We start from the raw sequence: 72089 nt of genomic DNA, 5'->3' as shown, positions 1-72089 counted from the left end.
TTAGCCTCAGTTGCTCCTGCTACGGTACGTGATGATCTTAAGATCGGCATGTCTCCGCCGCCTGCTAACAGTAACTCGTCCGCCAAATTAGTAACGTTGGATAGAACGGAAGTACGACAAACTGGACACACTGATTTAGCTCCTTCGCGAAGCGAAAAGCAACTAATGTGAAATGAATGATTGCAGGAGGTGGTTATCCACTCTGCGTTGAAGTCCAACTCCCGCACACAAATGCCACAGCTTCTACTAACTTCTTCAGATCTGTCCAAACTATCGGAACTATCGAATACTGACATAACTTGCTATCACTTCGATTGAAATATTCTTATTATTATTGTACATCTAAATATATATAACACTTTTCTATATTAAACTGGGTATAATGCAATATTATGGTAAATCAGAAAAATTCATCTAAAACCGGGAAACCATACAACCATGTCTGCAAACGTTAAAGGTCAGCCTAAATGTACTCTAGATACTACAAAATAGATAGTTGAAAACATAGACGAAGCACATACGAGAAAACAAATATTTGTCTCGCATTGCGCTGCTTGGCCAGTATTGCGGCTAAGTGGTAGCTTAATGCCACATTACTTGACTCCAGCTGTCCTGGCTCGCAGTCCAATGCTGATGTCACAGGAATTCTAGAATTTATTCCGGGCAGTCGGTAGTATTTATCCACCAAAGCTGAATCCAGGTAACAAACCTCTCATTCTTTATAAGACCAGACAAACGGGTGCAGTTTGAAGACCGACATATCAATTGAGTCCGGTCCGACGGTAGCACTTAGCCACTAATTCGGCGTCCAGGGACGAACAATATATTACGGTGTTTTTTTTTTTTTTTTTTTTTCAAACGGGAATTGCTAAGTCAATGACCAGCGTTTCTTAGTCAGTGCGGGTATTTAAGTGAGGTACTTAACTTAAATAATTCCAATCACTACTAACACTGCTCACTACTATGATTACATAAAATTCACAGGAGAAATGGGATACTAGTCGATAGCATAAATCCAGCGGTTCTGATAACACGACTAGTACAAGAAAAAAAATCTGGTTGGGGCAGCCGAATCGGGCCCCACGTTGGGCGCCAAAAATTTTATCTTATCTGTAGCATGTAACGTTGAATCTCACAAGGAGTGTTGAGCAGATGTTCGTGCATAGTGCTGGCCGAGTACGCGATAGGTACGGCTAGGGTCAGGTCGGCTGGGAGTGGGTTATACGATAGAGATTAGCCAGAACTATAGTTACTCACATTCGATACAGACGTAAAATTTTAAATTCGCGTACTTAAGGACACCAAGGGATAACGGTACAGGTTTAGATGCGAAAGAAAGAAGGCCTGAGGAGACCAGAAACAAGAACACGTTAAACTATGTAGTATCAGGAGGCACACATGTTGGTTTATGTCATGATATCCTATAGGCCTATCATGTGAACGCCCACCCTACCATGATCCTCGGGCCACGTCTGAATTGAGGATCCCTCCAACATGTCTTACGGCCTCTTGTTATCTCTCAGTCGGTTGCATGGTTCCCCAAAATTTAACGATTATAGGGAGTTCATTTCAAAGAACAATAGTTTTATTAATTTCTAAACTTATGAACAAGGCAGGATTCATTTCCTAATTTAATTCATTCTTAATATCTCTTTCGGAAACAAACGAACTTAATATTATTCAGAATTAATGAAGTGAATATGTAGAGGTCCCTAAAGTAGTATTTGTTCTTTTGGGCTATTCAAGCTTATCTTCATACTTTGAAATCTTAAACTAAATACTGGTCGAAAAATAAGTTTGGATCTTATCCTCAATTTCATACTATATACGATGTAGCAATGCGGTTATCAAACATAATTATCTTACTCGTTATCTTGAGATTAGGTTACAAAAACCAAATTGAATCAAATTTACAAAAAATCGAATCATATCAAACTGATGCCGGGAGAGAAAAAGGATAAAAATAACAACTACACGGTTAAATTTCCTAATAAATTCAAGTATTGGCAATGGCACCAACGTCCAACATATTCAAAGGCTCCAAAAACGAATAACCCGAATCAATTAATAAGTTTTTTTTTTTTTTTTATGGTTTGACTTACAGTTTTAGTCCAGCGGCGAAAGATCTTTCGAAGCGGAGGCTGTTCAAAAATAGATAAGATGATTTAAGGTAGTCAGAAGCCTCTGATTTGGTTTGGGAGCACCCGTTTTCGATTAAGCACATTAACATTAACATTATTCGTATCCTCTCTCTCTCTCTCTCTGTGAACAAAGAACTCTTATAAGTATTGAATGTCTAAGTATTACAAGAACATTGTCTTCGAACGTCCCTAGGTCATGCCAATGGGTTGCAACTGCTTCATTGGGTACCCGTGTAGTAAGACCTGAATTCCACGGATTCAAGTTTTTTTTTTTTTTTTTTTTTTGGTTAAGTACTCGCGATAATCATTGGCAGGACCGAGAGGCTCGAATGCATAGACACCATTAAATTTGAAGGGGCTTTTAAACGCTTGCACCCATCCTGATTATTTTACGGCTGCACTGCACAAAACCACGTGTTCTTTTTCGGAATGAGTCCGGTCAAAAATGGACAGAAAGGCGCAGGTTAAAACTTCCTTCGCTCAACGTTTAGTTAATTCATTGAGACTGAGTCCTCTTTCCTCAGTTGAAAAATCGGACTTGGCGGTCTACCACTCAGGGGTAATCTGCTACGTACTTGTGGTGCCAGTCCCTAGTAGGAACAGGTTAATAAGCTACACGTCAAACAATTATATATATTGTAACGTGTTTTACCTTTGTGGAACAAAATAACGCCACCCGTGGCCGAGCGGTTGGTTTACGGTTGGGCGTTCGATCGTCAGGCCTAAGATAACTCAGCAGAATCGCAAAGAAAACAGAGATAGTTTCTTTCGTTTATTCGATCTATTTATTTTCCTTGTCTTGGCGGCAGCGAAAACTTTCAAGCCCCTCCTCTCTCTTTCTCTCCTTTTCTTCTCTCCTTGTTAAGTTGGCCGCGCTAGCTCAAAAAAAACTAGCCCTCCCGGTGGCGCCGTTATTAGTGTGCCCAGCCGTAGAGAATGGGACTGCTTCTTAAGGGGAACAGTTTGCGTTTTCCTACTATACGAGTTGCCACCCAGGCGGTCTACGTTACATTACCCCCTCCTTAGACTCGAGGCTCCTGCCCGAGTACCAAGTCGTTGCGAGGATCAGGCCGGTAAACAGCCAAACGGTTCACATGCACGGTTCTGGTAACTCTTTTTCCAGGGGGTCGAATTTCGTAGACAAGATCCGAAATCCGACGTACTATTGTAGCGGGCCCAATCCAATCGCATTGTAGCTTTGGGCAACGGCCCACTCTTCGGCTAGGTGAATAGAGCCATACTTCGTCGCCGGGGCAGAATTCCTGAGGGTGCGATCGTAGGTCGTAGCGGACTTTGTTCGTGTGGGCAGCCGTTAGCAGTTGGCGGCGAGCGTTCGCATTTACCACCCGCAGTTGATTTTGCAGCTTAGCCAAGAATTCCGGGACTTCCGTTGGAACCGGAGCTGGTGTTCCAAATAGTAAATCGTTGGGCAGTCTAAGTTCTCTTCCAAACGTTAGCCTTGCGGGCGAATAACCGGAGCTTTCATGAACCGCTGACCTGTAGGCCAATAACGCCATGGGCAGCAGCTCATCCCAATCATGCTGGCTAGTAGATACAAACTTTGCCAAGTAATCTAGCAACGTGCGATTGAAGCGTTCCACCATGCCGTCTGACTGTGGATGCAGCGGCGTGGTACGTGTCTTTTCAACAGTCATCAGCCGCATACAGGCCTGGAAGACGCCCGCTTCGAAGTTGCGTCCTTGATCAGAGTGTAAGACGAATGGAACGCCGAATCGACAGAAGACTTCTTGTACCAATGCTCGAGCTACGGTTTCGGCTGTCTGGTCCGGTATGGCTGCACATTCCGGCCACTTGGTAAAATAATCCATAACGACCGCGACGTAACGGTTCCCACGAGGCGTAGTGGGTAGAGGGCCTAGAATGTCAATCGCTAGACGATCGAACGGGGCTCCCATTAGGCTTGGTTGCAGGCGACCGACGGTTCTTCGAGGTGGTCCTTTGCGTGCGTTGCAGATGGTGCAGCGTGCGCACCAGAGGGTTATATCGGCACTTTGGCCGACCCAGTAAAATCGCTTCTTCGCTTTGGGTAAAGTCTTCTTAGCACTGAAGTGACCTCCGGATGGAGAGTCGTGCACGCCTCGAATGGCAGCATCTACCAGTGAGCGGGGCATAAGGGCTACCGGTATATTCTCCGAGTTTTTTATGGTAATCACTCCTATTTCATCAAAGGCTAATCGGTCGTAGAGATGCCACAAGGCTCTAATTTCTGGGCTCTCGCCCCACAATGTTGTTTTAGGCGGTCGTTCGGACTTGTTCATCCAATCGCGCACCTTACCGAGGGCCTGGTCCGCCTCTTGCTCCTTGCGCAGATCGGGTAACAGGACTTGGGTAAACAACACGACCACTCCATTTTTCCGTTCGACTCTTTCGCATGTGGGACAGTCGCTACAAGGTCGGCGAGAGAGGCTGTCAGCGTTACCATGTTGTGTACCACTTCGATGCTGAATCTGCATGTCGTACTGTTGCAGACGTTCTATCCAACGTGCCATCTGCCCTTCTGGTTCTTTGAAGTTGTACAGCCACTGTAAAGACGCATGGTCAGTCCGTACGAGAAACGGACGGCCATACAAATAATGATGAAAGTGTTTAGTGGCACGGACTACGGCGAGGAGCTCTCGACGTGTTACACAATAGTTACGTTCTACTGGTTGGAAACATTTACTATAATATTCGATTACTCGTTCTTGTCCATCCTGTAGTTGATGAAGCGCCGCACCCGCCCCAGAGTTCGAGGCGTCCGTATCTAGAATAAATTGGCTGGTGTCATTGGGAAACGCCAAGACGGGGGCTGTCGTAAGACACTGCTTCAAGGTGTCAAAGGAGTGACTGCAGTGAGTGTCCCATTCAAAGCGTCGAAGTTTCTCAGTCAGCTGGTGGAGCGGTCGAGCGATAGTAGCGAAGTTGGGGATAAACTTGCGGTAGTATGAGCAAAGACCCAAAAACGATCGCACTTCCTTGGTACTTCGAGGTGTAGGCCAGCTCAGCACTTTATCAATCTTGCTGGGGCACGCCTGTAATCCATCACGACTCACGATATGGCCTAGGTAACTAACTTGTTTCTTAAAGAAGCTGCACTTTTTCGGACTAAGTTTAAGGCCAGCCTCTGCCAGTCGTTTAAACACGTCCTGCAGGTGTGTGAGGTGCTCCTCGGTCGTGCGAGAATAAACAATCACGTCATCAAGATAGACTAGCGCGAACTTCCACATCACCCCAGACAGAAGATTGTCCATCAAACGTTCAAACGTAGCGGGGGCGTTGCAAAGCCCAAATGGCATCACATTGAACTCGAAAAGTCCAGCATCGCAAGTGAAAGCTGTCTTTGGTCGGGAGGGTTCGTCCATCCGCACCTGCCAGTATCCGCTTTGTAAGTCCATCGTCGAAAACCACTGGGAGCCGTACAACGTGGATAGGATGTCGTCCATTTTGGGCAGCGGGTATGAGTCCTTGACTGTTATCTCATTCAGGCGCCTATAGTCCACGCAAAATCGTGTCGCTCCATCTTTCTTCTTGACTAGCACTACCGGCGACGACCACGGACTGACGGAAGGGCGAATTATGCCTCTGTTCTCCATGTCAGCAACCAGTTGCTGCACCTCAGCTTTGCGAGCAAGAGGTGTTCTTCGGGCCATCTGTTTAATAGGGCGTGCCGGCCCGGTATCGATGTGGTGAGAAGCTAAGTTGGTTTGACCAGTCTCGTCATCGTTTCGGGCAAAAATAAGCCGATAGCGATTCAAAAGTTCCTTTAGCATTAGTTGTTTTGTAGGCGGTAGGTCCACTTCCCCGAATCGGTCCCAATCGACAGAATCTGAGCTCGCATCTTCCCATCTGTCTGGTAATACCATTTCTAAGTCGCCCAAAACTAGTGTGGGTGGCAGCGTCCTCTCGTGTGCGCTTAGATTCGATATCCTGGCAGAAAATTGGCCGGCCACTGGTTGGACGACGCCGGTGCTCAGGACGATATCGTCCGGCAGCTCTGTGTAACAGTCTTCCTTCAGTAAGCTCGGTAACGCCGGCTTAGTCGTCGCACATTGCACTCTGACATGCGTGTCGGAGCGTGGCGCCAAACAGACGGGAGTCATCAAGTATATCGAATTTCGTGGCGCTTCGGAGGCGCGGAGCAAGGGCATGGTACCCCAGTGGAACCTTAGGTGCATCTTATCAAAGTCGATCACGACCTTGTGTTCTAGCCAAAAATCAGTACCCAGCAGTGTAGGCGTAGAATCCTTCACCAGGACAAATCGATGAATCAGGGGCTTGCGCAGCACTTGCAACTCTACCATCGTTTCTTCAGTGGAGGTGAGCGTTGACGACGCCATACCATACATGGTTACCTGGCATGGTGAGGTTCGTATTGGCTGCTTCACATCTCGCCAATTCAACACCGAGACTGCCGCGCCGGTATCCACCACTATTGGCAACGGCCTCTGCTGAAAGAAAACAATACAATGTAAGCTGTCCTTAGCATTTGGTACAGGTGAATACGTAGCTTGGATAGGATTCCCCGTCCCACGTCGGCCATTTAAGATAGCAGCATCTTTCCTGTTTATTTCAGGGGGGCATTTAGCGCATATATTTGATGGGACGGCGGCCAAGGGTTCACGAAACAATCGCGCCAATACGGTTTCTTCGTTCAAGCCAGGGTTCTCGCTTCCAACCGCGGGCTCGGTCCATAGTGACTCGTGCAACGGCGTGGTTGGATGCCTGTTGCTCTGGTCCGTGGATGGCTCCAATGTGGTAGGAACGGAATGCTCAAATATGGCAGACCGCTCAACTCCATTAACGGTGGAAACGTTAGAATGGCGAACGTTCCTGGTACTGGCGGCTGAATTTCGGGTATCTGGACGGTCGATAGGGGCCAGAATATTTTCCACTGCCGGTGCCGCGCTTTCACCCTCATCTAGCCTCTCCGTTCGTGATGCCTGGGGGCTTGGCATTAGTGGGCAACTGATGCGTTCTTCCCTGAATTGGGCCTGAGGGTCGCCGGTAGATTTACTGGTGTTGGAGATAGGATAGCTGTATTGTTGGGTGGGGGCGTTGTCTACTATTGCCAATGTTCGCCCCGCTACATTGGCATGTTGCTGTTTTCCGAAGGGTGACTTGTTGTTAGCGGTGCCTCTTTCGTGAGCTGGCTGCGACCTCGTCTTCGTCGGCGACGTTTTGGTGTATGGATGTCCCCACTCTCGACCACCTGACTGTGCAGAACCGGCTTACCGTGTGTGCGTCCAAACTGGGCTTGCACTCGCATCGCTACGTCCAATGCCTCTTGTAGCTGAATCGGTCGACTAGAAATTACTAATCCCTGTAGCGGAGTTTCGCGCATACCGTCAATAAATTGTTGCACCAGAATCTGGTCATACATATGTCCGGGCATTCCACTAAAAGCGCATTGGGCCAAGCGTTCCAATTCCAATGCAAAATCGGGCAATGATTCCCTGGGTCCTTGGATCCGATGACGCAACAGTTGATAGCTCGACCGGCAATCTAGCATGAATCGTTGACGCATGGCGGCACACAGTGCTGAGTAGGTAAGTGTAGGTTGTGTAGGCAAGGTGCCATAAAATGTTGAGGCGCGACCGCGCAGATTCAACACCACTGCCAAACATTTCTCATCCTCTGCCCACTGATAGTAATTCGCCACCTTGTCTACCAGTCGCTCAAATTCGCCCCAAGATCCAGTTCCATCAAACAACGGCAACAAACCAGGATTAAATTGCGGGACGGGGGGTGATCGCGCCCACGCCGCTCCGTAGGTGGTGGAAGCGGCCCGTGGCAGCGCGTCCTGCCTTGGTTGGGGTAACCCACCCCACGTGGTGTGTTCCGGCGGCGAAACGGGCCCTGGCACCGCTGTGGGCTGCGCGTTTATAAAGGACCGTTCTAAGGCTTCGCACATTCGGTCGATCTTTTTATTCACCGCCTCCACTGATTGTGCTATAGCAATAATAGAACTGCCGCTATCCTCTTCCATTCTGCTGTTCCGAGCCTGCGTCGATTTTTTAGGCATTTTACACGTGGTGAGGTTCTTCGCAGTAACCGAACATAACCCCACACCTGACACCAATGTAACGTGTTTTACCTTTGTGGAACAAAATAACGCCACCCGTGGCCGAGCGGTTGGTTTACGGTTGGGCGTTCGATCGTCAGGCCTAAGATAACTCAGCAGAATCGCAAAGAAAACAGAGATAGTTTCTTTCGTTTATTCGATCTATTTATTTTCCTTGTCTTGGCGGCAGCGAAAACTTTCAAGCCCCTCCTCTCTCTTTCTCTCCTTTTCTTCTCTCCTTGTTAAGTTGGCCGCGCTAGCTCAAAAAAAACTAGCCCTCCCGGTGGCGCCGTTATTAGTGTGCCCAGCCGTAGAGAATGGGACTGCTTCTTAAGGGGAACAGTTTGCGTTTTCCTACTATACGAGTTGCCACCCAGGCGGTCTACGTTACAATATATTTACCATATGGAGAGCGACACCACAGCCACAAAAATTTTGGAATAAATTTATTCCGATTGGAGCGGCGATAGCCAAAACGCCACAAAAAAAAAACGATGTTATTGGACGCGGAATTAATTTCTGCGACAAATCACAGGCGCTCCGCGGATATTCTCTCCAATGCACTACCAGAAACTACACCAGAACCAATTTGGGTGTTTTGTTGGGCAATCCTATGAAGGATGCAATTGAAAGGGTTATATTTTTTTCTTGCACGATACACGTGGTGGGTGCAGCAAAGATCGCCGTGAAGTTGGCAGCGAGGAGTGTAGCACCTCCGTCTCCTTTGGGAGTTGAGTTAAGAAAGAACGAGGCCACGCGTATTTTAATCTTTTAATTTTCCTTTCGCCAATATTCTTTAATCTAAGGATGAGCTTTAAGCCGATATCTCACCGATCGATACGTGACGACTTACGTGAATACGTAAGGTCATAAATTATCGATAACACTATGTACTGATTCGGATACTAAAAACAAGCTAAATGGGTTGTCTCCGCGATTACCCATTTTCGGTTGCGTTTTCAAATTTTGAACGACAAGCGCATGTTACAAATGTCTGGCATCTTCCTTTGCGCCCAATGAAGCGCTGAGGCGCACCCACAAATAAGGAGGTGGACAGGTCTCCGACCAACTCCAAGTGTACTGCCTTGGTTGCAAAGCGTACAAATACTGCAATGTAAGCTTTGTCGGGACATTATCCACGAACCTTATAATGGATTCAGAATGGTCAACAATAGTCCACTCCGGCGTTGAGAAAGGGTCTATTCTGAGAGACCCGTAGTGCCTTATGTCCACAATGAAGATTCTCTTCATGAAGTTTCCGTAGTACCAATTTTACCACCGGATCATTATACGGGAAGAGACATGGATTCCATGTTGCCGTTGAAACTGGTGCTTGTTGTAGCCGAGTTGCTACTCGTATGATTGAATGTTCATCCAGAATTAGTGGCAATGTGGCTACCGTGCTTTTGCCAGCCAGCCACGTTGTGGTCCATGCAAAAATAAAGGTCCATACAACCATAATGTATGTGTGCTAAGCCGGGCTGCTGATATGCCTCGAGACAAAACATCAGCTGCGTTGAGCGCTGATGACACATGACGCCACTGCCCGTGAGTTAATCCAAGAAAGTACTACTGTTGAGTCTGATCAGAGAACTGATTCAACACTTTCTGATCCTAATTGAAGATCCTGTCGAACTCTATCCGTGGGTTCAGCTCCAAGCACAGCTGCACATAGTTCTGCTTTTCAAGGACAGCCACTCCCCACTTGGCGCACAACAATCTGACCGAAATTTGGCCATTTTTATTGGTTGATCGGACATAAACTGCCGCTCTATAAGCCTTTTCTGATGCATCAACAAATGTATGCAGTTCCTTGCCATCAAAAATATGCCTTGGAATTTTCATGTGGTTTAATGCCTGTACATCCTCTCTGTAGGCTTCCCATTGCTTCTCCAAATTCGGCGGCAGGTCATCATCCATCTCGAATCGTTCGGTAGCAACATGTTGAAGAAACATTTTCGCTCTTACCACTACCGGTGCGAACAGCCCTGAGGATCGAAGATTTGAACGACTTTAGATAGCAGCACTCGTCTGGTTGTTCCTTTTTAATGCTTCTGAGCCTTTCCACATAATTGATCTTTGGGTGCCCATATGATTCCCAATGTTTTCACACTTGTTTGTTTCAGTGTGTCACCGAGATTGATGTCAGCAATCGTATCTTCTTTTGGGATTTTCTGAAGAATTTGACTGCTATTCGAACACAATTTTCGTAAGTTGAAACTATTAGGCCTCAGGATTTCTAGAAGCTCTTGTCTTATTTGCACGGCTTCTGGTAAACTGTCTGCTTCTGTGAGACAATCAATAACATAAAAGTCATTTTTTAATGCTAATGCTCCAGACGACAATTTTTCCATGTTATTACGTGCTAAATATTCCAGACACTTTGTCGCTAAATATGGGGCTGATGTGGTTCCATAAGTCACAGTTTTTAAACGATAAAACTTAAGTTCTTGACTTGTATCCTCTCTCCACACAATCATCTGATTGAATTGATCGGCAGGGTTTATCCAAACTTGACGATGCATTTGATATTTGTGTGTCCTGAACCGCAGAAGAACTGAGAAGAGTTGACTCTGTACAACTGGTCCAGGATTTAAAATGTCGTTCAGTGATTTTCCTGATGACGTTTTGCATAATGCATCAAATACCACTCTTAGCTTGGTGGTGGTACTTTCTGGCTTTAGTACACAGTGATGCGGTATAAAGTAATGGTTCTTCGGAATTTGTTCTACCATTACCTGCTTCATATGTCCAAACTATTCATATTCTGACATAAATTTTACATACTCCTTTTTTATGTCAGGGCTCATTCGCCGCTTTAACAACATGAATCTTCCAATGGCTACTTCCCGAGATTCTCCAAGAGATGAAGCCTCTTCACGAATGGAAGCTTTACAATTAGTCGATAGTCCGCCGCCGTGTGTTTTCCTTGGGTTAAGTTTTTCAGTGCTGCGACTTACATTTCTTGGTTTCCCAATCGCCTCTAATGTTAGAAAGCGCTATTCCTCGAATGATAGGAAATCGTTTACTTCCTGCAGATCCCTTGTGTTGGAAAGAGATTGCTCATATAGTGCGTGGTTGAATCTATCCAATTTTCTTGTCATAAGAAACATTGTTGACAGTATCTGATGATTCCATAATAACGCCTACACAATTTCAGCGTTGTATTTTCTGCGGCCACAAACGTAGTTATATTATATCCGGCTTCGGCTGGATTTTCAGCTAGCCGATGAATCTCATAACGGATTTCTTCAATTTGCGTCCATAGTTTGTCGACTACCGATTTGTAATTCATTTTTTCTTCAGGCACTATTTGTCTTAATGTCCTAGACAACGAATCCAGCAGCGCAGTTTGCTTGCGAATCAGTGGTTTGATCATGACTCGCTCTTCCTCTTGTTGGCGAGCTTGCCTCTCTAGTTGTGTCTTTGCCTTCCAATCTTCCATTGTATTAGTTACAACCGCCTTCATTCTGCTAAAATAATCCGTTCTGCTGGCACGTTATTTAATTTGTCCATTAGCTCCTGATGACTTTTCTCGAAGTTCTTCCACATGTATTCCAGGATCTCAAGTTTCTCCTCGAAATAAGATGGCTTCGTTTTCCTAGCGATAGAATCCTTTTTGCTACTCCTAATAAAGGCCTGAATTGCCTCTCCTCTTCCTGTCTGCTGCTTATAAAACTCCTCCATGTTCTTTTATGTTCTTATGTACTTGCTTTCTTGTACTAGAACTTGACCCGATGGGAGTTTATTTATTTTGTCAAAGACAGGGAGCGCTCCGACTCGTTCCTAAAATTGATCAAGTCTAGCACAAATAAGAATAAGAAAAAATAGAAGTCGCCTTTTTGTTTAGTGTTTAACAATAGTTGATTTTTATTTTCAATATACTTATTCTTTTACGGCAGTTAAAAAACAAATTTTTTTAGTTTCTTTTTGTTATATTTCTATAACTACAATTGGTATGTGATCTTACTAAGAATAATGCATTTCTTTTGTAGCAAAAATAGAGAGCTCACCAGTGCATAGTTCGACATAGTGTTAGGTCAGCAAAGTACGTCTTTATTGATAATAGCGAAGCATAGCAGCTTAATTAACTAGGTCTTTATTGTCAACTGCTGACCATATCAGATCTACTTATGACTGATGAGCCATCGATATCTATAATCGGGTTACATACTTATTTTGACATACATTTCCAGTTGTTCTATATTATATTTGTTAATGTTATTTTATTTTTTTTTATTTAATCTAAACACAAACATACTCCCGGCCCTTGAACACCTGTTCAACGTTATCCAACGTTGACCGCAAAGTTGCTGGGTGCTGGGTTGTCTGCACTGAACCTTTGTGCCTTTGGGGTTCGGAGCATCTCCTTATTCAGTATGCCATCACAAGAATGGTATTGTTAGCGCTATTTAGGAGACGATAACATGGTGTGCCGGCTGGCTGGGGTCTTCTGGTAACTTTCAGTTTTGCTTAGTTTCCAGTTTCCTTGAATGTTGCTTAGTTCGTCGTAGCTTAACTGCATCTTCGTGAATTGTGTTGTTGTTGGCGCTGCTTTTGTTGGGCCAATGCTGAAGTTGCCAAATCGGACATATGACAATTTTATTGTGTCTATCGTAGCTATACGGTGACCTGTTATTCGGATGGCAGAACTCCTTGCTGTACACGTCGGGTCTAGAGTTAACAATCCAGTCTTCTTGATAGTGACACCTTGTATATTATCGTTATAAATCACAGCGGGTTCAATTGGTCTGGTGGTGGCAAAAATCCAGTGATTTTTGTTATAGATGTCGTACCACACGAATGACCTGTTTGTGTGTTGTATCTGACAAGTTGATGATTTTGTGTTTTTAAATAGCTGGAACTCACAGTTGCTATTAGCCGTAAACGTCGTTTGTTTATCAAAACAAATATATTGCTCGTTGTTGAGCTGATGGCATTGCTCCAAATCTAATTGAGAGCCCAATGTATTGATTCTGTTCTTTGTTGACACCAATAATGGGAATTTTAGTAATTATGATTTAATAATCATGAATTGGTATCTTCCAGTTGCTGAAATGGGTACCAGGTTATACAGTTGCACTGAATGCGTTGCCACCAATGAAAACTTGACTTTGAATATCACATGATTGTTTGCGACTGTGCCTTGTACGTTCATTAAGCCATATAATTGCAAGACGTCGTTATCTGGAACTGGCAAATCCAAACCAAACTTAAGATGTCTCCTAAGTTGCTTTAGATGTTCCCGAAGCTGGCTTGGTGATAGTAGTAACGGGCTTATTTTGTTATGATGGGCATCTGTAAATACTCGGGAAATTTCGGTTTGAATTCGTTGCAAATTCCCTGCAGTCACTCTCATCTGAGAAGTTAGCGTGATATACCATTGCAATGCTTTTACCGCATTGTCCTGGACCTTGGTTACGTCGTTCATTTGTTGTTTCATTAGTTTCATCTGATATAATCCTCCGAAATGTGGAGACCGTGGTGGTATAAATTTAAATTGCACTCCTTTTTGGTTGCAAAATTCCTTGATAGTACCGGCTGCCTAAATAGTATTGTATCGGTCATCTGCTTTAGTTGATTGCATTATCGCAGTATAATGTCTGGCATCTTCCTTTGCGCCCAATGAAGCGCTGAGGCGCACCCACAAATTTCAGCTAGCCGATGAATCTCATAATAGATTTCTTCAATTTGCGTCCATAGTTTGTCGACTACCGATTTGTAGTTAATTTTTTCTTCAGGCCCTATATGTCTTAATGTCCTAGACAATGAATCCAGCAGCGCAGTGTGCTTGTGAATCAGTGGTTTGATCATGACTCGCTCTTCCTCTCGTTGGCGAGCTTGCCTCTCTAGTTGTATCTTTGCCTTCCAATCTTCTATTGTATTAGTTACAACCGCCCTTAATTTGCTAAAATAATCCGTTCTGTTGGCACGTTATTTAATTTGTCCATTAGCTCCTGATAACTTCTCTCGAAGTTCTTCCACATGTATTCCAGGAGCTCAAGTTTCTCTCCTTGTTGACACAAATCGTTGTTAAATGTTTTTAACAAAATGATCGCCTAGTTGATAAATTTTTATTCAATGGGAATGCACTGCTACCCCGTTGCGGAAAACCAACTCCTAGTTTTCCAATAAATTGTTTTTAGTCGCCAAGTTGGATACGCAATGATTGCCAAGTTAATCAATTGTGATGTTTTTAGTCGGGACCCCAGATCTATGTAAATTGTTCATCGATTGCCCTCGCTTAGAATTGTTCTGTGACCAAAGCGTGCAAAGAAAGTAGTCGCCTAGTTGACCTGTTTCCTTGTTGTTGAGAGATTAGTCGCCTGAGTGACTCAAGGTTGTCGCAACCAACACATAAATTGAGTAGACTTCGGAGTATGATTACAAAGGTAGAGATGGGGGCCAAAGACACAGCGATGCACACCTGACATGACTACAATTGGTATGTGATCTTACTATGAATAATGCATTTCTTTTATAGCAAAATTAGAGAGCTCACCAGTGCATAGTTCGACATTGTGTTAGGTCAGCAAAATACGTCTTTATTGATAATAGCTAACCATAGCAGCTTAATTACCTAGGTCTTTATTGTTAACTGCTGACCACATGAGATCTACTTATGACTGATGAGCCATCGATATCTATAATCGGGGTACATACTTATTTTGACATACATTTCCAGGTGTTACATATTATAACGGTCTTAATGTTATATTATTTTATATAATCTAAACACCAACATACTCCCGGCCCTTGAACACCTGTTCAACGTTATCCAACGTTGACCGCAAAGTTGCTGGGGGCTGGGTTCGCTGCGGCAAGAGTCGGTATAGGATTGACAATCCTCACGGTTGTCTGCACTGAACCCTTATGCCTTTTGGGTTCGGAGCATCTCCTTATTCGGTAAGCCATCACAGGAATGGTGTTGTTAGCGCTACGTAGGAGACGACAACATGGTGTGCCGGCTGGCTGGGGTCTTCTGGTAACTTTCAGTTGCTTAGTTTCCAGTTTCCTTGAATTTTGCTTAGCTCGTCGTAGCTTAGCTGCATCTTCGTGAATCCACTGATTTTTGTTATACATGTCGTTTCACACGAATGACCTGTTTGTGTGTTGTATCTGACAAGTTGACAATTTTGTGTTTTTAAATAGCTGGAACTCACAGTTGCTATTAGCCGTAAACTTCGTTTGTTTATCAAAACAAATATATTGCTCGTTGTTGAGCTGATGGCATTGCTCCAAATCTACTCTTGAGAGTCCAATGTATTGATTCTGTTCTTTGTTGACAGCAATAATGGGAATTTTAATAATCATGATTTAATAATCATGAATTCACATCTTTCAATTGCTGGAATGGGTATACAGTTGCACTGAATGCGTTACCACCAATGAAAACGTGACTTTAAATATCAAATGATTGTTTGCGACTGTGCCTTTTGCCTTCATTAAGCCATATAATTGCAAGACGTCGTTATCTGGAACTGGCAAATCCAAACCAAACTTAAGATGTCTCTTAAGTTGGTTCAGATGTTCCCGAAGCTGGCCTGGTGATAGTAGTAAAGGGCTTACTTTGCTATGATGAGCATCTGTAAATACTCGGGAAATTTCGGTTTGAATTCGTTGCAAATTCCCTGCAGTCACTCTCATATAAGAAGTTAGCGTGATATACCATTGCAATGCTTTTACCGCATTGTCCTGGACCTTGGTTATGTCGTTCATTTATTGTTTCATTAGTTTCATCTGATTTTCAAATGTGCCTGCGTCTCGCTTAATGATTTTTATCGTGAGTCAATGACAGATGTCAGATTCAATAAGTAGTCTTCATTTGATTTCAGCTTTCGTATCGTATAATTCTCCGAAATTTGGAGACCGTGGTGGAATGAATTTAAATTGCACTCCTTTTTGGTTGCGAAATTCCTTGATAGTACCGGCTGCCTTTATAGTATTGTATCGGTCATCTCCTTGGGTTGATTGGTTGCTGCAACAACCAAAATGTGATCCAAATCACGCTTTGGATCATCGGTTTCATCTTAATGATGTGGTACTGTTGCCGAGCTATCCCGCGTAGTGCCTCATGTCCACAATGAAGATTCTCTTTATAAAGTTTCCGTAATATCAATTTTACCACCGGATCATTATACGGCAAGAGACATGGATTACATGTTGCCGTTGAAACTGGTGCTTGTTGTAGCCGAGTTGCTACTCGTATGAGTGAATGTTCATCCAGAATTAGTGGCAATGTGGGTGATATGCCTCGAGACAGAACATCAGCTGCGTTGAGCGCTGATGACACTTACTTTGACACATGACGCCATTGCCTTGGATGTGATACTGAATGTATTTTGGTCAACCGATTAGCCACAAACGTGTGGAAATGCGACGCCTGTGATTTAATCAAAGAAAGTACTACTGTTGAGTCTGACCAGAGAACTGATTCAACACTTTCTGATCCTAATTGGAGATTCTGTCGAACTCGATCCGTGAGTTCAGCTCCAAGCACAGCTGCACATAGTTCTGCTTTTCAAGGACAGCCACTCCCGACTTGGCGCACAACAATCTGACCGAAATTTGGCCATTTTTATTGGTTGAGCGGACATAAACTGCCGCTCCATAAGCCTTTTCTGATGCATCAACAAATGTATGCAGTTCCTTGCCATTAAAAATATACATCAACGCTCTCGTGGAAGACGGACGTGTTTTTTTTAAGCTCCCGCATTTTAACTGATTTTATAATTTTTTTATTTTGTTTTATCGGCATCGCGATCGAAAATTATTATTATAATATTAAATCTAACTTGCACCATATCACTCGTTTGCGTTTTTGTGTGTTTGTGTTAATAATTTTTAACAACCTTAATTCTGTTAATACCTTTGTTGGTTTTTTTTTTTCTTTTCTTTCTTTCTTTCCCACCTTTTTTTCTTTCTTGTAAATCACAAGCACCGCTCATTTGTAGTTGTCTTGCAATTTCTGTGAGTTCTTGTTGCAGTGTTTTTGTTTTTGTGATTTCTAGCTCCCGCGCTCGCGCTCTTTAACTTTTTTCGTTTTCGTTTCACTCGTCGCCGTTATTTGCGCTCATACTGCAGTCTGTTGTGTGTCTGTAATTTAGACTCTATAGTGCTCTCTTATTCTTTTAACCCTTGTGCACCCTCAATATTTCGCTTTCTTATTATTTCTGGACCTCAGAGTGAGTTATATATTTTAATACCAATACATATCTCATTTTTATTTGTTTGGTTACTAATTCATCCAATTAACTCATAATGCCTGTCTGTTCGGTTAAAAATTGTTTGCAGCCCGCCTCACCCCTGAATAGTTTTATTTACTTTTGGTTGTGTAAAACTACAGTACATGTTAAGTGCGCCGGCTTTACATGCAGGGTAAAGGATCTTTTAGATCTAAAAAAGGGTCTCAAATGGGGACGTGAGTCATGCCGTGTCGTGGAAGATGAAATGGAACTTTTCATGCGGCAAACAAAGGATAACCTGATGAGTCTGTCCGCCAATTTTTTAAACTCTCGCAAGAGTTTAAAGCTGTCGAGTCACAGTTTAGTAGTTTAACGCTACTGACTGAGTCTCGAAAGCGTAAGAAGGCAGGAGAACAGACTTCTGATTTGTCCTTGTGTTTGCCGGTCTCCACATCGATATCGGTTCCGACCCCCCTCTCAACCAATGCCAACTCTAATTCCGCAGACGATGTCTGTAGTGTCCGTTTTGTCTGGGCAAGAATCTACACCGATGGATTATGCCGATAGGGATTCTAGTGATAGTAGTGCCGGAGTGCCACTTGTTGCAACTGATGCTACAATAAATGCGGTAGCTGATGCAATACCTGCAATGCCGAAACCATTGGTGGGAGTGCCACCTAAAAAACACATTTTTGTTTCGAGACTTCTCCCTGATGCTACATCGGATGATGTCATGGCCCACATTCGGGGTAAACTGAATGTCTCCAATATATCAATAGAAAAGTTCAAATTTTCATATTCTAGGGAAATTTCATCTTTTAAAATCAGTGTTCCAATTGAGTTCTTTGGAATGCGTTACCACCAATGAAAACGTGACTTTAAATATCAAATGATTGTTTGCGACTGTGCCTTGTGCCTTCATTAAGCCATATAATTGCAAGACGTCGTTATCTGGAACTGGCAAATCCAAACCAAACTTAAGATGTCTCTTAAGTTGGTTCAGATGTTCCCGAAGCTGGCCTGGTGATAGTAGTAAAGGGCTTACTTTGCTATGATGAGCATCTGTAAATACTCGGGAAATTTCGGTTTGAATTCGTTGCAAATTCCCTGCAGTCACTCTCATATAAGAAGTTAGCGTGATATACCATTGCAATGCTTTTACCGCATTGTCCTGGACCTTGGTTATGTCGTTCATTTATTGTTTCATTAGTTTCATCTGATTTTCAAATGTGCCTGCGTCTCGCTTAATGATTTTTATCGTGAGTCAATGACAGATGTCAGATTCAATAAGTAGTCTTCATTTGATTTCAGCTTTCGTATCGTATAATTCTCCGAAATTTGGAGACCGTGGTGGAATGAATTTAAATTGCACTCCTTTTTGGTTGCGAAATTCCTTGATAGTACCGGCTGCCTTTATAGTATTGTATCGGTCATCTCCTTGGGTTGATTGGTTGCTGCAACAACCAAAATGTGATCCAAATCACGCTTTGGATCATCGGTTTCACCTTAATGATGTGGTACTGTTGCCGAGCTATCCCGCGTAGTGCCTCATGTCCACAATGAAGATTCTCTTTATAAAGTTTCCGTAATATCAATTTTACCACCGGATCATTATACGGCAAGAGACATGGATTACATGTTGCCGTTGAAACTGGTGCTTGTTGTAGCCGAGTTGCTACTCGTATGAGTGAATGTTCATCCAGAATTAGTGGCAATGTGGGTGATATGCCTCGAGACAGAACATCAGCTGCGTTGAGCGCTGATGACACTTACTTTGACACATGACGCCATTGCCTTGGATGTGATACTGAATGTATTTTGGTCAACCGATTAGCCACAAACGTGTGGAAATGCGACGCCTGTGATTTAATCAAAGAAAGTACTACTGTTGAGTCTGACCAGAGAACTGATTCAACACTTTCTGATCCTAATTGGAGATTCTGTCGAACTCGATCCGTGAGTTCAGCTCCAAGCACAGCTGCACATAGTTCTGCTTTTCAAGGACAGCCACTCCCGACTTGGCGCACAACAATCTGACCGAAATTTGGCCATTTTTATTGGTTGAGCGGACATAAACTGCCGCTCCATAAGCCTTTTCTGATGCATCAACAAATGTATGCAGTTCCTTGCCATTAAAAATATACATCAACGCTCTCGTGGAAGACGGACGTGTTTTTTTTAAGCTCCCGCATTTTAACTGATTTTATAATTTTTTTATTTTGTTTTATCGGCATCGCGATCGAAAATTATTATTATAATATTAAATCTAACTTGCACCATATCACTCGTTTGCGTTTTTGTGTGTTTGTGTTAATAATTTTTAACAACCTTAATTCTGTTAATACCTTTGTTGGTTTTTTTTTTCTTTTCTTTCTTTCTTTCCCACCTTTTTTTCTTTCTTGTAAATCACAAGCACCGCTCATTTGTAGTTGTCTTGCAATTTCTGTGAGTTCTTGTTGCAGTGTTTTTGTTTTTGTGATTTCTAGCTCCCGCGCTCGCGCTCTTTAACTTTTTTCGTTTTCGTTTCACTCGTCGCCGTTATTTGCGCTCATACTGCAGTCTGTTGTGTGTCTGTAATTTAGACTCTATAGTGCTCTCTTATTCTTTTAACCCTTGTGCACCCTCAATATTTCGCTTTCTTATTATTTCTGGACCTCAGAGTGAGTTATATATTTTAATACCAATACATATCTCATTTTTATTTGTTTGGTTACTAATTCATCCAATTAACTCATAATGCCTGTCTGTTCGGTTAAAAATTGTTTGCAGCCCGCCTCACCCCTGAATAGTTTTATTTACTTTTGGTTGTGTAAAACTACAGTACATGTTAAGTGCGCCGGCTTTACATGCAGGGTAAAGGATCTTTTAGATCTAAAAAAGGGTCTCAAATGGGGATGTGAGTCATGCCGTATCGTGGAAGATGAAATGGAACTTTTCATGCGGCAAACAAAGGATAACCTGATGAGTCTGTCCGCCAATTTTCTTAAACTCTCGCAAGAGTTTAAAGCTGTCGAGTCACAGTTTAGTAGTTTAACGCTACTGACTGAGTCTCGAAAGCGTAAGAAGGCAGGAGAACAGACTTCTGATTTGTCCTTGTGTTTGCCGGTCTCCACATCGATATCGGTTCCGACCCCCTCTCAACCAATGCCAACTCTAATTCCGCAGACGATGTCTGTAGTGTCCGTTTTGTCTGGGCAAGAATCTACACCGATGGATTATGCCGATAGGGATTCTAGTGATAGTAGTGCCGGAGTGCCACTTGTTGCAACTGATGCTACAATTAATGCGGTAGCTGATGCAATACCTGCAATGCCGAAACCATTGGTGGGAGTGCCACCTAAAAAACACATTTTTGTTTCGAGACTTCTCCCTGATGCTACATCGGATGATGTCATGGCCCACATTCGGGCTAAACTGAATGTCTCCAATATATCAATAGAAAAGTTCAAATTTTCATATTCTAGAGAAATTTCATCTTTTAAAATCAGTGTTCCAATTGAGTTCTTTGACTGTATCTGCAGTTGTAGCTTCTGGCCGAAAAGCTTAATTGTGAAGGAGTTTACATCCAGAAAAAGGAAGACACGGGGCCAAACAAGGATTCCCTCACCATCTATTCCTCTCTCTTCCTCATATATTCCCACTCCTTCCTTATCTATTCCTTCTTCTACTCTATCAAAAAACTAACAACTTCCTTCTCTGTCGGCTATCAGAATGTCAGAGGCCTTAATACTAAACTTACTAAACTCTTTGTAGATAGTCTGGCTTTTGATTTTGACCTAATTGCCTTTACTGAGACTTGGTTAAAACCTGACGTTTTTGACGCCACAGTTCTACCCTCTAAATTCAATATTTTTAGACGTGATCGTACTGATCGTAGGGTGGTGGAGTTTTTATTGCTGTAGATTCCGCCCTATCATCGGGTCTGATAACAATACCTGTCTCAAGTAGTATCGAATTTATATGCGTTAAGGTATCTTTTACTCGTTTTTCCATTTTTGTTACCTGTTCTTACATTCCGCCCCAATCGGAATGGCCAACATATTTACTACACCTAGATTCTATTAAATTTATACTTGAACTACTTTCTGACAGAGACTTATTAATTGTCCTTGGGGACTTTAACCTGCCCACTATGACTTGGTCAACAGTTAATGGTAGCAAAACGTTGCTGCCCCCTGGGTGTCATGATTTTATTGATGGTCTGCTTGAGCTTTCGTTGGCCCAGCTGAATTCGATTTCTAATACGTCTGGCAGATTTCTGGATCTTATTTTTACTTCTGATCCTAGCTTTTGTGAAGTATCTAGAACTAGTCCAATGGTGTTACCAGAGGATAGTTATCATCCAACTTTAGAGTTATCTGTTGAGTTTCCCAGCCGCGAGCCCATCTCCGAGTGTGATCCTATGGTACGCACCCGATGTTTTCGGAAGACTGACTTTGTCGCACTAAACAATGCCTTTCTTAATACCGATTGGACTAATTTATACACTTGTGAGGATATGAATTCCGCCATTTCTTTATTTTATACCACTGTTGACTCGAACTTTAACGACTGTGTACCCTTAGTGTCTCCTGTGGTGACGCAAAAATTACCATGGTTTACGCGGGAGCTGTCAAAACTGAAGAATCTTAAGTCTAGGTATTACAAAAAATATAAAGTCACGGGTCTATCATCGGATCTGTCTCGTTACTTGGTTGCTAAATCGAATTTTATTGTTTCTAATTCTAAATGCTATAATAATTACTTACAACGTTGCAAATTGCAATTCTCCGAAAATCCTAAAGAGTTCTACAGTTTCGTGAACTCAAAGCGAAATTCTATCTCCCTTCCATCGTTTGCAGTTTTTAATAATGATTCGGCCTCTTCTGATCAATCTATTTCTAATTTATTTGCTAACTTCTTCTCGACTACGTACATATCTACTAAGTACAACTCTAGTCAGATATATCCATATCCTATAACGAAATCCAACTGTATTCTCAATCCTATTATAACGCAAAGTTCGGTAGCTAAGGAACTAATGACGATTAAGCCGGTATACTCACCGGGCCCAGACGGTATTCCCGCTTGTGTCCTGAGGTTCTGTGCGGAGTCATTGTGCTCGCCTTTACTTAAGCTTTTTGAGTTGTCCGTTACACTGTCCGAGTTTTCAACTATATGGAAGGATTCGTTTATTTTACCTCTTCACAAATGTGGCAATAAATCTGACGTCACTAATTACAGAGGAATTTCTAAATTGTCAGCGATACCTAAACTGTTTGAGAAAATTATGACGTCTCAAATACAGCATTTATGTAAATCTATTTTTTCGCCATACCAGCATGGGTTTGTCAAGAATAGGTCTACCACAACTAACCTTTTACAGTTTACATCTTTTGTAATCCAAGGTTTTAAGAAACAAAAGCAAACTGATGTTATATATACGGATTTCAGTAAGGCTTTCGATTCGGTAAACCATGCCTTACTATTACATTAGCTGAATTTACTTGGCTTTCCGGATGCTCTGCTTGCTTGGATTTCACAATGTCTAAGCAATAGGAGGCAGAGGGTTCTTTTTAGGTCCTCTCTTTCTAAGATCATTTGTGTTGAATCAGGAGTCCCACAGGGCAGTCACCTTGGCCCATTGTTATTTACCATTTTTATTAATGATCTCCCCACCGTTCTTTTAAATTCCAGAGTTCTTATGTATGCCGATGATGTAAAAATCGCTAATCGCATCGTAGACTCTCTCTCATGTCATACCTTGCAAGCTGACCTGAATGCTTTTCAGGGGTGGTGTAGGACTAACTTGTTATCTCTAAACTGTTCTAAGTGCAAAGTTATGTCTTTTTATCGAGGTTCTCCCCAATTAACGAGTTACTTTTTAAATAATTTCCCTTTAGAAAAAATTAATAATACTTCCTTGGTTGTAAAAGATTTAGGGATCTTAATCGACCACAAACTTAGTTTTAATCAGCATATATCGACTACTGTTAGTAGAGCTAAAAGTGTTCTTGGCTTTATAAAGCGCTGGTCGAAGGAGTTCAAGGATCCATATACTACCAAAATACTTTTTACTTCTTTAGTCCGTCCCATATTAGAATATGGATCTATTGTTTGGTCTCCTCAATATGAGTTTTATCAAAACAAATTAGAATCTGTACAAAAACAGTTTTTACTCTTTGCCTTTCGTGATTTGCGCTGGGATCCAACTGTACAACTTCCATCTTATTCTAGTCGACTTCAGTTAATTAACCTTCCTTCTTTAACTAAACGTAGAACAATGCTTGGTGTAACTTTTCTTTACAAACTTTTGAATGGTGAGATTGACTCTTCTGAGCTGTTGAGCCAAATTAACATTTCTGTTCCATCTAGAAGGACCCGCAATTACACACCGCTTATACTTCCCACTTGTACAACTAACTTTTCTCTGCATGAACCTTTTCGTATACTATGTAGTGACTACAACAGACTTTGGCACGTTATCGGTTCCGAAACATCGCTTCCGGGTATAAAAACTGCGATCTTGTCCTTCCTCGCTCGAAATTAGTTGTAATCATCTTTATTTTGACCTATCCTGTTTGCTTTTTATATGTAACCTATTATCTCATTACATTTAATATTTTCTATTTCTTTAGTTTAATTTATGTTTATATATGTAATACGCCTATGCCCTTAGGTCGGAGTGGGTAGAGGTTGTAACATTAACTTTACATAGGGTCATTCGTAACAGGCCCGGGCCTGGTGTCATATGGGCCACTTGTTCGTACTGAGCGTTGTACTTCCCATTGCTTCTCCCAATACGGCGGCAGGTCATCATCCATCTCAATTCGTTCGGTAGCAACATGTTGAAGAAACATTTTCGCTCTTACGACTACCGGTGCGAACAGCCCTAGAAGATCGAAGATTTGACCGACTTCAGATAGCAGCACTCGTCTGGTTTTTCCTTTTGTATGCTTTTGAGCCTTTCCACATAATTGATCTTTGGGTGCCCATATGATTCCCAATGTTTTCACACTTGTTTGTTTCAGTGTGTCACCGAGATTGATGTCAGCAATCGTATCTTCTTTTGCGATTTCCTTAAGAATTTGACTGCTATTCGAACACCATTTTCGTAAGTTGAAACACTTAGGCTTCAGGATTTCTAGAAGCTCTTGTCTTATTTGCAGGGCTTCTGGTAAACTGTCTGCTCCTGTGGGACAATCATCAACATAAAAGTCATTTTTTAATGCTAATGGTCCAGACGACAACTTTTCCATGTTATTACGTGCTAAATATTCCAGACACTTCGTCGCTAAATACGGGGCTGATGTGGTTCCATAAGTCACACATTTTAAACGATAAAACTTAAGTTCTTGACTTGTGTCCTCTCTCCACACAATCATCTGATTGAATTGATCGGCAGGGTTTATCCAAACTTGACGATACATTTTTTCAATATCCGCAGTGAACACATATTTGTGTGTCCTGAACCGCAGAAGAACTGAAAAGAGTTGACTCTGTACAAATGGTCCAGGATATGTAGTTCAGTGCATGATGCAAAACCACCACCTCTTAGCTTGGTGGTGGTATTTTCTGGCTTCAGTACACAGTGATGCGGTACCTGCTTTACCTGCAGGTACCTGCTTCACATGTCCAAGCTGTTTGACATAAATTTCACATACTCCTTTTTTATGTCAGGGCTCATTCGCCGCTTTAACGACATGAATCTTCTTATGGCTACTTCCCGAGATTCTCCAAGAGAAGAAGCCTGTTCAGCAAATGGAAGCTTTACAATTAGTCAATTGTCCGCCGCCGTGTGTACAATAAAATACAAATGCCTCAACTAGCATTGCGAACTTGTTGTATCTTGACCTTACAACCAAGGTTACTCGCACCCTTCTTATCTGTGGTTGACCACCCACTCCAGTTATGTGCACATGAGTCTCGTTAATTTTTAACGAAAACTTCTTTACCAGTCTCTTTGATACGAGATTTACTTGTGAGCCGCTATCCTGGAGTGCTCGAAATTCTCCTTTCCTTTCATTGATCCCTTTTACTACTATCTTGGCCGTTGCCAACAGGGTATATTTTCTGCCAATTTCATACGCAGAAGCTGCAGAAGCAGAGGGAGCACCTTGGTGCCTGTTTCTAACTGCAACGTTGTGTTATGTTTTTTATCGCATTTAAAGCATCCCCTTCAAGAACAATTTTTGCCATATGGTCCGGCTTGAAGCAATTGACACACAAATTTGTGTCTCTGCAGCCAATTAAGCCGCTCTGCTGCGGATTTGCTTTTGAACTTTCCAAATTGGAAGAGTTTTTGCTTTGCTTTTTCGCAAAAAGCACAGAAGGTACTGTTTGTCCCAGATGCTGTTGCGCATGTCTTCCTTGAGTTAAGTTTTTCAATGCTGCGATTTTCATTTCTTGGTTTCCCAATCGCCTCTAATGTTAGGAAGCGCTGTTCCACGAATGATAGGAAATCCTTTACTTCCTGCAGATCCCTTGTGTTGGAAAGAGATTGCTCATATAGTGCGTAATGCAATCTATCCAATTTTCTTGTCATATGAAACATTATGACAGCATCTGATGATTCCATATTAACGTCTACACAATTTCAGCGTTGTATTTTCTGCGGTCACAGAAGTTAGTTATATTATATCCGGCTTCGGCTGGATTTTCATTATGGATTTTCATTATGAATTTCATAATGGATTTCTTCAATTTGCGTCCATAGTTTGTCGACTACCGATTTGTAATTCATTTTTTTGTCAGGCACTATTTGTCTTAATGTCCTAGACAATGAATCCAGCAGCGCAGTTTGCTTGCGAATCAGTGTTTTGTTCATGACTCGCTCTTCCTCTCGTTGGCGAGCTTGCCTCTCTAGTTGTTTCTTTGCCAAATGGTCCTTCCAATCTTCCATCGTATTAGTAACCGCCCTCATTTTGCTAAAATAATCCGTTACAAAGTAGGCATCTTCTGTTGGCTGTTGGTGTTATTTAATTTGTCTATTAGCTCCTGATGACTTTTCTCGAAGTTCTCCCAGGAGTTCAAGTTTCTCCTCGAAATTAGATGGCTTCGTTTTCCTGGAGATAGAATCTTTTTTTCTATTCCGAATAATGACCTGAATTGCATCTCCTCTTACTGTCTGCTGCTTATAAAACTCCTCTATGTTATTATATGTTCTTATGTACTTGCCACGACAGTAAAACCAATGAAGCCAAAGTTTTTAAGGGAGTGCAACAGAGTTGAACAAAATTTATTTTATTTAATAAAATTTTTTTATGGTTTCTTTTATGGCAAAAATATAGAGTTCACCAGTGTATAGCTCGACATAAAGTTAGGTCAGCAAAATACGTCTTTATTGATAATAGCTAACCATAGCAGGAAGAAGGAAGTACTTCAGGCTATTCCAAGAGAGCACCTACTGCGAAAGGACTTTCTCGACTTTGGCAACCCACCGTGGACGTCTTCTTCTTCACCGTGGCAAACCCACCATTGAAGGAGTCGATCTCCAAGAGGCAAGTTCTGTAATATATCGCTAAGCTCTTCGATCCCGCCGGCTCGCCTGCCCCATTTATAATTCGAGCGATGATATTGCTGCAGCAAATCTGGTTAAGTGAACTTGGCAGGGATGACCTCTCCTTCTGCATCAATTTCACAAATTCCTGCAGGATTATCTAGGCTTCAGTCAACTCTGCGTCCCGCGTTGCCTAAACACCAGCAATACTTTAACTAGGTCTTTATTGTTAAATGCTGACCACATCAGATCTACCTATGACTGATAAGCCACCATATCTATAATCGGGTTACATACTTATTTTGACATACGTTTCCATTTGTTCCAGGCTACAGTCAACTCTGCATCCCGCGTTGCCTAAACACCGCGAAACTTTCTCGTGGGAGCTTTATGGCTTCTGTGACGCGTCCCAGAAAGCATACGGAGCAGCACTATATGTGCGGGTTAGTTATCGCGATCAAGAAAGCGTCCATCTATTAACGGCTAATACCGGCGAAGCTCCGGTCAAAACAGTCTCGCTGCCTCGGCTGGAGTTGTGCGGAGCGGTTTTGTCAGCAGATCTCTGGGTCGATCGCCCCTGAACTTCCAATCGCACCTTCAACTTCCCAGTTTTGGACCGACTCTACCATTGTGTTGGCTTGGCTTAATAAGCCCCCGTGCAGTTGGTCCACCTATGTGTCCAACCGAGTATTTAGCATCTCCAAGAGCACCAGTGCCCAAGGACATCCCTGCATATCTGGCATGCCGTGGAGTCCCCGCGGCCGAGTTATCGGCCAGTAGCCTTTGGTGTCATGGGCCGGACTGGCTCCTCTCCAACTCTCAAAAGTGAATTTCCGGACACTCAGCTGGAGCAACGAGTCCATTGCCACACCACGTCGACCACTCTGCTCGACGAAGTTAGTGAACGGTTCTCGGACTATGATGGGGCTTTGTGAGTCACCGCATTCATCCCACGCCTCGCTGCCAAAAGTACTTCGAAGCCTTCCACGGTCCTCAGCAATGACGAGTTGCTAACCGGCTAATGGTGCGGTATCTGCGGACCAAATTCTGTATTCCACGGATTAAGGATCTGGTGAAGTCCCACATCAAGGGGTGTAAAGTTTGCATCGCTCATCATCGACGACTACAGACTCAAATGATGGGTGATCTCCCTCGAGAGCGCATCACGGACTCCAGACCTATCACCCACATGGGCATTGACTTCGCAGGGCCCTTCGAAATCAAAAATTATACCAGGCGTGGTGTGTCTTATTAGGAAGGGTTATATCTGCGTCTTTGTGTGTTTTAGCGCGATGGCAATCCATCTCGTGGCTACCTCTTACCTCACCACAGAAAAATTTCTTGCAGCCTTTTTGCGGTTTGTCGCACGGAGACAATGTCCACAGCGCATTAATTCGATAATGGCAAAACCTTCGTAGGGGCCTCGAAGGCGCACCAGAAAACTTTTACACGTTTGAGGAACTTTCCACTCTCCTGTGTCGAATCGAGGAGTGTCTGAATTCTCGTCCAAATTCTCCCATGAGCCAGTACCCAGAGGATCTGCTGGCATTGAGTCTGAGACATTTCCTTATTGGAGGACCTCTCTTATCCATTGAGGAGCCTGAGATTCTAGTCAAGCCTATGTCCTTTATCAACCGATGGCAGCGACTGAAGGCAATCCAGCAAACCTTCTGCCGCCGTTTGAAGAATTAATGTCTTAAGAAGCTCCACAAACGGAATAAGTAGAAATCACCTGCTCGTAGACTCCAGACAGGCGACATGGTGGTCGTGTTCGAGGATAACCTCCCCTCCAACGAGTGGCGCTTAGGACGAATTGAGCGTACTCTTCCCGGGGCTGATGTCAAAGCAGCGTGTGGGTCTAATCGAAGACCTGTTTCGAAACTCATCCTTCTGCAAAACAACAGTGGACCTGAGCCCAAAAAACCATAATGGCTCCCCCGATCCTCTATGTCCCTTCCGAATGTCCTCGTCTCCGTTCATGTTATTCGTCTACTCTGAATCGACTATTCCACTTTCCCTTCCGTAATTTCTTTTCGTTTTAGTCCTTTATGCCGTCTTTCCACAGCGACATGGCCCCCACGCGTTTGCCGCACTTTAGCAGCAATCGGTCTGGTCCACACGGGATAAACTCCTACTGATGTCTCCTACCGATGGACTGCCGGGGGTCTCATTCGCTTCGGCAGTGTCAACGGTTCCTGAACCTCCGGACTGAGCGGCTTCGGGCGGTGCTTATCAATAAATACTGCCCTAATTGCTTGGCACATGAGCACTCGTCCGACGCGTGCCGGAGTCGTCACGGATGCCGTCGGTGCGGGCAGAACCATCACCCGCTGCTCCATTTGGTCGACCAAGTAACCTAGACGATGCTCCCTAGCCCGGCGTCGCAGCCAGTTCCCCTACCCCGGGCGTGAGGACCCATTTCCACAACCACGGTCCCGATCCCCTTCCGACCGCTAGGCACACTGTCCTCCCTACCTCTATCCTGAGGCCAGACATTTGGGCATACAAAAAACTACTGCAACAGCCAGGTCGCCTGTATGAAATGCGCTGGCCCACATGACACCAAGGTGTGTCAGCATGCAAGAAATCTCAATCCGGTTTGCGTCAACTGCAAAGGCAACCACATTTCGAGCTATAAACGATTTCAAATCCACCAGCAGGAGCTGGCCAAATTAAAAAAAAAACCCACCTGTTCAAAAACAAAGAAAGCAACTTCTTCAGGGGCCCTCGAGGCAATGCGACAAGCCGAATCACCACGCCTCTCTCTAACTCTACTACGAACACAAATCTGTGAAATATAAACAAAACATTAGTAAACATTAAACCTATTATTAATAAAAACAACCAAAATGAAAACACAACACGATACAAAAGCAAAAGCTACTCTACAACAATAATCAACACCACTACATAGTCCAAAAACAAAAAAACTCCCCTAAAACAAAACAACCAAAATGAAAACACAACACGATACAAAAGCAAAAGCTACTCTACAACAATAATCAACACCACTACATAGTCCAAAAACAAAAAAACTCCCCTAAAACAACGACTGTAACAGGAAACACAAACTCCTGGGCAAATGCTGCCACTACTCCTATGCTTTATGAGCATGGTTCAGCAATTAAACCAGGCCATTGGCCACCTAATGACGGTAATGCAGGATCCTAACAGAAGAAACTAAGAGTGATGCTGTCGAAATTTCCTACCTACATATATATAATATTAAAAAAAAATATATATGTATATATATCATAAATACAAAACAATTAATATAACAAAAAAGTCTCAAAATTAAAGGAATTTATAATTCAACAATGTAATACAATAATTCCAATACACCTCTTAAAATATAAAACTATAACAACACATTTTAAAACACATTAAAACTCATCTAAAATAATAACATGCAAATAATTCCGCTAATTAATACAATTCAATACAGTGCTGCAAAATCTACGTATTTTCAGCCCCGATCTACGTATCTACGTATAGAGCTCCCAAATCTACGTATTTATTTCGGCAAAATTGTCTTAAGTTTTTTATTGAGAGTCTTCGTCAAATAAAAAAGCGCTTCCCATTTAACAACGAACACATGCAAAAAATGAGGCAATTGCAGTTCTTAAATCCTGCGGTATTCTTAAACAAGAAATTAATACGCAACATACCATCGATTACACAAGCTGCATTTTCATTTCCAGGTAACTACTTTTATATAAAAAAAGCTTTCTGCTCTCTGACGTGACGGTCGTGTTTTTGCATAGCTCCTGAGTTTTTATTAATATTTATTGTTTTTTCTCAATTTTTCATTGTGCTTAGTTTGTTTACACTTCCGCTGGTGTTGTTCGCTTGACTCCCTTGTGTTTTATTTCCATGATTCGCCAAATTAATCAGTTAAAACAGTTTTTTCTTTTTCGTGATTAGTGTTCTGTGCATTTACATATTTTTTTTTTTTTTAAATTTTTTTTTTCTTTCGTCATTGCTTCTGCAGTTGCTCCCCTCATCGCTCCCATCATACCATCAGTGCTAGTGGCTTTGTTGTTCTCTCTGCTTTGTGCTTGTGCTTAGCTTCTCTCCCGCGCAATCACTTTTTTGTAGGCCGCCTCTCAAAGCTCGGCTTATAACTGTTCTTGCACTCTCTGTTGTGCTGTGCACTCTAGCTGTCTCTTTGTTTTAATTGTAATTATTGATTATTTATCAATAATTATCTTTGTGCTGTGAATTAAATTAGTCTATATATTCTTATACAGTGTGCCACTAAAGTCACCGTACTCTTGTTATATTTCCACAAATCACCAGGTAACTTGGCCAAATTTTTGCTAAATTTAAAAAACTTTGAAGTAGGCAAACAAAACAATATATTTTCTCTTAAATAATGAAAAAAAAATAGTAAGATTTATAAGTTGATGTAATATTATTAATGCAAAACAAACGAAACTTCAATATCTGCTTCAACAAAAGTCTACGTACTCTTACAAACCAATATAATCTTATTAACTATAAGGAACATTATTTTTATGAAAACTTTAAACTTAGTATCTAGTGGGATAACCCTTCATCTTAATCACCTCTTTGAGACGATTTGGCATTGACATCACCAGTTTTTCTATATAATTTGGATCCATTGCGCACCACTCTTGGTACAATGCCTCTCGCAGGAGGTTTTTGTTGGTAATATGGTGCTTCCTAATTTTTTGTTCCAGCATATTCCACACATGTTCAATCGGATTGATATCCGGGCTCTGTGGTGGCGTCTCCAAAAGGTGTGGAGTGTTGTATGCGAGGTAAAGCCTGGTGTTCATTGCCTTGTGCTTAGGGTCGTTATCCTGCTGAAAGTAGAATTCTGAACCTATTCCCAGCTTCTCAGCGCTGCTCTTTAAATTTTTTTTCAATATGTCAATGTATACATATTGGTCCATCACTCCGTCAATAAATTCCAAATTTCCGACTCCGGATGCAGCGATGCAGCCCCAAACCATAATACCACCGCCGCCGTGTTTTACGGTTTTAATCGTATTTTTTGGATTAAGGGCTTCTCCTGGTCTCCTCCATACGCGGAAACGCCCATCTGAGCCAAATATATTATACTTTGACTCATCTGAGAAAATGACCTTCCGCCAGAAGTCAATTGGTTTGTCCACATACGCTTTGGCAAACTCTAAGCGCTTTCTCCTATTTATTAAATTTACGAGTGGCTTCTTGCGAGGAGTGTAGGACCTAAAATTGTACGTTTTCATCGCTCTACGGACTGTTTCCGGGTGCACCTCCTTATCAATGTTGCGACTTAACTCTGAGGCAATCTTCACTGCGCTACAAAACGGATCTTTGTCCACCAAATGCTTAATTGTGCGCTTGTCACGATCAGAAAGTGCAGGTGGCCGGCCGGATCTTTTGTTATTTTTAATGCGCCCCTCGTATTTGAATCGCCCAATGACAGTTTGAATAGTGGATTTGCTTCTACCCATTATCTTAGCTATCTCTGCATAGGATTTCTGCTGCTTTGTGTGGAGTTCCAGGATTCTTCCACGATCATCAAGTGATAACTCTTTTCGAGGCATTTTTTCTATTAAAATCGAAAATTTTGTCCAGCTCAAGCAAAGCACGCCAACTATAATGAATTTACTTATTTCTGCACACATGTTTCAAAAATCCCCGTTATTTCTAAGAAGAACGCTGGCGCCAGACAGTTCAAGAAATTAAGAGTACGTAGACTTTTGTTGAGGCGAATATTTGAGTATGTTTACATTGGTTGTAATATTATCAAACTTAAATTAAAAATAACTAATTTTCTTTTGCAGCTTAAACGAAAAATCATTGTTTTGTTTGCCCAGTTCAAAGTTTTTTAAATTTAGCAAAAATTTGGCCAAGTTATTTGTGGAAATATAACAAGAGAACGGTGACTTTAGTGGCACACTGTATATATATAATTTTTTTTGCCTTTCTTTCGGCTTTTCAATGGCTTGTTGTCTACCTAATTGCAAACATTCTGATCGTTTTGATGATCAGTATAGAGCAATATCTTGTTGGCTCTGCGATAATCTTATTCACTTAAAATGTGCTGGCCTCAATGGCCGCGACTACGACAAATTTTCTGATTTGTCTGTGTCTAAGCCTGAGCTTGGCTTAATGCGCTGGACCTGCCCATCTTGTGCCAGCCAGCAGCTTGATTTTAGCCGCATGTATAGGGATCTTCGTTTAAAGTTTCTTTCTTTAAACAAACTGGCCAAACAGCTGTCTATCGAGTGTGACTCTAGCGTTCATTTATTGTCGCAATTCAAGTTTGTTCCACCTTCTGAGAAATTGCCCAAGAAATGTACCCTTGAGTTGCCTCGTAAGCAGTCGCCAGCTCTCTCTATTACTTCGTCTCCCATTTTACTTTCGCCTACACCATCTTCTTGTCCCTCTTTATGCTCTTCTTTTCAGATTGAAGTACTCATTACAAGCCCTGGTGTACCTCAATCTATCCCTCACGGGAACTCTGATCAATCACAGGATCATGCTGGCTCTTAATCACTGATCCCAATGCTCCTCCGCCTCCACTAACTGTAGTGCCTCATCGCAAACAATTATTTATCTCTAGGGTTGCTCCAGATAGTTCTGAGTAGTCTGTGGCAGCTTACATTGGTAATATTTGCCTGCTAAGGTTTTAATTCAAAAGTTTAAGTTTTCTAGGCCTCGCGAAATCTCCTCTTTTAAAATTATAGTACCAAATGAGTATTTCTTAAATATGGCTGAACCTAATTTTTGGCCAGAGGGCCTAGTTGTACACGAGTTTGCGCCCAATAAGCGCTCTCGTCGGTTGCCTGTCCACCTTCCTAATTTATCTTCTGCTTCAAAAAGTTTTTTGAATAACGTCGAGTCTTTGCATTCATTATCAAAATGTAAGAGGACTTCTTACCAAGCTATAATTGGATAATGAAATTCTTTCTAATAACTTTATTTTTTATAGGCTTGATCGTGTTGGTCGTCGTGGCGGTGGAGTACTCATTGCTGTCAACTCGCGTCTTTGTTTAAGTGTGGTGCCGATTGATCTCCCCTTAGGTGTTAAGTTTATTTGCGTCGAAGTTACATGTTCTAACTTTAGCCTCTTGTTCATATATTCCTCCAGCTTCCGATATCATGATCTACGTGCACCATGCTGATGCTTTACGAACTATTTTTGGTCGTCTTAAAGATCGTGATTTCCTTATAGTTTTAGGTGATTTTAACTTGCCTAATATTTCTTGGCTTGTTGATGATAATCTATCTTTCTTAATTCCTTCATCTCAACATGTTTTTCTAGATAGCCTACTTGAATGTCCACTATATCAGTTGAATTCTTTCCTTAACTCTTTTAAAAGAATCCTTGATCTTGTTTTTGTCTCTGATCACACTGTTAGTGCTGTATCACAAACACAGCCACTAGTGAAACCTGAAGATCCCTTTAACCCTACCATTGAAGTTACTATTTCTTACAATTCCGTTACTAATTCATTTAATAACATCTCAAATTCTCGTCGTAGATGTTTTCGTAAAACAAATTTCAATCTTCTTAACAGCCTTATTTTCTCTTTTGATTGGTCATTTCTTTTTGAGTGCTGCGATATAGATTGTGCAGTTAAGTTTTTCTACTCTGCTCATAATTCTCTAATTGATAAATGCGTTCCTTATGTGAATGTCTCTACCGTCTCCAGCTCGCCAGTCTGGTTCACACGTAGGTTCTCTAATCTCCGTAACATTAAATCGAGATATTTTAAAAGATTAAAAAAAACTGGTTCGCGACTTGACTATGCAAATTATTGTATAGCCAAATCTCAATTTTGTCTTTTAAATAGTCAATGCCACAACAATTATCTCGTTCGCTGTAAGGTTGAATTTTATAAGAACCCCAAAAGATTTTACAACTTTGTCAATTCCAAAAGACGCTCTAATGTACTACCTTCCACCTTCAGACTTAATGACCAGACTGCTAATAATGATTGAGATATTGCAGATCTGTTTGCTAAATTTTTTCAACTACTGTTTCGGATCCCACACCCTATCCCTTTTCAATCCCACATTTAAATTTTATATTTTTTCCTATTATTACCGAGGACTGTTTTATCTCTAGCTTGTCATCTATGACGTCTTCCTTCGTTCCCGGGCCTGATAATTTACTTAGTTGCATCCTTAAAATCTGTTCGATTTCCCTATCTAAGCCTTTATCTCGGTTATTCTACCAGATCCATTATTTCTCTTTGTGAGCATGGCTTCATGAAAGGTCGTTCGTCGCTTACCAACCTTTTAGAATTAACTACCCTTGTACATCATGGCTTCTGATGTTATTTATACTGTCTTTAGTAAGGCTTTTGATACGGTTGATCATTTTATGCTTCTCGCGAAACTTAACATCATGGATTTTTTCCCAAAACTATTGGTTTGATTAATGTCGTATCTTATTGGCAGAAACCAAAAGGTGTTTTTTCGTTCCTCGATATCTAAAACTGTTCTAGTTACGTCAGGTGTACCCCAAGGCAGTCATCTGGGCCCACTTTTATTTACATTGTTTATAAATGATTTGCCTTTGGCCTTGGCTCATTTACGCGTGCTCATGTTTGCGGATGACATCAAGATTTGTTATTCCTAAAATGATCCTTCTTTCCAACAGCACTTGCAATCAGCTCTCGATGCGTTCTGTGATTGGTTCCACGTTAATAAATTACACCTTAATGCCTCTAAGTGTTCTTTTATGACTTTCAGATTGTGTACCATCATTCAAAGTCTTAGGCGTTATGTCTGACCCTAAACTTTCATTTAATGTTCATATTTCTTCAATTGTCAATAGAGCATGCTGCCTTCTTGGCTTCATTAAACGTTGGGCCAAAGAATTTGATGATCCCTATGTAACAAAGGTTTTATACACTTCGTTAGTTCGCCCTACTCTAGAATATTGCTCGCCAGTGTGGAACCCGCAGTATGATGTTCACCAGCGTAGTATTGAATCGGTACAGAAGCAATTCATTAAGATTGCGCTACGCGGTCTAAATTGGGACCCGGGTCTTCGCCTACCTTCTTATTCTGACAGACTTCTTCTTATTAATCTTCCTTCACTATATAACCGTAGGCTTGTTTTTGGCATTCTCTTTCTACATAAACTAGTCAACGGCGAAGTCATTTCTACCAATTTACTAGATACGCTATATTTTTGTGTTCCCTCACGTCGGACCAGAAACTTTTTTCCTATTCACCTTAGTAGATGTCTGACTAACTACTCTCTTCACGAACCTTTTCGTGTTCTTTGCCAATCTTTTAACAACCTTTCTCACCTTATCTCTCTTCATCTTTCTGTCACTTCTCTTCGCGCTAAACTTTTTAATCATCTACAGCGAAACCAATGAAAATATTCTGGACTTGGATTGGCTGCAACTCATCCCTGACCACATTGGCTGTGAATCGGGGCACAGCTGGCACCTTGTGCAAATAAAACACCTCCACCGGGTCGGGGATGTTTAGTTGTGGATAAAGCTAAGCTACCTTCTTCATTTAATTACTATCTGTCTTTAGCTTAAGCTTTTTCGTCGACTGCTGTGTTAGTTGACGTAAATAAATAAATAAATAAATAAATAAATATAACCTCTAATAAACATGCATTTTCATGACAGGACTGTGCACGCGAAATTTCATTGAGCTCGACAGGGAGTGGCGTATCTTACGGAATACAGATCTGCCCTTTACTGGGGAAGATGCTAAGGAAGTAGAGATTTGGGCGTATATTGCAAATATTAAAAAAGGCGATGGTTCCCTTCTTTTTCCTTTTTTGTCAGAGTTTGCTCAAAATATTTTAACATTGCCGCATAGCAGCGCAAATGTTGAAAGAATTTTTACTGAGATAACTTTAATTAAAACGAATAAAAGGAAATGTTTATGCACAGAAACCCTAAAAGGATTATTATTCACAAAAGACCATTTAAAGCAAATATCATCTGAGCCATCGAAAGAGCACCTAAGCTATTTTAATAAAAGTATTCACTCCTAAATATTAAAAAAAATTTTAATTTTATTAATAAAAACTTATATGTTGTTCGTGGAGGGGCGAAAGGACCCAAATAATATACAAGTAGTTGGCGGGTGCCAATTTCTTCTGGATATGGTGAGCGAGTGGTGAATTAATAACGCGCGATAACTTCGGTTAAACAAAACTTATGCTTTATTAAATATTCACAGGGAGCCCGACACACACGAAATGGTTCGGGTTGAAAAAATGACAAATCGTAAAGAAAAATAATAATAATAAGGATTTCGAGCCATTGCCCAACTGGAGGACTGCGGTTGGCAGGACAGTCGTCGTCCTGGCGTGGAGCAGGGAGGATAGAGAGATCTCGGGTGCGCCTTCTGGGGAAGCGGAGCGGTCGGACGATGATCGGGAACGTGGTTGTAGCGGGGGTGCAGCACGCCCGGAGGGGGGTGATTGGCTGCGACGCCGGGCGGAGGCACGTTGTCTCGGCGGTTGGTCGGCCATGTGGAGCAGGGTACGGTGCCTTTGCCCGCATCGTCGGCAACCATGGCGAGTCCGGCACACGTCGGATGAATGCTCGTGTGCCAAGCAATTGGGACAATACTTATTGATAAGCACCGCCCGGAGCCGCTTTTCCCCCTCGGAGGTTCAGGAAGCGCTGACACTGCCGGAGTGCATAAACCCCCCGACAGACCCGGCATCGGTACCCGTTCGTCCCATGTGGAGCAGATCGTTTGCTGCGGTGGTGCGGCAGACGCGTGGGGGCCATGTCGCTACGAAGGGGCGAGCTGAACGAACTGCAACAAAAGAAATTACGTAGAGGGGAGTGGATTAGTCGATGCACGGGAACGAACAACATGCACGGAGACGAGGACATTTGGACGGAACATAGAGGGATTGGAAGTCACGATAGGGTTTTAGGCTCAGGATTCCTGCTGTCTTGCAACAGGATGAGCTTCGCTACGGGTCTTCGGATAGACCCACGCGCTGTGGTGACATCAGCCACTCGGACGAGACCGTCAGCCCCGGGCAGAGTGCGCTCAATTCGACCTAAGCGCCATTCGTTGGAGGGGAGATTATCTTCGGGCATGATCACAAGGTCGCCGGTCTGGAGGCTGCGAGTCGGTGATTTCCGTTTGTGAAGCTCCTTGAGGTACTCACTCTTCCAGCGGCGGCAGAAAGCCTGCTGGATTGCCTTCAGTCGCTGCCATCGGTTGATCAGCGACATAGGCTCAACCAGAATTTCCGGTTCCGCAATGGATAAGAGCAGTCCTCCAATCAGGAAATGTCCCGGGCTTAGGGCCTGCTGGACCTCTAGATCCTCGCTCATGGGAGAAATTGGCCTGGAGTTCAGGCACGCTTCTATCCTACTCAGGAGAGTGGAGAGTTCCTCGAACGTGTACTTGACAGTGGAAGATGACTTGTAAAACAGGGTCTTAAAACTTTTGACGCCTGCTTCAGTTGATTGCCGCTGTCGTAGCTTATTTGTATCGTAGTAAGAGGCCTCGAACAATATCGATACATCTAGTATTTTAAGTTTCGGTTATTTCAATGTATTCTCAGTTTAACAAGATACGGCCACACTCGAAAAAAGACCACGCCGACAATAAGAACATTGTAAAACATACTATTAAGAAAAAATCCAAATAAAGTTATTAAGCGTCTTAAAATATAATTAACATAGTGGTCCTTCGAGCCGGATAGCTTAAATAGCAATTAGCGATAGAAATACAGTCCATAATCAAAAACAAAACCATCTAATCAAAAATGTGGCAGTGGAGCAAACAGCAGCTTGGCCGCATTGATTCGTGGAAATCGCAAACATTACGAGATGTACATTTTGCAATCTACCTGAAATTTGTTACGGAAACATTGATAAAACGACAGCTTCGTCCGTTCAAAGGTTTAAATTATAACAGTGCTGAGAAGGCAGAACATGAGCAGACAATCTCAAAGGAACTTAGCGCAAACGCTTTATTGCGCATCTGTGAGTTTCCTGACATCGGCGTCGGTGAGAAAGAGACAAAAAATGATTTGGCGGCAAAAATGGTTGACGCCATATTATTTGTCAGCACCGGAGACTCTGATGGGTCAAATGCAATAGTTCTGGAGCAGGGACCAGTTATACTGGAACAAATTGAAAATGTGGATACAGCATACGTAGACGTCAAGCGTAAAATGTGCGAAAAGGAGACAAAGCTTATAAACAACAAACCGATATTGTCAGAGGCAGATAACAACCCAATTGCAAACTCAGAGATAGACTTAACTAGTATGCACAATGAAATACTTATAGTTCAAAGGGAACTAGAACTTCTTCAAGCGGAAGAAGCAGCACTGGTAAGTAAGAAAAATGTTCTGAAAACCAAGGTCGCACTAACAGATTGTTCTTCCCGCGTGTTCGAACGATTTGAAACATCTGTGCGAAATGAGCGAACTTCAATGTGGGTTCTTTCGCAATCTGAAGAGTGTCAGAATAACTGGATGAAACCAATAATCCGAGCATGGCAACAAGAGCCATGAACCAGATGCTGGCGCGGCAGAGCTTAAACAGTAAACACCTGGAGTTTGATGGTTCATCAGCGTTGAATTGGACACACTTTATCCAAGAGTTCAATGCTACGAGCAAACATTGCGGATTCTCCAAAGAGGAAGATGTTCAACGATTATCAAAAGCTCTAAAGGGAGTGGCTAAGGAAAAGGTTTCTTTGCTACTAATCTCTGCAGAAGATCCAGATAAAATCATATCGATCTTTGATAAAGCGTATGGTGGAGCCGAAAATATTGCACTTTGTTGATGTCAAGAGCGTGCAAAGTAAAGCCAGTCAATAATATCGACAATTTCGATGAATTCAATAACACTGTTCAAAACATAAGTTCTGCTTTGGAATACACTGATAACCGGTTAATCGACACACAACGATTACTAGCTGTGATGAACGGAAAACTGTCCGAAAACTATCTACGAGAATGGGGCGCATATCTACGAGATGCAAACGTGCGCGCTTCATTCTGTACATTTGACAAGCTAGCTGAGTGGGCACAAAGACAAGCAGATCTAATCCAAGATGTCTCATTTTTCAAAAAGGTTACATCAATTAACCAGCAGTCATCATTCGCAGGGCAATATAAATTAACCCAATCGCAACAACAGGAAATAGAGGCGGTAAACCAACCAAAGCCAAAACCAAAAGCAATTTGCTTTATTTGCAGCGAGGAAAAACACCCTCTAAGCAAGTGCAACGTATTCTTAAAAGCAGATATTAAAAAGAGATGGGATTTAGCTAATCGTAACAAAGAGTGTTACAGCTGTTTAAAATTCCATAAAAGCCAATGCAGCGAAAGACAAGTCTGCAAAATTGACAATTGTGAAAAGTTTCACAACCCATTACTGCACAAGAGACCCTTACAAGTAAATCTAGCAGCCACCACAAACGTCACAGGATGCGTATCTGATTCACCAAAATCTGCATTACTCAAAATGGTACCAATCCCAGTACACGGCGAAAAAGGCTCGAAAGAAACTGTCGCATTTTTGGATGACGGTAGTACCTCCACAATCATGGAAATGAGCTTGGCAAGAGAAGTTGGCATAAAGAGTGACGCAAAACCATTTTGTTTTACTTGGACAGGTGGTGTCTACAGATATGAGGCATACGCGGAATCGGCAACCATTAATATCAGTGGAAAAAACGGTCCGAAACATCAGCTAAATGGAGTTTGGTTAGTCAACGATCTAAAAATACCAACACAACAACTTGACTATAAGAAGCTAACAGAATTTGTACCAAAAAATATGGTAGACCACATGAAGTTGCAAGATAGGCAACCCATGGTATTGATAGGACAACGCCATGCTAAATTAATTACCGCACGAGCCGTTATAGATGGCAATGAGCATCGGCCAATGTTATCTAAAACCAAATTAGGCAGGGTAGTACATGGACCAGCACAAACCAATCTACAAGCATCACATTTTACTTGCTGTCAAATAGAAGATGTATGTCTACAACAAATGATTAAGCAACAATTCAGTATTGAAAACTTCGTTGCCTGTACAATAAAGATCGACAAAACACGGTCTGTGGATGAGCGGTTACCAATAGCAAAGGCCGAAAGCTCAATTAACCAAAAGGGTAACTTCTACGAGATTGGATTGCCATGGAAATCGGATGACATAAAACTACCGGAGAGCAAGTCAATGGCTTTTCAACGACTCAAATGTCTTGAGCGAAAGCTTTTGAGAGACAAGGATACCGCAGAAGCATATAAGAACGAAATAACAAAACTTTTGGACAAAGGTTACGCCGTCCAATAAACAGACATTAACGTTCTCAACTCTCCAAAACTGTGGTTTTTACCACAGTTTGCTGTTATTAACCCAAATAAGCCCGGCATGGTTCGACTTATGTTCGTCACTGCGGCTTCTTGCAACGGTACGTCCCTCAATAGCAACCTGCTTACTGGCCCAGACTGGTCAACGTCTATAATAGGAATTTTGATACGATTTCGGCTACATGCGGTAGCAGTCGTAGCAGACATTCGCGAAATGCTCAATCAGGTGAGCATTACAGAATGTGATACTGCAGCACAATGTTTCTTATAGAGATCTTGACCAAAATAGAGAGCTATCAATATTTCAAATGAAAGCAATGTTGTTTGGAACTACTTGCTCACCATTTCTGGCTCAATTTGTTAAAAATTACAATGCTAGCAAATTTAAAGATGAACAACCCGACGCAGTAAAAGCTATATTGGAAAATCATTACGTAGATGATAATCTCGATTCCAAACCTAGTGCGTATGAAGTCATCAACATCATTAAAGCAATCACGAAAATACACTCAAAGGCTGGATTTGAATTGTGTCAATTTATATCAAACAGCGACGAAGTGCGGCAATACATTCCCAAAACTCTCAGAGCGAACAAGTCTACAGCAATGATAGGGGAAAAAATGGACGTACAACAAAAGGTGCTAGGAGTATTATGGGACGCAAAAGGCGACTTCTTCACGTACTCCACTACGGTAATGCATAAAGTTACAGATGATCTGCTTTCTGGCAAAGTTACACCAACAAAGAAAGGAAGGAATGTATTGTCAGTAGTTAATTCGCTATATGACCCATTGGGACTCATGACACCAGTCACAATTAAAGGACGAATCCTTATGCGAGATGTATGGGAGTCTGGAATAGGCTGGGATGACTAAATCAAGGGAGATCTAATAAACAAATGGCGAAATTGGATAAAGGCATTAATATCAATTGAGGGCACCAAAATTCCAATGTTATAGCTCTAATCTGAACAATGCCGATCGTGTTGAAATGCACATATTTAATGACGCAAGCCACGAACTACACATCAATATAGATCAACGTTACTTTTGGACTTATTCACGTACGGTTCTTACCTGGATTAACAGCGATAAACGTATGGACGTTTTTGTCGCAAATCGAATATGTGAGATTTGTGAAAAATCGGTAAGATCAGAGTGGCGCTGGCTATCAACAAATGAAAACATCGCTGACGTCATAACCCGTGACAACATATCAGAGCATAAACTTCATTGGTGTTTGACGGGACCCGAATTTCTTCAAAGACCCGAATCCACGTGGGATCTTCAAAAACCCATTATAGAAGAATTCGACCAAACGAGGGTCGTATGGTACTTCAAGAGATGGAACATCCAATGGATATACTCATACAAAGAATTTCCGGACACAATAAATTGATTCGCAGTACTGCCTGGATTGGGAGATACATAAATAACTTAACGAAACGGTTAAAAGGTAATCGAAAATTGAATGAGTTAAGTGTCGGCGAAATCGAATGGGCGGAAACTGTATGGTGGAAGGTTGTACAGCAATAACTATTTCAGGACGATCTAATCAGCTTAAAAACCGGAAAGCCTTCTTCAAAATTGAGGTTGTCAAAAGATTGTGTACGCCTGGATGACAATGGCATAATGCGAGTGGATAGCAGAATAGAACGTGCAAAAGAGGTATCGACATATACCAAAAGCCCAGTTGTTCTCGATGGCAAACATATCTTTACTCGGATGCTGATCAATAAAATACATGTCGACGCACAACGTTTCGGAACACAGGTAGTAGTACATCAGTTCAGGAAGGCATACTGGATGCCAAAATTAAATAGGATCATCAGAACGACGATCAATGTTTGTGTTTGATGTAAACGCAAAAAGGCAAAACCACAAACACCAAAAATGGGATTTCTACCCGAAGAAAGGTTTCTCACCCACAAAAAGCCATTTACAGCAACAGGCGTCGATTACTTCGGTCCATTTTACACCAAAGCAGAAAGAGGAACTAGAGCCTCAAAACACCTCCGCAAGCGGTACGGAGTAATATTTACATGCCTGACTACCAGAGCAATCAACGTGGAGATAGCCCACTCCCTAGACACCGATTTCTGCATAATGGCAGCTCGAAGAATGATGGCTCGACGTGGACCTATACAAATCATCTGGTCAGATAATGGCACAAATTTTCGCGGAGCAGCACGAGAGTTACAAGAGGCCCTGGAAGACCTGGATGAGTGTGCCGTGAAAGAGTATATGGCAAGTATTAAAATAATTTGGAATTTCATTCCAGCAAATGCACCAAATTGCGGAGGCTGCTGGGAGCGACTAGTAGGCTTTTTTAAACGGGCAATTGAAGCAGTTTTAACAGTAAACGCAAATCCAAGCGATGACACGTTGCAAACCATTTTTATGGAGGCAGAATATCTGGTCAAGAGCAGACCATATATACTGGAATCTGATGACCCCGACGACGAACTTGGTCTGTGCCCAAACGATATTTGTATCCCGCAAAACTGCATACTCCATGGACCAGGCAACTTTACTTCCAATACGATGGAAAAACGAGCTTGGAGAATCTCGCAGTACCAGATAGACTCTTTTTGGAAACGTTTCATTAAAGAATATCTTCCCACACTTATACATCGGGAGAAATGGCATAAAGATATGCCAAACTTGGAGGTCGACGACATAGTTGTTATGAAAGACAACACCCCGCGTGGCGAATGGCCGCTCGGTCGAGTTATGAAAGTTTTTCCAGGTGAAGATGGAGTTGTACGCGTAGTCGTATTGAAGACAGCTAAAAACACGTGTCGTCGCCCGGTCAACCGTCTATGCAAAAAAGGAGTCAAGCCCTACGATGAGAAGGATCGTGCTTAAAAAAGCGATTCCGCACTAGGGGCCGCTATGTCGTAGCTTATTTGTATCGTAGTAAGAGGCCTCGAACAATATCGATACATTTAGTATTTTAAGTTTCGACAATAAGAACATTGTAAAACATACTATTAAGAAAAAATTCAAATAAAGTTATTAAGCGTCTCAAAGTATAATTAACAGCGAATTCGACAAGCAGGCGAGTGAAATGAGTATTATAGGGGAGGAGAATAGGGTGACGTTCATCATACCGGAGGGACTAAGCGTCCCGGAGTCGTCCGCAGGAGCGGAGTACCCCATGCTGATCGAGAAAGGGATTCAAATTGAGTAGCGTGCTGGATGATGGCAGGGGTCGCCCTTCGCCAAGGGCCCGTATCTCCGCGAGTTATTCCCGACGCTGACAGGTCCGAATCAAGGCGAACTCGGCGGAGAGAAGTTCGTCATTGGTGAGGCGGACCGTGGAAGGCGTCGAAATCCTTTTGGTGGCGAAGCGTAGGATGTACGCGATGACTCGTAATGCCCTACCGTAGTCCGAGAAACGTTCGCTAACGTCATCAAGTAGGGTGGTCGCGGTGGTGTGGCACTGGACTCGTTGCTTTAGCTGGGTGTCCGGGAGCTCATGATGGAGAGTTGGCCAATACTCGGGGGCTCGCTGGAGCCAGTCCGGCCCATGCCACCAGAGGCTGCTGGCCGATAACTCGGCCGCGGAGACTCCACGGCTCGCCAGATCAGCGGGGTTGTCATCGGAGTGCACATGTGACCAGCTTTGGCCACTGGTGCTTTTGGAGATCCTGGATACCCGATTGGCCACGAAGGTGGACCATCTGCACGGGGGTTTATTGAACCAAGCCAACACGATGGTAGAGTCGGTCCAAAACTGGGAGGTTGCAGGTGGGATTGGGAGTTCAGGAACGATCGACGCCCAGAGATCGGCTAGCAAAACCGCTCCGCACAACTCCAGCCGAGGCAGCGAGACTGTTTTGACTGGAGCTACACGGGTCTTAGCCGTTAATAAATGAACGTCTACTTGATCGCCGTACCGAACCCGCACATATAGGGCTGCTCCATACGCTTTCTGTGACGCGTCACAGAAGCCATGAAGCTCCCACGAGAGCTTATCGCTGGTGTTTAGCCAACGGGGAATGCGGAGTCGACTGAGGCCTGGGTAATCCTGCAGGAATTCGTGCCAGTGCTGCAGCAGGAGAGGCGGCAGAACATCATCCCAGCCCAGTTCGGTAAGCCAGATTTGCAGCATGAAAATCTTCGCTCGGATGACAAATGGGGCTAGCCAACCAGCGGGGTCAAAGAGTTTAGCGATGTGGGACAGAACCTGCCTCTTGGAGATAGACTCCTTCAATGGTGGGTCCGCTACGGTGAAGAAGAAGACGTCCTCGGAGGCTTGCCAGCGGATGCCCAAGGTTTTTGCAGTGCTCGCGTCTTCCAGCTCGAGAAAGTCCTCTCGCAGCAGGTGCTCTCTTGGAATGGCTTGAAGTACTTCCTTCTTATTGGAAGTCCACTTCCGAAGCGGGAAGCCCGCAGATTGGAGGGCCGCTTGAAGCTCTCGTATGGCGAGACGGGCGTCGGCTTCAGTGTGAGCGCCGGCAAGGACATCATCAACATACATGTAGTTCCGAAGGATTTCGCTCGCCTGGTGGTACATCGCTTCCACGTCTTGTGCCAGTTGTAAAAGGACTCGGATCGCCAAGAATGGCGCGCAGTTAACCCCAAACGTGACAGTTTGTAACTCGTAATCCTGAATATTGCCGCAGCGGTCTCGGTAGAGGATCCGCTGAAAGGGGGTATGCCTGGGGTCGACTCGGATTTGTCGATACATCTGCGTTATGTCGGCGTTGAAAACGAATTGAAAGAACCGCCATTTTAGTACCTGAAGCGTGAGGTCGGCCTGAAGAGTGGGACCGGTGTGCAAGACATCGTTGAGGCTGACGCCTCGTGTGGAGCGGCTCGACGCGTTAAATACCACGCGTACCTTAGTAGTGGTGCTATCGGGCTTAAACACCGCGTGATGGGGGAGATAGAAGTTTTTCCCATCTTGAGGCGGCGTCACCCGAATCATATGACCCAATTCCTCGTACTCTTGAATAATGGCATCGTACTGCGTCTTTAGGACGGGATCCTTGAGAAGGCGTGCTTCATTCCGCAGGAATTGAGCCAGCGCGATCGGTCTTGAGTCAAGTCAACGCTATTCGGACCTTTGAACGGTAGGGACACAACATATCGGCCGTCCTTTCCTCTTTGGGTGGTCTCCTGGAAGTTCCGCTCGCAGAATGCGTTATCCTCCTTTTCCGGCTTTGCGGGAAGGTCTTCCACCTCCCAGAACTTGGTGAGGAGTACATCAAGTTTTGCTTCGGGACTAACTCGCGTCTGTGCGAAAACTGATCGAGACACCGGAGGGTCAGGCTTGATAGCCCCACACAGAACCCATCCAAAGATGGTTTCTAGCCCGACGAACTCACCAATATCCTTTTTGATCCGTTCTCCGAGGATGTGGGGAAACAGGTCTACACCGATAATCATGTCAATTGGCGCGGGCTTGTTGTAGTACGGACAGCCAGGGGGCGATCGAGGCACTGCGTCGGAACCGTATTAAGGAATGGAGCTGTTGGAATGGCCCCTGACAATTTGGATACGACCAGGGCGGAGACCTCAATCTTGTTCAGTCTGTCACACGGGGGAGACAGCATTAGCAGACACACCTTGTCGGCGCAGCCTCCATCACTCTGGCCCATGCCAGTAACCGCGGCGTCGACTGGGTAGAAGGGGGGCTGGAGCATGCTGAAGACACGCACGGAGAGAAAAGTTGAGTCGGCCCCAGAGTCGATCAACGCCCGAATATGATGATCCACACCACAATGGTGCAGAGTGACAATCGCAGTGCCTAAAAGGCCTCTGCCTGGGGTAGATGCAAAATAACTTTGAGCATTTGTGTTTAAGAATAAACATCCTGTTCATCTGAAATGGCTTCACCAAATCAGATTGAACAAAGAAATAAACAAAAATAGCTGATACAGATTCATGGCTCAAAAACCAAACCAAACATGCGTCCACACTCTGTGGAAAAGCACTTAAGATTTAACAACGGCGCAATATCAAGTCGCCAATGCTGTGCATGATATAAACAAGCATTAATATAAACATTAGAGTAAGCATTTTTAAGAACAATTGTCGCCTCTTAGAGTCTAAGAATTCTTTTATATACACATACGTTTGTTAATAAAATCAGTTCATATTTTGAATTCAACAGATGAAGATGGTGTTTTAGTTTGCGGTGCTGAAATCCTCTTCATTTTGGTCCTTCGAGAAAAAAGGAACTCTGTAGTTTTCCCCCACCAGTGGTAAGAGACTCAGAGAGTGAATCAGCTCCTTAAGAGTTTGAGATCTAATGCAAGTGTAAATGCTTAGACCAGCTAAAGGTAGCAAAATAAATAACTCTTGTTTTCCCCCACCAGTGGTAAGAGACAGAGTATAAAATAAAAGCAAAATATTATTGCTTAATAAATTAAAAGTGCGTGCGTTCGAATTTAAAGGCAGTTTGGCTAGCGGAGCAACTGTAGTAATTTCGGCGGCGGAGTGTTTTTGTGTGTGGCGTATTCGAAGCCCTAATATCGAAAGTTAAAAAAAAAACATCCTCGCCTATATATACACTATAGGCGGTTACAAGTCGACTGGCAACAAGAAGCAGATTAACGAGGCAGTTGCAAGTCGGCAACAAGAAGCAGATGAACGACGCATTTGCAAGGCAACAGGATAGTTGCAAAGAAGAGGCTACTGAAGAACAAGGAAATCTGGTGCACTGACCGGCACCGGTACCGCCTGAGTCCATAGGCCCAGGACAACAGCAGCAGATCAACAGCGAGAGGGGCAAACCGCCACTTTCGCCTGCGAGGGAGCGTCAGTGCAGCCAACCGGCGACGACCAGCTGACGCAGAGGATAATACGAGACAATCAACACCTTTACGTGAACCGATAGCGCTACAAAGAGCGCCCAACAAAAATTAATAATAAAACTCTGCGCTGCGTCGCATAATTTTTTTAATGCACTGCGATGCATATTTTTTTTATATAAATTATAAAACAAACTATGTAAAATTGTGCGGCATTAAAGCTGTTCAATTAGAGTGTGGCCTGAAAACCACACGCAAAACTAAGCAGGGATATATGTAAAAAAAAAAAAAGTAATATACATTCATATATCCTATAAGACAAAAATGTTCACTAATAAGGCTGCAAAAGTGTTGGAGAAGCAGACAGAGTTACATACCAGGTTAAGGCAGTTAGAAGCACTAGATCCTAGAAGCATAACTGGCAAAGTTGTAGAGGAAGTAAAAGAGATAAGGAATCAATGGATACCTAATAACAAAAAATTGATCCAGTCTGCTCCAAATTTCGAGCATGATTATTTCAGAAATAAAATACATGAAGAAGCTTTAACGATAGTTGCCAAAATTATAGCCATGGGAGAGTCAGAAAAACCAGGCACTAGTAAGTCGGTGTGCGTTGAAGCGGAGGCAAACATGTCAGAGATAGCTGATGATAGCATAGGAGAGTCGCCCGGGAATGCGACCTCCAGTAATGAAAACCCTAAGGTTAACCAGGAGATAATTATGGATAGAGTCCGACAGCTCCAGGAATATTTGGAGGTAGTAGAGTTGAAGTCAACAGGCAATGGGACATGGACATTATATATTAATAAAATTAACTATTTGTGGGAGAAAGTACAGGCATGTCAAGTAATAACAAGTGATGCAAAATGAACAATAAAGAAAATTGTAAGAGTGAGAATGTTACCGTGAGTGCCGAACTGCCGGTGTTGCCAAAGATTCAGGTACCCACATTTTCTGGAGAGGCTAGAGAATGGGACCTGTTTGTAGAATTGTTTACAGAATTAATTGAAAAAAGAGAAGATTTAAGTCTTGCGCTTAAGTTTAATTATTTAAAATCCGCGTTAAAAGGGGAAGCTAAGAGCATGGTAGCTCATCTATTGTCAGGTTCAGCTGACAATTATGGTGCCGCTTGGGAACTGTTAACCAAGCGGTATGAAAATAATCGGATTGTATTTTCCGAGCAGTTAAATCGGATCGTTGATTTACCGATGATCAACAATGAATCCGCAAAGAGTATAAAAGGAGTGATTGACATAATTAATGAGTCAATACACTTAATTAAAATTAAAGCAAATTTGTCCGATGAAGTTGACGTAATACTCGCTCAACATATACTTCGGAAATTTGACAGAGAGACTCTACAACTATATGAGAGTCAGATCAGAAAAACCAGGCAGATACAGTTGCTGTCTGATGTCATGGAATACTTAGAGCAAAGATATTGCTCGCTAAGTGCCATGAGGAAGGAAGATAAGAAACCATTACAAAAAACGTCGGCTGCGGGTTTCGAAGATAGTTGTCCGATCTGCAAAGGTCCTTGGCATAGCGCACTTATATGCTATAAATTTAAAACGCTAACACCTAAAGAAAGGGTGGAAATAGCCAAAAAAGTGCAATTGTGTACACGATGCTTGAAGGATTCAAGCAACAAGAGATGCACTAATGAAATGGTCTGCTCATTGTGCAGCAAGGGACACCATACCCTTCTTCATTTTGGGGCAAAACAGGCAAAGGTAAATACTTGTGTTACGGCACAACAAAAATTATTGGCCACAGCCCTAATTCAAGTTAAAAAAATAAATGGAGAATTTGAAACGTTAAGAGCCTTGATTGATAGTGGTTCTCAGAGCACTATTTTATCTGAAGAAGCCGCTCAAATGTTAAAATTACCCAAGATCAAAGAACAAACGGAAATAAGTGGGGTATCTTCAACAAAACCTAGAACTTCAAAATATAATGTAAATATTGAAATGAAGACGCGTGATTCTCAAATAGAACTCCTTTAGGTTGAGGCAATTGTATTGCCGCAATTAATGAAAGCTCTTCCATTAAAAATAGCAAACGTTGATATGTCAAAATGGCAAACTTACGTGCTAGCTGACCCCAACTTTAATAAACCTGGGAGGGTAGATTTGATAATAGGGGTAGACGTATATACCCACATCGTAAAAAGTGGAGTGGCCAAGATTAATGGCTTGCTAGGGCAAAATACTCAATTTGGCTGGATCGTGTCGGGATGTACGAAGTCAAAAGGAGATGAGTCCATAGTAGCTACAACAATAGACATCACAGATATGGAGCGTTTTTGGGAAATGGAGGCAGATGAAAAAGATGATATAGAAGCTAATGAATGTGAAGAAAATTTTAGCAAGACAACAAAGATTAATGATTCTGGAAGGTATGTGGTAACGATCCCGTTTAAAAAAGAAAAGGAGTTAGGTGAACCAAAGGCGCAAGCAACTGCGCAATTTCTTAGCTTGGAGAAAAAATTTCAGAAAAATCCAAAATTTAAGAAAGAGTACAAAAAATTTATTAAAGAATATTTGGACTTGGGCCATATGGTCGAAACTAAGGATGCAGGTACGTACTACCTGCCACATCAAGCAGTAATAAAAGAAGCAAGTTTGACAACTAAACTAAGAGTTGTATATGACGCTTCCGCGAAAACCACGAATAACAGAAGTCTCAATGACGTGATGTGGATCGGGCCGCGACTTCAAAAAGACATATTTGACATAATACTAAAATGGCGAAAATGGCAGTACGTAGCATCTGCAGATATTGAAAAAATGTATCGGCAGATAGACATTGATCAAGATGATCAAAAATATTTGCATATTTTGTGGAGAAATTCACCCCAGAAAAAATTAAGAAAATATAAATTGACAACGGTAACGTACGGTACTGCATCAGCACCTTATTTAGCTACAAGGGTACTTGCAGAGATAGCAAACAGGTGTCAGGATGAAGTGGTTAGTGAAATTATCCGAGATGAATTCTACATGGATGATTTAATGACAGGAGGTAATACTGTACAAGAATCAAAACACAAAGTTCAGCAGGTTTCCAAAGAGCTGGAAAAGGCAGGAATGAACTTGAGAAAATGGATTTCGAATAGATCCGAAATTGTTGAAGAAGTTATTGATACAGGCGGTAATAAAGTATTTAAAATTGATGAGAACGAAGCAATTAAAACCTTGGGGTTGCAGTGGGAACCGTTTAAAGACGAATTTAAGTTTAAGGTACACTGTGACGAGAACAGGAAAGTAAATAAAAGAATAGTGCTATCTACACTAGCCAAGATTTATGATCCACTAGGATGGCTAGCACCAGTAACAGTAATAGGCAAGTTATTCTTGCAAAAGTTGTGGCTAGCTGAGCAAAATTGGGATCAAGAGTTGTCCGATATCGACGCAACAGAATGGAAATTTTTCAGGGACAATTTGGTGTATCTGGAAGAAGTCAGATTACCCCGATGGATCAAGACACAGCCTGATATGTTGTTACAGATTCATGGTTTTGCTGACGCGTCAGAAAAGGCGTATGCAGCGGTAGTATATGCCAAAATTGGTGGGGCAGTTACCTTAATAGCCAGTAAGAACAAAGTTAACAAAAATAGGAAAACTATTCCTAAATTGGAGTTATGTGCAGCACACTTGCTATCGCAATTGCTACAAAGAGTCCAGCAGGCTATTGCTGCTCCAGCTGAAATGTATGCTTGGAGTGACTCTACTATCACACTATGCTGGATTAAAAACGGTGCTAGTAAAGAAAAGTTCGTAAGGCGGCGCATAGAGGATATCCTAAAAATCAAAGAAATAACATGGAACCATGTAAGATCTGAAGATAACCCTGCAGACGTAGCTTCAAGGGGTATTTATCTAAATAAGTTAAAAGATTGCGAATTGTGGTGGAATGGGCCAAAATGGCTCGTTGAGGCAAACGACAAATAGCCTAAACAAAAAACAGATGATGACAAGGTTATACTAAATTCCGTACTATTAAATACAGAAAGTAGTATTATGCAGGAGCTAATTGAAAAGTATTCCTGTATAAATAAGCTGGTCAGAATTACGGCATATGTATTTAGATTTATTGGCATTAAAAAAAGAGATAAGGCGTACCCATCATATCTAACGGTCAATGAGCTTAAGAATGCTAAAAATTTTATAATTAAACATCAACAAGCATGTCAATTTAGCAGAGAGATTTCATATCTTACGCAGAACAAGCAAATTGACATGAAAAGCAAAATTTTGAGCTTAAATCCATTTTTGGATAACGATGGAATATTGCGCGTGGGGGGGAAGATTGCAAAATGCCAACATATGTTTTGATACTAAACATCCAATTATTTTAGATAAATCAAATCTAATAATGTTGTTGATTAAAGATGCTCATAAGAAAACCTTACACGGAGGAATTAACCTTATGAGAAGCCAAATTCAAAGGAAATTTTGGATTTTCGGTTTAAGAAACGCTCTTAAAAAATACCTAAGGGAATGCGTCACTTGTGCCAGATATCGCCAAGTAACTGCGGAGCAAATTATGGGTAACCTACCCAAAAGTAGGGTAACGGTGTCATCCCCATTTCATGACACTGGGATTGATTTTGCCGGCCCATATCATATAAGATGCTCAAAAAATCGGGGACAAAAAACATTCAAAGGGTACTTAGCAGTATTTGTGTGTTTGTCAACTAAGGCAATTCATTTGGAAGTTGTAAGTGACTTGACAACGGATGCCTTTCTAGCAGCATTTCGAAGATTTGTGGCAAGACGGGGTAAATGCGCGAACATATATTCTGATAACGGTACAAATTTTGTGGGAGCGGCTAGGAAGCTGGATGAAGAATTCAAAAAAGCAGTTCAAGATAACGTCCAGGTTGCCCCTGTTCTAGAGCGAGAACAGATTAGCTGGCATTTTAGCCCCCCGGCAGGACCTCACTTCGGAGGAATATGGGAAGCCGGGGTCAAATTCGTTAAGTATCATCTGAAAAGAGTCATAGGAGACAGTAACCTGACATATGAAGAACTGGCAACATTGTAGTGCCAAATAGAAGCCGTGCTAAATTCACGTCCGTTATATACGACGGGTGAAGATATGGACAACAACGAGGTGTTAACTCCCGGTCATTTCTTAATTGGAAGACCGACATTAGAAGCAGCCGAGTCCATGTCGGAAGAAAAAATTGGAAATTTAGACAGATGGAAATTAATTCAAAAAATGAAAAAAGATTTCTGGGCGAATTGGAAAGACGAATATCTATATACTCTCCAGCAAAGAAATAAGTGGCGACGAACCACAGAGAATTTAGAGAATGGACAGGTCGTGCTGATCAAAGATGAAAATTGTCACCCAGCCAGGTGGCCTCTGGGCAAGATTGAGGAAATTCATAAAGGCAGGGACGATAAAGTAAGAGTGATCAAAATCAAATTGCAAGATGGGTCAATTACAAGGCCTATAAATAAAATCTGTCCACTTGTTGGGGTAAAATCATCCGAAGAAGTTGAGGAGAATCGATATCGGAAAAGTAACAGATTCGGTCATCTATCCAAAGCAGGAACCGTAATGATGTTAGCATTGTTAATGCTGCTTTGTCAACTTTCGAATGCAGCAAGCATTAAAGATAGTCGACCAAAAATTACGGGTGAGGTGGAAGTAGTAGCGTCCTCATGGGATCTAGTAGTGTACTATGACATGTCGGCATATTTTGAAATGCTTAATAAAGGCGACAGATTGATTCCTAAAATGAGGGATTTATGTCAAAAGTTTCGTACTAGACAACATGGTAAAACGAATAACGGAAATCGAAGAAAATAATAGATTGTTTATGAGTCAAAATAAGCCAAGAAGCAAGCGAGCACCGTTTGAATTCATGGGTTCATTGTACCACATATTATTCGGCATCATGGATGCAGATGACAGAGTACAGATGGAAGAAAACATGAGAAATTTACTGACAAATCAGCAAAACTTGAAACACCTAGAAGAAAGGCAGACATCGATAGTGGACTCCACGGCAAACATTCTTAAGACAACTATAGACGAAATAAATGTAAACTTTCGCAACATGAACAACCGGATTGAAAATATGACAGAAGTACTAAAAGAAAGCTATTACGTATATAGAGAATCCATGCAATTCTTCATGATTGTAAGGCAACTGAGTTCCGTGATTGATGAATGTGAAAAAATTCAGACAGGAGTTATAAATCTTTTAATAGACATTAACCATGGTAGGTTGAACCCTAACATTTTAAAACCAAGCCAGTTGAAGTTGGAAATAACAAAAATTAAGGACAAGTTGTCCGAAACATTAGTATTACCAGGTAAAAGAACAGGTACTGAATTAAAAGATGTATACACTCTGTTGACGGCAAAAGGTATTTTTATTGACAGAAAACTAATTATAAATTGAAAAATACCACTTTTTGGTAGGCATACGTCCTTTCTCTATAAAGTTATTCCACTGCCTGTACGATTAAACAACAACCAAATGGTAATGGTCCGCATAGACAGCCAGTACTTAATTTATAATTTTGAAATAGATTCGTATCATTTAATGTCCGAATCAGCATTGCAGAAATGTCAGAACTGGCAGTCGCATAGAAGAACATGTGAAGGAAGTTGGCCATGGAGTAGTGCCAATGATAATGTCTGTGAGCTGACAGCTCTTAAACAAAATACCAAATCTAACTGCATATACACAACGATTATTGAAACAAGGTCTTACTGGGTAGAATTAGATAGTAGCAGGAGTTGGTTATTTAAGGTTCCACCTAAAACTAACGCTAGAGTCCAATGCGGTAACGAACAGCAAGAGATAATGGCTATACCAGAGCAAGGAATTTTGAGCCTCAGATCAGGCTGCACAGCTAGGACAGAAGATAAAGTTATAGTGGCGCATCATAGCATACAGTCAGAGTCGTATATAGCTATTAAAACGCCGCACGTGGGCGATATTAGTAACATGGCAAATATAATTTGGAACCCAGTAGAAGCAAATATAGTAAACCATTCAGCAGAATTGGAGAAAGTAGGAAACCAGTTACAGGCATTAAAGGAACATCATATTGAATTACTAGGATTAAACTTACATCATGTAACCGGTCATGTTTCCTTAATATTAGTTATCTTAGTAATTATAATATTAAAATTAATTTGTATAAGACAACTAACTATTTAAATCAAAAACCAAAACGTCACATTTGGCGGCCCTTTGGCAGAATGTTTAAGAATAAACATCGTGTTCATCTGAAATGGCTTCACCAAATCAGATTGAACAAAGAAATAAACAAAAATAGCTGATACAGATTCATGGCTCAAAAACCAAACCAAACATGCGTCCACACTCTGTGGAAAAGCACTTAAGATTTAACAACGGCGCAATATCAAGTCGCCAATGCTGTGCATGATATAAACAAGCATTAATATAAACATTAGAGTAAGCATTTTTAAGAACAATTGTCGCCTCTTAGAGTCTAAGAATTCTTTTATATACACATACGTTTGTTAATAAAATCAGTTCTTATTTTGAATTCAACGAGTGAAGATTGGGTTATTCTTCTCCTCCGAAATCCTCTTCAATTTGTGAGCTGGTTGCTCGTGGACGGACGCTCTGTGGCGCTGGATGGTGGGACTTGTGCAGCGGACGGCGAGGGCACGGACACATCACTAGGATGCAACAGCGTATGATGACGTTCCTTGCAGGTATGGCAATTATGCGCACTGGACTGCTCCAGTCCCTTCACTTGACGACCGCGGGCAAAACAGTTCAGACAAAGTCCCTGCTGTCTAATGGTTTCCAGCCGCCTCTGAACAGGCATATCAAGAAAACTAGGGCAGAGCCGTATTGGGTGATTCTCCCGATGGCACAGCTTGCAAGACGCCGGTTTGAGCTGAGCTTTCGCTGGAAACGCTTGGACCTTCAACGTTGCAGAGGATTTGCGGGGGCCAATGGGGATGGTTTGGACACTTGGGGCCGACTTATGTTCTTCGGTGGCATCCAGGACACGATACCGATCGGTAAGAAATTGGTTCAAATCGGACCACGTTGAGACGACAGTCTTATTGGGCACTGATTGCTCCCACAGGAGGATTGTGGCCTTTGGCAATTTACTAGTGCAGATGGCGATAAGTAAGACATCCCAATTCTCAGTACTAACACCCGAACGCTCAAGAGCGGTAAGACACCCTTGAAACGCGGTCTGCAGCTCTCGCAAGGATTGCCCGACTCTTGTGCCACAGCGGGAATCTGAAGGAGGTGTCTGGCTTGAGTCATGACAAGCAGACGGCTATTTTCGTATCGTGCGGTGAGGTTCTCCCACGCGGCCTGGAAACCCTCATTCGTCAGGGGGACTTAGCCACGATGGTTCTCGCTTCCCCTCGCGTCTTGGCGTTCAAGTGATAGAGCTTCTCCACTTGTGACAAATACGGATTGGCGATATAAATGGCGGCGAACCAATCGCGGAATGTGGGCCATGCTAGGCTGTCGCCATCAAATGTCTCTACCTCACACGGAGGAACTCTATGCCCCGGTGGCCCCGACGGAGCGGTTGGCTGACGCCAAAGAGTCGTCATCTGTGCCGAGAGCTGTTCGATGCGTTCTCCGAACAACGTCCCACACCGCACATACGCCGCGTAAGCGGATTCGTGCTTCGCCTTAATGTGGCTTATGTTTGCCAAGCTTTCCTCGTCGGCTTGGATTGTCCAGGCCTTGTGACAACGGGAGTATTCCATCTCGACAGTTGACCAAAGGGATTTGAGCTGCTCTAAGTGCATTTGAATGGAAAACAAGGGCACTTCAGAAGTTAGAGCTTCACTCTCACGAGCTTCAAACAGAGTCAATGCGTCGCACGCTAGAGCGAAATCGGAGAGGGACATTCTGGAGTGTTCTCTACGCTGTTGTGATACGGATCGGTTGACGGGAGCGTCAGAACAGTGCGTCACAACAACGTGCGGATGCTGGGTCTGGGTTGAAAGCTTGGAACGACCTTTGTGTTCACTCGAGTCTTTAACCGAGAATCTGCGACCCTCAGGTAGGCTGGACGAAGACGGACGGGACCTTGGGGATTCGCTGCGGCTGCGAACTGACGAGAACTTGCGCGAAATATCCGTACGCTTCACGGTCACCGGAGTTGTCGGAGGCCGAACCTTCTCCGGAGTTGCAGAGGGGGACGAAAGACTGTTGGACTTCGGCGCAGTCTTGGACGGCTCCGTGGACATACTCCGGGGACGACCTTGCCGACGAACACCGCGTTTTTGCGCGTCCCTTTTTTTTTGGTTTTGGAGGTGAGAAGTGGACTGTATGGGGACGCAAGAACTTTCTCATTGTGCACCGCAGGATTGCGGGAGAATTTTCTCGCGTGTGGCTCGGAAACGAAATATACGAACGCACGAATGCGGATTGAAAATTACACGTAGACGAAGCGAAATGATTACAAACTAAGTTTATATGGATTCGTGAGTAACGATGGGAGTACGTATAAAACAAAACACGGATGAAATATATAAATAAAGATGTATAGGATAAAAAGAAAATACATTTTTATATAAATCTGGATCTGGATATATATATGTGCGCAAAATAATGGCCGGAATAAATTATATATATAATTTATAAATATGGACGGATATATAAATATGGGCCCGATAGTGCTGAAAAAAATATATATATGTATTTATTTAGAAATATGGGCGGATATATATATGAGCGCAAAAGGCTGGCCGGAAAAAATATATATATAATTTTTAAATATGAACGGATATATAAATATGGGCCCGATAGTGCTGGAAAAAATTTATATGTATTTATTTATAAATATGGGCGGATATATATATGTGCGCAAAATCCTGGCCGGAAAAAATTATATATATAATTTATAAATATGGACGGATATATAAATATGGGCCCGATAGTGCTGGAAAAATATATATGTATTTATTTATAAATATGGGCGAATATATAAATATGGACCCGATAGTGCTGGAAAAAATATATATATGTATTTATTTAGAAATATGGGCGGATACATATATGAGCGCAAAAAGTTGGCCGGAAAAATTATATAAATAATTTATAAATATGGACGGACATATAAATGTGGGCACGATAGTGCTGGAAAAGATATATATGTATTTATTTATAAATATGGGCGGATATATAATTAGGCGAAAAAGGAGAATCGGAAATAATGTGATTTGAATTTGGCGCGCTTGAGCCGCCTATCGATATCACGACCTGACTCACGTGTCACCACTACTCCGAAAACAGCTGTCGGCCGCTGTTTATATATTTGGTTTTTGATTTTGTTGTTTAATTATGTTAATAATTTTTTTTTTGTGGTTGTGCGGAAAAACCAAGAACAAAAGAACGCTTTTACACACCGCGAGTGTTGTGCGCGAAGGCAAACAAAACAAACGATCATACATATGGACAAATGCTTTGATCTATGTATGTACGTACATGCATAAGTACACAGGTGAGTATATAGATATGTATGCACACGCGTTGTTCACAACAACAAAAAAAAAAAACGTAAGTAATTGTCATTTAATTGGATGTGGGGTTGTGTTAAATCAATGCGCGACACCGAAGTGTATTATGTGTTGTGGATATGTACATATGTGCAATGTATGACTATGTAAGCATGTGTGTACATATGTAAGCAAGTGCACCGGTTTCCAAAGACGCGCGTGAGGAAATTAATTTCACACCTAATTCGAACGCGCAAGAAATCGCGGTGCATACGTTAAGTGTTATTTAAAAAAAAAAATATACCTACATATATTTTTTTTGCCTTTTGTGTTGTGGTAAATGTGCGAAGGGATTATATGTATATGGATATGTACATATGCGCGTACATCAACAGGTGACGATGTATGTATGTACGTAGATACGCGCGTGAGGGAATAAGTTTGGCATTAAAAATAATTATTCTAACACATAAGAAAACGCGGTGAACACTTTGATTATTATTTTTCCCTATTTTTTATAACACTTTTATCTTTAATATTTTTTTTTTTTTTTTTTAACTTTTACGCGGATTTGGCAAACAGCTGTGGAAATTACATGTACATGTGAATGCATATGTAAAAAAGTGGATTTGGACAAGTGCGAGGAAAAAAACATAAATAAAAATGGATAATCGTGGAATGTAAAACGAGAACGTTGGACAAACGCGCTAAGGATGTAACCTTGGAACAGGTCAGGTATGTACATACAATATGTAAAAGTGTGTAGGTCGCTATGGAGAAGCGGGAAACCTCACACTTTTATTAGTATCATAGCTCGCAAATAACTGTCGACCGTTTCTCGTTGTCTGTAAATAAGTGTCTTTTCCCGACATTCTACGAAAAGACTCAGCGAGCAACCGATTTTTCGGTTCTTAAATGAGCTCGCTCGCGCTCGGAGCGAAACCGTTTTTTTCTGTACTGTTTTGTTCTGGTTGTTCCAAGACCGTTTCGTCGTGTTCAATCAAGCAAAAAGTCTTTTGCGTATGTATTGGTATACATTCACACGCATAGGCAAGCAAATGGAATATGAAATCAAAATGAAATAAAATATGGTTTTCTAAAAAAAATATGAAAAAAAGACCAAAAAATTTTAAAATAAATTTAAGTTAAAAATTTAAATTGAAAAAATCAAAAAATTATGTTTATTTTTCACAACAACAAAAATAAATGTGAAGACCGTTTGCGTTGAGTTTTTCGGTCAATCGGTCTTTTGTTGACTCACATCGTGCGAGCGTTTCTCGTTTCGCTCTTTATGCACTGCTCATTGAAAGACCGATATACAAAGCGCTCAACGAAAAGAGCTCAACAGAAAATATAAATCAAGACAGCAAGAGTCTCTTGTTCAGAGCGAGAGCGAGAGAGTATGAACTTTTTCGGTTGTGTTCGCAACGAGAACACAAGAAGGAAAACGGTCGACAGTTATTTGCGAGCTATGATTAGTATGTAAATGAAATAAATAATGAAATTTTTGTACTTATCAGGAATTCCGCCGATGCAAGCTGGAGGAGCGGAAGGATATCCGGCTCGAAGGACCAATGTTCGTGGAGGGGCGGAAGGACCCAAATAATATACAAGTAGTTGGCGGGTGCCAATTTCTTCTGGATATGGTGAGCGAGTGGTGAATTAATAACGCGCGATAACTTCGGTTAAACAAAACTTATGCTTTATTAAATATTCACAGGGAGCCCGACACACACGAAATGGTTCGGGTTGAAAAAATGACAAATCGTAAAGAAAAATAATCAGGAAAAAGAACGGGTGTTCGGGTGAAAAGCTCGATTCAGAATAAATGGCGATGCCCATTGGAAAAACCAAGTCACTCCTCCTGGTGTGACCGTAGATGCCGAGGATCAAAAAACTCTCCTCACTCCTCACCGCTCACTGCTCTTCGCCGCTCACTGCTGTTCACCCGGTGGCGTGAACATATGTAAACAAATATGGCATATATATAATTAAAATACCCTTTATAATTGGCTTTGTTTGACTTTAAAAAAAAATACGTAGATCTACGTATTTGACCAAATTTTGGCTACGTAAAAATACGTAGATTTTTAGTTCAAGCTACGTATAAAAAAAAATTTTCATTTTGCAGCACTGATTCAATATCAAATAAAAAATATCAAAGAGGCTAACTTTTAACTTTATATACCCTTGCAGTCCTTGGCCATCATAATTTTACTTGTTCCAAATTCTTTTCTGTATCAATACACAGAGAAACCATTCCAAGTATAATTTCCATTTCTATTTCTTTCCCATACTGCATGCTGCGATTGGCACGCATATACATTCAGTTTATGTAGCGTTGCGTTTCCTAATCTTGGCCGACTAAGATATATTCTTGTCCTCGGACCCGTCCAACTTTTTATTTATTCACTTATTTATTTATTAATTTTTTTATTTATTACTTTACTTATATTTTATATGTATAAGAGATGGGATAAGGTAGCGACAACACCCTTATGCAGATTGGCAACGCAGCAGCAGTCGTGTAAAGAGAAGAGTCGATGTTTAGCAGTCAGAAGAATCGGCAGTCAGCAGTCAGAAGTGTTAGCCGTCAACAGTCGTAAGCAGCAGTATGAAGTGAAGCCGACAAATTAGCAGAACGCATAACCCAAGATTCAAGTTGCTTATTGTAATCATTATTCGACCCTCCACCCCAGACTTAACCCATTGAGGACTCTATCTTACATTTGGGGCTTCACCGATCGCGGACTTTGGAAATATGTACATGATTGGAAAGTTAACACAGTCGAAAAAAATAAAATCATCCACTAATTCCGTCGACAATGTAATAACCTGCTATTAGAAAGAGTAAGACAGCGAAAGTTTTGTGTATTCAGAGCAAAAAGCGAATTCTAATTTCAAGGCAGCCAACGAAGTAAAAGGGACAAAAAGAGCGAGCGAAAAACGAAAAGGAAAAATCGCGAGCAAGCTTCCAATAAAAGTATTACGAAATCGCATCATTATGTCGGACCAAGATGATCAATCAGCCCCGATGTCGCAAACAAGGGAAATGGTAAATGAAGCAATTGAGCACAACCATGGATATAATGAAAACCAGGCCGGAATAAACGTAGCAATGCTAGTTAAGAACACCGCGACTCTTCAACAGCTGGTCCAACTATTTTCTCTGCAAGTGCATGACGACGTGGTGGAGAACTTTACCAAAATCATATAAGAATTCTTCGGATATGGAATGTCTGTACAGCAGTATTTTCAAAACTTTGAACTCAACGCCGATGCATATGGATTGAACAATAAGCAGAAGTATGTTCAAGCCCGATCGAAAATGATACCGCCGCTCTATTTTTCGAGGTACGGCTGTCTACGAATATGAACAACTTCGCCAGCAAGTCCTGGATGAATTCGATTGCGATCAGCCATGCAGTGTCGAAATTTACAACCAATTATCTCTACGTACAAAGTCCGAGGGTGAAAGTTTTCATGAGTACATTATGCAAATGAAACGGATCGCTGCCCATGGGATTATTGATATGGAGTCAGTTATTAAACACATCGTTAATGGATTGAACCTGAAGAGTGACAAGTACATTTTGTACGGCTACAAGTCGCTGAAGGAGCTGAAAGACAAATATGAGATTTACGAAAAAATCGCCAGTACCAATATTAAGCATGAAGCAGCAAAACGAGCTCCGCAGCCATTTACGCCGAAATTAAACTTCAACAGGAGTGACAAGAAGGAACATTGCTTCGAATGCGGATCAATGGCGCATCTGCGCAAGGACTATAAGGGGGAAGTCAACCAAACTGGACACATGTCTAAAAATTGTCCAACTTCCCACTCTCTGAACATCGTGTATGAATAAAACCGACTAAAATCGTTGCAGATAGGCAAGGTGTAGATTAACTGATAGATACCGGAGACTACGTGTCTCTAATTAGAAAGTCTATGTTTGGACGAATTCGAAGAGTCCAGCTGCTTTCAAGTACGTCTTTTCTGAGAGGACTAGAACGGAACACCACACGTCCTGTTGGTGAGTTCAATGCAGAGGTGCAGATCGATAGAACTTGCCTCACACACACGTTTCTGGTAGTGGATGATTGCACAATTGGAATTGAATTACTGTTGAGATATGATTTTATATCAATGTTCCAAATGACATTAACTCCGGTTAGATATACTTTTGCACAGCTAGTTGAGGAAGAAGCTGCCAACCAAAATCATCAAATAAAATGGAGGAAGTGCCGATTTCTGCAGACTGAAATTGAATTTTTGGGTTTTTAAATTGGAAACGGAAACATAAAACCAGGAGCAGAAAAGACCAAAGCCATTAGAAAGTTCCCAATGCCAATTTTCTCGAATTAACTGGCACTTTCGCAAATTTATAGAGAACTACTCATTGATCGCAAAGCCGCTGACACAGCTATTGCGAAAAGATGTCGAGTTTAATATGGGCCTGAAGGAACAACACGATGCCTTAATAAAAGAGCCTGTTTTGAAGTTGTATCGAAGGGATGCCAGAACTGAAACACACACCGACCGCTTCTAAAGACGGGTTTGGTTCTGCATTGCAACAGTGGCACCCCGTTCTGTTTTGGAGCAAGAAAACCGCAGAGTCTGAAGCACGACTGCATAGTTACATATGTACAAGAAGTTAAAGCTATATTTCTAGCTTGCAAAAAATTTCGGCAGTATATTCTTGGAATTAATTTTAAGCTTGTGGCTGCGTTCAATCAAACATTGAGCAATTAAGACGTTCTTAGGGAGGTTGCCCAATGGGTTCTATATTTGCCGGACTTTGATTTGGAGGCAGAGCACAGACGGGGAGAGCAGCTAAAACACGTTGATTGCCTAAGCCGATACACAAGTCGAATAATGTTAGTATCGACCGTAGTCACAGCGAAGATTAAAAAAGCTCAGCAAGATGATAGGATGATAAAAGCAATTTTCGAAATTCTTAAGAGCAAGCGGTACGACAACTTTAAACATGAAGGATATATAGTGTACAAGGTGGTACAAGGAAAAGATTTGCTCGCTATACCAAAATCAATTTTAAAAAAAATAATTACAGAAGCTCACAACTTAGTACACTTTGCAGTGCAAAAAACTATGCAGGCAGTACAACAAAGTTTTTGAATATCACATGTGGAGGGCAAAGTGCTGCAGAAAATATACAATTGTATTAAATGCATTATCTACAACAAGAAACTTGGCATAAAAGAAGGCGTCCTTTATCAAGTCGACAAAGGATCTGAACCGCTGCACACTTTACAAGTGGATCACCTCGGACTGATCAAAGCTGTATAAATACATATGTATGTATGTATGTACCCCACAAAAAGTTCATCAAAAAGCTACAGGAATGGTCAGATATATTTAAAAGTGCATCAGTAGATCTTTTAACAGCAAAAATTAAAAACTTGCGAATCACCGATTTCAATAAACTTGTAGTGGTTTTCTATCCAGTTCCTAATTTCCTTCATAATATTTGCAATTTGTTTCACCTGTATGGATTTTTGGAGATATTTTGTTTCTATCTGACTCATATTGTTCAATATGTATTTAAACTTAGCAACTTGGGTAAAAAAGAAATATTTTTTTTATTGTAGTTGGGCTTCATCCATTAGGTAGATGCAAAGCGTGCCTGCTGCATTTGAATAACAGCATACAAAAAATATCAAAGAAGTTAAATTCGGCTATGCCGAAGTTTACATACTCTTGCAGTCCTTGACTATAATAATTTTACATGTTCAAAATTTGTTTTCTGCAACTCAATTCATCAATATACAAACAAACAAATTTTACTCTTCATACTACAATTTGTTCTTCTTCTTCCCTCATTTCCTAAGCAAAGCAACGCACGCATACACATACAGTTTATGTAGCGCTGCGTCTGTGTGTGTATGCATGTGCTCTTTTGTTTTGATGATGAGCTACATATATGTATGATATGGTGGTCAGGAAATATTTTTACTTGCTCCAGATAATAAAAAGCGCAAAAAAAAATAGCTCTTAAGATGGCTGAGTAAAACGCATACGCACGGACGGCAGTGGCGTAGTAACGGGGGGGGGGTTTTGGGGATAAAACCCCCCCCGAAAATTGGTTCATTTCTTATAAAATTGATTCAGCCAATTCAATATCTTTGATCCTAAAACATGTTAACCCCCCCAAAAAATTTTCTGGCTACGCCACTGACGGACGGACAGACGGACATGGCTATATCGACTCAGCTTCTCATGCTGATCAAGTGTAGAATTGAGTTTCGCACGTACCATTATGCTCCTGTAATGTAACGAAGCGCTTTGTTCTGCATGGTTTGAAGAGCCCCAAATATGTGAATGTTGGTACCACTATTTTCGAACATGTTTTTTCCAATTTAATCTTGTGGCAATGCTGACAGTCGGAATTGTTGAATGTTAATGCAGGGCAGGTTAATTTTCTGAGGTCAAATGTGGTTTGAATTGACTTGGTGGTATTTATAGAGATGCACCATCGTTTGGTCAATATATACATATATGTAGAATACAAAGAAATGGAAGTAATATTTGGAAGGTTTTGTTTGTGCATTGATGAATTGAGTTACACAAAAAGAGTTTCACACATGTAAAATTATTATGGCCAAGGACTGCACAGCCAAAGTTAGCTTCTCTGATATTTTAGTTAGCCTTTAGTACAAAACCTGTGATTACGGTCGCAACCAGTATTTGAAAAAGCTGGCTGCTGTCATATTTATGGTGTGATACCTCAGAAAGAAGTTGTGTCGCAGTTGTTCTTTGGGTGATCCACTGCCATCAAACAAATTTATTGCATCTAGGAAATAGTGAAGATTAAATTTTTTAATTAAATCGGCAATGAATTAAATAATACCTACCAAGTATCACTTCATAAAAAACGCTCTCGTTTTTCAAGGCAGATTTACCTTGGACATTGCATGCTAATACTACAGGATTAGCCATAATATTTTTAAGGTTTTTGGTATTCATTTTTGGACACTTTTTGCAATTGTCCTTGCTGCTTTGTCATTCCTTTAATTGTGGCAGTCTGCTCGGAGGAAGCTTCTACAAGGACCTCTAATTTTAGTATATTCGGATTGAATATATATAGGAATGCATATTTAACTAAAAGCTCATTAAATCTTACTTATACCTCTTAAAGAATGTATTTCTTCCACAAGAATATCCTATTTTTCCTGGTTCCTGGAAAAATAAATACATGAATTTATTAGATCATTTGAAATAAAATATCGTGGCACTTACCATGTGACGAACGAACTTGTTCTGCTAGTTCGAGAACAAGTTATTCAAGGCCCCTAATAGTTGAAGAAAAATCGCAGATATTGATCTAAAAATGAAAAGATTTAATAAATTTGTTTCTATTAATTCAAATTAATTAGAACAATTTAGGCCCTTACCGTTATTAGAAAAGAACATCCGCTTAAATTTCTTTTACACTGCACGACATTTTTTTCTACCCTGAGGGTATTATAAAATTGGTCAGATATTTATAACGCACAGAAGTAGACGTTTCTGATCCCATAAAGTATATATATTCTTGATCAGCATGAAAATATAACCTCGAACCCCGACGTAGGTGAAGTTTCCCCCCGATGAAGCAATGCTGAAAGGTAGTTCCGTCGGGGATAATGGAAACGATAGTGGATAATGAATAATTTTTTTTACACACAGACACGGCTACATAAACTGTATGTGTGTGTGTGACAATCCAACTTGTAAGAATTTTATGAATACATACATGTAAGATGTGTACTGGGTTGCTGGTCGTCTTTATAGCCCTCGCGATTGAGAGAAGAGTCAGAAAGTTGGTGTAAGTCGAGGAGTGGCGTCTTAGTCGAAAAGTTGTCAGCGAAAGAAATCGAAAGTCGTCGTTACAATTAAGTTGAAACGTTGTATTTAATTAAGCCTAATTTGTGAACTCGCCTCTTTTGATACTATTTGTTTTTGTAAACTGATCTAACTTTAAAACTCTCTATTTGTTCATATACAAATAAATCCATTACATTTGGGGGCTCGTCCTCGTGCTATCGGTTAACAAAAACACAATCAGTGCTTAAGCTGTAAAATGGTTTTGAAATGTTGGTAAAAATCATTTAAAGTTGTAAGTTGCTATTGTAAAATTCCCGAGAACAGTTGTGAAATTAAAGAGAGTTGTTGTTGTTGAACAAAGCGGTAATGTCAAAAACGAAGCGTACTCCGGCAAAAAACAAAAAGAAAAACGCGCGGGCACCGAAATGTCGCGACAGAGCGAGAGCTTGAAAAAAGCTGACGAAATTGAAATACTAGAAGAGAAACAAGAAATTGGATCCATAACGAAAGCCAGAGAAGTACGCGAAGCGTTGATGCTGGATTTGGCCGAAAAACGAGAAGAGAACACGAAAAAAAGATTTGATACAGTTGCTGGCGCTGAAAATCGAAGCTGACGAAGTGAAACAGGGTGACTCAGGCATTCAAGCAGACGATTTTGCTAAAGTGATACCCAACTATGATGGACAAAGTATGCCTGTGGAGATGTGGTTCAATATTTTCGAACTGAATGCTGAGGCCTATGGACTAACTATGAAACAAAACTATGTTCAGACACATTCTAAAATGACTAAAGTTGCAAATTTGTTTTTAGATTCAACTCCAGTACGTATCTTCGTGACCAGTGGGAAAACGAATTTGGCAGGGACGACGTATGTAGCGCTATTATATACAGAAGCTACGTGAGCGTAAGACGCAAAAAGTGGAAACCTTTCGAGAGTACATGTTTCATATTTTTTTTTTTTTTTTTTTTTACGCGCGAGCCCCAGCTGCCCACCTCCCACCCGACCGACCGAGGGGTGCAGCCGTATAACGCACGGCACGAATCGCGTGGACAAATACACAATAGAAAAAACAGACAAACAAATAATACTATAGCTATCTATTAACTAAATGGGATAGGATAGATGTTTTAAGCATATTAATAGAAAACTCTGAGCTGATTACAGGGAATAGAAGGTTGTAATCAGAGCAGAGGACCCTAAAAGGTTCATGCATAGCATAGTTAGAAGAACAACGACTAAGGGATAAAGGTATCAAAGGATGTCTACTCCGTCTACATGGTACCGACAGATTCACCTGAGCTAATAACTCAGGCGAGTCGATATCACCAATTAGGAGCTTGTGCATAAAAATGACACCAAGCATAATTCTACGGTTAGTTAGGGATGGAAGGTTAATCAAGAGAAGTCTACTAGAATACGAAGGCAAATTGACATTGCGATCCCAGCTTAAGCCACGAAGAGCAAATAGCAAAAACTGCTTTTGAACGGATTCAAGTCTAATCTGGTGCGACTCATATTGAGGTGACCAAATGCAAGATCCATACTCTAAAATAGGACGGACAAGCGAAGTAAAAAGAACTTTAGTTGTAGGGGTCATCAAATTCTTTTGACCATCTTTTAATGAAACCCAGGACACTCATGGCCTTTGCGACCGTGGTGGAAATGTGTGTGTTAAAATTTAACTTATGGTCCATAAGTACGCCCAAATCATTTATATTATTTAAACGTTCTAAAGGGCTATTGTTTAGAAAATAAGTGACCAGTTGGGGAGAGTTACGGAAAAAAGTCATTACCTTACATTTGGTAGTGTTAAGATTTAGTAGATTAAACTGGCACCAGGATTGAAAGTTTTTAAGATCAGCTTGTAGCCGACTAAATGAATCTGTATCTTTATGAGTAAGACAAAGCTTGACATCGTCAGCATACAAAAGCACACGCGAATGAACAATGACTGATGGAAGATCGTTAATGAATAGTGTGAAGAGCAGAGGGCCAAGATGACTACCTTGAGGTACACCAGAAGTCACAGGAATGGAAGCGGAAAAAGAAGACTTAAAAAGTACCTTCTGTTTTCTATTTGTTAAATATTCACGAACCCAAGAAAGGAAAAGGGGTGGAAACCCAATGTCGCTCAGCTTAGAAAGTAATAGGGTATGATTAACGGAATCAAAGGCTTTGCTAAAGTCAGTATATAAATTAAACACTTCCTTCACTCACGGTATAAAAAATACAATTTTTATTTAAAGTCACTTTACAATTACAACTTAATGATAACTGAAAGATTCTGACTGAGTGAATTCCGCGGAGCTAAAGCGAAGTTTTACCGGATGGTTTGGACTTAGGCTTAAGACTGATTTTCTATGATTTGATTATGTTGGATGAAGGCTTGGATAATTGACGTCGTCGCAGGCGGCGGCGTTGGCTGAGTCCAATAGTCCACTAAGAGCGTGGGACCATTCTTTGTTTACACAAGTGTTCAGGACCATTCTTTGTTTATTGCCGAAATTTGTGGGGTGATTCTGGGTATCAGGTTTGTTGTTTATCCTAACGATCGGACTGTTGCTGGGGATAGGCGATCATGCGACAAATTGGCATCTGACGATTGAGTGGGGTGACTTGTTGTTTATCCTAGCTATCGGACTGTTATTTGAGACAGGCGATCATGCGACAAATGGGCATGTGTTGACGGACTTGGGTTTTATGGTATAAGTACTTGACTCCTTGTTATGATAGAAGTGCTTAACTCCTCCCCCTTTAAGTGCGGACCTCCTCGGTCGCAACAACATATTGAACTGGCGCGATTGAGACTTCCATTGGTGGACCATGGTTGCCTGTTTCGTGGCTGCAGAATTTTTTGATGATGTAATATGTTATCATTGCAGCTGCCAGAAGGGTTAGAATAATCCAGCTTGACGAAGACATAATCAAGTTGTTTCTTTGGATTCTCTCCAGATTATTAGTATTATTGATGTGTAGTTCCTTGATCATTTCCAGAGATAACCTTTCACCTCTTTGCTGCTTATCTGATAGTAATTGCAACAGCGACGGTTGAACCTCGACTTCAAAGCGTGTCTTCACAATATACCAGGAGTCTTCTATGACGACTGTCGCGTTTTCCGCTTGAATTATGAAGGTGCCTTCTAAGGTAATGTTTTCTCCATTGATGTTGATGTCCCCTTGGAATTGGTTCAGCAGCAAGGTACCGGGCATTATTTCTGAATGGGATTTTACGTGCTGGTTATTGATGACCTTACATTGTGGATTCCCTCTTTGCAAGTAGGCTCCTACACATTTACTGTTTTCTAAATTAGTCAGATCTTCCAGTTTACAGATTGTCTTACCATTATGAATATTACATTTATTCTTATTGATTAACCCGAAGTATTTCTTGTTACATTTCATGATATTCTCATAGTCTATTTCTTCTATAAATTTTTGATATTTAATTGGTATGGCAAGGATTTGTTTACAAATTTCATTAATTACTCTGGGTAGGCTAACAATATAAAGGAGTGATTTACCGTCTGAGGCTATGCTGACCTCGGCAAACTCTATTAGTTCTTCAATGTTTACAAATGTTAGGCTCTCTTCTTTGATTGTGTCAATAAAATCTATTTCAGCAGAGGACAGTATTAATGAGTTTACGATATTGGCCTTAGCCCAATCAATTGCGTAAATAATATTTGTTAATTCTTCTCTTAAAAGACTCAATTTAAATTTGGTTATTTCAATTTCTTCTGACTTATTATTGTATTCGGGTTTACCTCTAATTAATATGGTATTAGTTATCTTAATTAAATCGTTTATCTTATTTTCTATTAGATTATTAATAATGACCTGCCGATTATTGTTTTCCAATTGTTCATTGATCTTATCTACCACAATCTTATGATCCTCGTGATCAGGTGTGCCCGCTAACCATTTCCAAGCCGTGCCAAGTATATCAAGCGATCTTTTGTTTCTGAATTTCATCGGCTGAAGCCTCCTCAATTCGTTCTGTATCCGAGTTATCTCATAGGCCAAAAAAGGTTGATACGGACTAAGGTTTGATGAATTCTTAACGACTTCTTTTAGAACGGATATGGCCATTTGATATTTTTCTAATTCGATGACGTAAATGATTTCAAACGTTATGTTCTGGCGCGCGGCTAACCCGGTTTCCAACATGACCACTCTTGACTTAGTATAGTCTAATATGGTTGTGTGACCCCAGCAAAGTGGTAACATGAGCAATCTGTCGGAAGAGGATGTTTATCAATACTTCAAGTGGTTTTTATGAACTCTTGGTATTAAGATCTTCGGCTACTATTTCTTTTTTATATCTAGACGTTAGTTTCGAGCCTAGCCGTTTATTAATCCTAACGTAGATGATTTCACCTGGATCGTAAATTTTGACGGGTTTTTTTGTTTTATTATGGTACTCTAGGTCCTTATTTTGCTTCTTTAAAATGGTTTCTGCAATCTTTTCCCTTTCAAGTGCTAATTTTTCTGGATTATGGATTAAATTTGTTACAAAAAATGCTTCTATTAGCTTTTTGTTGGTGGTACTATGGATGGTTTTATTGTATTCGTCAACGGCTTTGAATATTAAATCCTCGAATTCCATTTCGGGGTGCTCTAGCTTCAAGCATCTCATTATTTCTGTATATGTTGAATGAAATCTTTCTACTTGGCCGTTGCTAGACGAAGTATATGGTGGAGTAGTGTGGACTTGTATACCTAACTGATTATTAAAGAAATTTTATTGATGCGGAATTTAAAGCCTTTTCGTTATCCATCACCACGGTTTTTGTCATACCGAAGGCTATTAACAACTCACGTAAGGGTACTTTAAGATGTTCTGCTGCTTTTGAGTTTACGAGTTTAACTTGCGCGTATTTAGAAAATTTGTCTATTGCGGTTAAAATAATCTTATTTTGGGTGGAATATAAATCTATATGAATAATTTCACCTGGATATTTCGGAATAGGGGTTGGTTGTATTTCTTGGTTCGGTGGGTGTCTTTGGTATTTGGAAAAAAAAAAAAAAAATATTTCGTTATCCAGAATCGTTTCCTCTATCCCCGACGGAACTACCTTTCAGTATTGCTTCATCGGGGGGAAACTCCACCTATGTCGGGGTTCGAACTCGAGCACAACAGAATTGTAGTTTTAGTAGGTCTCCATTGAGCCACCGACTAGGTTTCTTTGGTATTTGGAGAGTTTGCACGTTTGGCAAGAGTTTACTATTGCTTCTATCTTTTTCTTCATACCGGGGAAAAAATATTCAGATAAAATTTGTTTTTTATTTTCAACGGAATTTCTATGTGCTCTGAGGTGTTCTTTTATTATGATATCTTGTTGTTGAATCTGATCATGGACATCTATAGTTTGAATATGCGTGAATCTTGCCTTGTAATTCCTAAAATGCTCTGCAAATATTTGCTGAATTTTTCCCATGATACTTTCGGAAGTAAAAATACCATTAACTATTCTAGGATCCATTTTTTCTTTCAAGATGGTTACAAGATCTTCTTCGGAATAATTGCTTCTCACTATTGTATGTCTATGATATGTAGGGAACGGTATTTCAAAGGTAGTGGATTCGTTATCACCAGTGAGGATAAACAATTGGTTTTTAAAGACATTGATGGGGATTTCCATTGCTGGAATGAGTTCATGACCTGAGCTTTCATCACTATGGGCTGTAGCTGACGTACTGCTAGCATTTATGCTGGTAGGGTTTCTAGAGAGTGCGTCTGCTACCACATTTGAGCTACCCGGTTTATATTTCAACTCGTAGTTATATTCCTCCAGGTAACTTTTCCATTTCTTCAGCTTTGTGTTGTTATTTTTCGGGCTGAGAGCA

At 41.4% G+C, this 72089-nt stretch overlaps 2 protein-coding genes and 1 long non-coding RNA gene across 4 annotated transcripts in view; 1 reads left to right on the top strand and 2 right to left on the bottom strand.

Annotated features, from left to right (window-relative positions):
- LOC137580139 (uncharacterized) overlaps nucleotides 1-8619 on the bottom strand; it is a 15222-nt gene extending 6603 nt beyond the window's left edge. Inside the window, exons 1-2 of one of the 2 annotated variants that reach the window (XR_011032952.1) lie at nucleotides 8605-8619; nucleotides 2103-2731 (exon numbers count right to left, since the gene is read on the bottom strand). This is a non-coding gene — a long non-coding RNA (uncharacterized lncRNA). Of the gene's footprint in view, nucleotides 1-2102; nucleotides 2745-8604 lie in introns of those variants that run through there. The other variant, XR_011032951.1, reaches the window with a different exon arrangement.
- Nucleotides 8620-43065: 34446 nt separating this feature from the next.
- LOC137580130 (uncharacterized) lies at nucleotides 43066-44040 on the top strand. Its single transcript, XM_068294061.1, has one exon. It carries the CDS (start codon nucleotides 43066-43068, stop codon nucleotides 44038-44040), a length of 975 nt encoding a protein of 324 aa, XP_068150162.1.
- A 379-nt stretch (nucleotides 44041-44419) lies between these two features.
- LOC137580129 (uncharacterized) lies at nucleotides 44420-55053 on the bottom strand. The gene is made up of 2 exons (XM_068294059.1): nucleotides 55037-55053; nucleotides 44420-44858 (listed from the first exon to the last, which is right to left on the bottom strand). Exons 1-2 carry the CDS (start codon nucleotides 55051-55053, stop codon nucleotides 44420-44422), a joined length of 456 nt encoding a protein of 151 aa, XP_068150160.1.
- Nucleotides 55054-72089: the final 17036 nt, after the last annotated feature.

Source organism: Drosophila tropicalis, unplaced genomic scaffold (genome assembly GCF_018151085.1).
Source record: "Drosophila tropicalis isolate 14030-0801.00 unplaced genomic scaffold, ASM1815108v1 contig_806, whole genome shotgun sequence".
NCBI lineage: Eukaryota > Metazoa > Arthropoda > Insecta > Diptera > Drosophilidae > Drosophila > Drosophila tropicalis.
This window is presented reverse-complemented; position numbering and strand designations above follow the sequence as displayed.

Bases quoted from the DNA above. Each gene is read 5' to 3' on its own strand.
- LOC137580130 (XM_068294061.1), top strand. From the start codon at position 43,066: ATGGGATTTCTACCCGAAGAAAGGTTTCTCACCCACAAAAAGCCATTT.